General features: G+C 44.2%; 1 protein-coding gene across 4 annotated transcripts; it reads right to left on the bottom strand.

Moving 5' to 3' along the window:
- Nucleotides 1-38,135: 38,135 nt before the first annotated feature.
- PROKR1 (prokineticin receptor 1) lies at nucleotides 38,136-53,866 on the bottom strand. 4 transcript variants are annotated; one of them, XM_032352309.1, is made up of 4 exons: nucleotides 52,167-52,732; nucleotides 50,359-50,384; nucleotides 49,539-50,187; nucleotides 38,136-41,457 (listed from the first exon to the last, which is right to left on the bottom strand). In XM_032352309.1, exons 3-4 carry the CDS (start codon nucleotides 50,021-50,023, stop codon nucleotides 40,761-40,763), a joined length of 1,182 nt encoding a protein of 393 aa, XP_032208200.1. In that variant the 5' UTR covers nucleotides 50,024-50,187; nucleotides 50,359-50,384; nucleotides 52,167-52,732; the 3' UTR covers nucleotides 38,136-40,760. The 4 variants fall into 4 exon arrangements, with proteins under 4 accessions (XP_032208200.1, XP_032208201.1, XP_032208199.1 ...); XM_032352310.1 differs by lacking the exons at nucleotides 50,359-50,384; nucleotides 52,167-52,732 and adding an exon at nucleotides 53,823-53,866; XM_032352308.1 differs by lacking the exons at nucleotides 50,359-50,384; nucleotides 52,167-52,732 and adding an exon at nucleotides 52,813-52,990.
- Nucleotides 53,867-54,228: the final 362 nt, after the last annotated feature.

Raw genomic sequence — 54,228 nt, 5'->3', positions numbered from 1 at the left:
CCCTCTTATCAACATCTTGCTTTAGTGTGGTACATTTGTTATACTCGATGAGCCAGTATGAATGCATTATTCCTAACTAAAGTTCAGAGTTCACATTAGGACTCACTTGTGGTGGTGTATACTTTATGGGTTTGATGCAATATGTAATGACATGTGTCCCTCATCATGGTATTATTGTACAGAAGAGTTTTACTGCCCTGAAATTCCCCTGCTTGGAGCACCTACTTTTTAGATACCCCTCCCCCTGTCTGTTTACTCAGGTTGTTTTTCTTCATTAGAATTAATTGTTTGGTTTTAAATAGGAGAGTCACATGAGAATGCAGGTTTCTGGCTTCTTGAAACAATCAGTGACAGGGTACTTGTGCCCCCACAAGATCATGGCCAGCGGAAGCTCCGCCGAGGCTGACTGTCTTCAGCCTCGGCGGAGCTTTGTCTGGCCATGGTCCAGCTAGCCAGAACACTTCCACTCCCCAGAGGCAGGGACAGGTATCATTGGGAGGCACATGTGTACTGTTGTTTTCCTTCGAACAGACTAAAGAAGAAAAAAATGTAAGCCATGGTACCCAACTGGGTCTCATTCAAAAGGGGGGAGGAAAAATACTAGTCTGAAGTCACAGAAGTTGGGAGAAAACATGTTTCTCTGTGGATGTGAGCCAGCCAGTTTCACTTGCTTCTATCCCCCACATGGCTCCCGCAGCGGCTGGAGTTGGGGCCCTGCATGGCAGGTGCCCTCGCTTAGCAACTCACTCCTACCCGCTTGTACTCGTGGCTGATTCGCCAGCATATGTGTCCTGGAGGGTGGTATTTGCAGACACCAAAAAGAAACGTGTTTTTCATATAGATTTGAGTAGTCTATATCTCTAAGAAAGCTGAATTTAGAAGGCACTAGTTTAAAGTTTGATTCCCATTCCCTTGGCTGTATGGGGGGAAAACAGACAACAAAGGCAAAAACAAAAACTCTGGCAGAGGAAGAGACTTCTGTGCTCTGCGCACTCTGTTTGAGTTCAGGGACCAGGTACAGGAGTCTTGGCTCAGAGCCTTGCTTCTCTGGGGCCTGAGCAATGAGGTGGACGTGCCTTATTACTGTTCTCATCTCTGCCAAGGTCCCTGGTGTTGGTTCTGATGTCTGGTCACAGTTTGATAGTCTATTAACCTTTACTTTTGTCCCATCATAGCTGAAGAAATAAAGGGAAAAAAAAAAAAGAAAAGAAAAGAAAGAAATCTTTCTAGCTCTGAAGGCCGAGACTGCCATTGTTACTGCCAACGCTCTAACTAGAGGAAGACTGTTCCCTGGGTCATGGCATAGGAGGGAGAAATGTCTATTTAAACGGGAAAGTTTTAACCACAAGATTATAAATGGAACCAGAATTTTTTGAACCAGAGCACACAAAACAAATCAGGAGAAAATGCTCCCCCTACATAACACCTCCTTCGGGCCAGTTAAGGGTTACATATTTGGTTGAACCACATGAAGTCACTATATTTGACCACTTTTGACCTGAAAACACAACAGTTTCATAGGGTTCAGAGGCCCACTCCGTTTCCTGCCATGCATTCACTCAACAAATAGCAAATGAATTGTACACCTGTTATGTACCAGGCACTGTCCTGGGTGCAGAGAATGTAGCCAAAAGCAAGAGAGACAAAAATATCTGGTTTGGTGAAGCTTATATGAGAAGAGACACCCATGCACACAATAAACAAATAAATGAAGTAAGTATAACAAGCTAGTTGGTGGTAAGTGCTGTGGAGAAAAGTAAACATGTCATGGGAATTGAGAGAAGAAGTAGATTTCAGGAGGGGTGTCTGCAGATTGAAATAGCCGGTAAGTAAAGCCTTCATTAGGTAGGCAACATTTGAGTAAAGATCTAAGGGGAGTGAGGATTGAGCCAGGTAAATATCTGTGGAAGATTCTTCCAGCACAAGGAAGAGTGAGTGTAAGGGCCTTGCCAGAGGTGGGAGCAAGCCCAGTATGACCAAGAGACAGCTGGGTGACTGCCTAGTGACACTCTCCTTTTTCATGGGGCTAGTAAGAGAGAGGTTTTACCCAGGAAAGACCAACATGATAGGCTCAGGTGTCAAGCCGTCTAAATTGCAGGCCAGGTGTTTAGGAAACTTGGGAGGAATGTCAGCAACCTAACAGCTGGCAAATGGGAGGCCCCAATATGGTGGGAAGTTGAGGCCCGGAGAATCTCAACCTTCCCCACTGGAAGAAGGAAGTCAACCCCCCCGGCTGTGCAGAGGGTTCCCCAGTCACTCATTGGACAGTCCTGCCCGCTCACCATCTGGCTCTTTGACCCCAGAAGCTCATCCATCAGGAACAAAGCTCTTTTTTATCTGGATTAAGAAGAGGGAGATTATTGACCCCACCCCACCCACTTGCCAGTGCTGGAAGTGTCCCCGCCCAACCAACTGGGGTCTTTCACTTCTGCCAAAATGAGCCAGATTAGTAATCTCTTTGGAGCAATAAGCTCTGTGGGGATCTGGGAGTCCCCATCCTACCACTGCAGATGACTCCAGGGACCAGAGAGTGTGTTAGTAAAAATCACCCAAAGCACATCGGTATGTTCAGTTCAGTCCATCCCAGACCGTAGGCAGTAGGGTTTCTCTCTCCTCCCTCTCCCCCATGCTCAGGCACATTGGACACCGACCTCCACCGGGGAGGTGAGAGCAACCTGTGCGATGACCTGGGCCAAGAAGGCCAGGTGAGCAGGGGCGTGGACGCACAGCTTCTCCCACCTGCCATCCCTCAGATCTCCATGCCTACGGGTCTAGGAGTCTCCTTATGGCAGAAGAGTCTAGGCCTTCTGACTGCCCCCTCAGCAAGCCCCTGTACCTGCTTTCTCAGCTCACAACAGATCCCAAAAATAGATTGGCATGGTCAAGATGCCAATATTCAGGTCCCCTTTCTTTCCCTCCAAGCCCTTGGAACCTACGAGAGAAAGGGGGATTGCCCCCTGATGTCTAGAGGGAACCCCAGAACAAGAAGGGAGCCCTTGGGGTGCCTGGGTGGCTCAGGTCATGATCCCAGGGTCCTGGGATGGAGCCCCGAATCATGCTCTCTGCTCAGCAGGGAGCCTGCCTCCTCCTCTCTCTCTCTCTGCCTGCCTCTGCCTACTTGTGATCTCTGTCAAATAAATAAATAAAATCTTAAAAAAAAAAAAAGAAAGAAAGAAAGAAAGAAAGAAAGAAAGAAAGCAAGCCCTTGTTGCCCGTCTTCCTCCTTGACCATGTTCTGGATGGTCATACTCCTTATAATAATTGCTCTAGGTTTCCATCTACCCCTTTGTACTCCCTCCTAATGATTGCAAACCGCCACAAGCAGGTTCCCAATAAATGTAGTTCATTCCTATAATTTTCCAAAGGCCCCTCCAAGATTTGAGATAGCCCACTGGCTATCTGTTTTAAGCTGGTCCTGCAGTAGTGACAGACCTGAGCAGCTGCCCAAAAGGCCCAGTGTGGTCAGTCCACCGAATACCTGTCACCCTGAATGACCAAATCCCCCTTCCTCACCTTGGCTTCACCGAGCCTCTTTTACCACTAACCAGCAGCCACAGTGCAGACCCTGAGCTGGCTGCCTACAGGCTCTCAAGCCCAGATTTGTCCTCCTAGCCTTGAACATAAGCCCATTGCCCTGTGCAGTCCAACCAAGCCTAGTGCCCAGAGGGACAGCACTCATGTGCATTTGCCTCGGGTCTCCTCAGCCCCTGCTGAGCCTGGCTTTCCCTTTTAGACTTTCCATATTGTCCCCTGGTTTAAGAATTAGATATTCCTCCATTTCTCATTTATCAAAAATGCTGGTAGCCATCTTGCTTTTGGTGAGGGGTGTCATGGCAGACACGCACTTCCCCTTTCTGGAGCTTCCTCTACACTTCATCTCCTAACTCTTTCCCAGGTGGAGACCTGGCAGTTGTACCCATCCTGTCTGGGATCTTACAGTATGTAAGGCTGAGCCTTCATGGTCCCTATGGTCTTAAAAGGGATGTTCAACTTCACATCCGGGGTCTCTGGGAAGTTATTTACTCCACACAGATATGCAGACTTGATCACTGGGAGTCCAGCCCAACATGAAGGTGAGAGTGGGAAGGATCCCTGATACACGGCTAATTGGGGAACACTCATTCCACATCAGCACACTCCGCCATAGAAGGCCCTGGTGTCATCACTGGTGCAGACTAGACCACGGGTTGGGGGGTCAGTTGGTACCCACAGACCCCTCCACTCGGCTACAAGTGCTGGGCTATGCTCCAGGAGAGACCATTTCTGAAAAAAGCATCTGGAGTGAAAAACCCCGCAGAGGCTTCAGATGCCACAGCCATCACGGTGTAGCCCCAGCAGGCCACAGAGTCCTACAGGACCCCTGCTGACAGTGAGGAGACAGACACCAGGGAAAGAGCCACAAGGACTCTATCAGACACTGAGAAGCACTGCTTTCCAGCTATGTGAATGGGGATTAATTCTCTGATGCACTAGCCTGGCCCACAACTAGCAGATTAACTCTATAAGCTCCCTGCTCCCCAAGAGAGGGCTTCATTTTCTTGAACACGTTCTTGGGGCAGGAAGTTGCCACCTCTCGCAAGTGGGTAGCCACAGACTCTTAGATTATATTTGACCTCCTTTGTCATCTGCTGGGAATCTCTGACTACAGGAACCCCACTTATGACCACTGCCTATCAGTGGGCCCAACATCGTGGAATTTGCTGGCTGCTCCCCACTCCTTATCAACCACAGCCAAAGCATCTAAATGAGCCCAGAATGGCCAGCCCGAGAGCAAAGCATAGCCACTGTCACAGTTGCCCCATAAGAAGAGAGAACAAAGAGGAGGGAGAACCCCTTTGTTGGGGTACAAGCCCACGTGCACCCAGTGGAACCCAGACCAAGCTCACCTCCTCAGTCTGGGGAGCGGGGAAAACCTGTGCCTGTTGACCGCCTCCCTGAGGGCGTCGGCACCTAGTGAAACGTGCTCGCGTTTGCCCTGAGTCCTTCACAGTGCTTGACAAAGCTGTCCCCGAAGGCTCATGTGCCCACAGCAATATGGAAGCGTCAGGGAGCTCAGGAGCCTGAACTGGGCTGACAAGCATTCCAGGGAGCCGGGATCCCAGAGCCAGCCTCCTGGGTTTGAGTCCTACTTCCTCCACTCCACCTGTGTGACAGTACGTATGCTGACTAACCTCTCTGGGCTTTCCTCTTCTCATAGGCTAAATGAAGGGAATTATATCTCTCCCACAGAATTGACGAGAGGATCAGAGAAGACTAACTCATGGAAAACACTCAACATGGTGTCCAGCATGTAGTGAGACTCTTAGTAAATGTTCGAAAAGAAGATCTTTTCCACTGGTGAGATTACATGTCCCTTGAAGCTGCATTTCATGTGACTTCAGAAGAAAGTAAGCTGATAGCTAACAACTTAAAAGATGCTACATCTGCTTCAATCCGGGGTACAGCAGGGACCTGCCCTTTCCTGTTTCAAAGGCTCGTTAGGCTGCAAAGCCAACTTGGGCCAGTTGGGGAGGGGCATAGAAAGTCATGAGGGAGGCCGCCATCTGTCCACAGAGCTCTGTGGTGCTGAGATGCTGAGGATGGAGACCAATCCTGGACCACAGGTTTGTGGTTTGGTTTAAAGAGTCCTTCTCACCCACCCAAAAACCTGCACCTGCGCACACAATGACACACCCAGTTTTATCAGCTTGGACAAACTGGGAGGAAGGAAGTGGTGTTGTGGAGAGAGGTAGGTAGGAAGCGAGAGTTCCAATCTGCACATCCAGAACAGGGAATGGGATCTAAGCTGCAGACAGGCAAACCTGCCATCTTCCGTCCACCTAGGGATTCGCTGGGAGGAAATCTGAGCCAACAGTCTGGAAACTATTTTTAAGCCACGCCTGGAAGGCTCTGCCAGCCCTGCTTCTATGCTCCTGAGATCACGAGATGCTCAGCAGGGTGCTGCCAGAACAGGAAGTGACAAAGGCAGCTGATTTCACCAAAGATACGAAACCCACAGTTCACATTGAATAATCACACAGAGCCCTTGAAGCTGCATTTCATGTGACTTCATGAAAGCCAGACCCCGCTGGGACAAGAGAAGAGACAGTGCGAGCGTGTAACTTCACTTGAAAATAATTCCATGCACTGGCAAAGAGAACACTTTGACTTCCATACCCATGGCAAATCCATTTGCCCTTCATGTAAATGGGGCAAATATTGTTTATCAATTTTATGGATAGGAAAACCGAGGCATGAACCGGCAAGGCAATTTGCTTAAGAACCAAGTCAGAAATCTGTATTTTGTCCAAGAGTTGTTACAAATTTTTTTTTTAGATTTTATTTATTTATTTGACAGAAATTGAGAGAGAGAGCACAAATAGGGGGAGCAGGAGAGGGAGAAGCAGGCTCTTTGCTGAGCAAGGAGCCTGAGGCAGCCTCAATCCCAGGACCCTGAGATTACAACCTGAGCCAAAGGCAGATGGCTAACTGAGTGAGCCAGCCAAGGGCACTGCGTTGTTGCAAATCTTAATGGTTGTTATAGAGTGTACAGTATAACCCTTGAATAAAGTATAAGATTCAAAATAAAGCAATGAATTAAATTCTGATTGTTAGTTCTTATGGCAAAAAGAGGAAATAAGTTTTGGTCAGTTTCATAAAAGGAATCACCATGTGGTATTGAACCTGTTGTTCAAAAAAAGCTTTGTTTATGAAATTTTATGTAAGCCACTATAATTAAGTCTTGCATACATTTTCGTTTGAAACATGAGAATATGCAATGTTAATGTAAAGTTGGTATTAGTTAAAGTTGTTACCAAGAAGCTTCATGACCATGGAGAAGGAAAAAAGAATGAGGAGAAAAAGAACAAGACTTTGGATCTGAGGGTGTCTCAAACATTTCTGCATTCAATCACATCTGTGACCACTGCTGGATTTCTATAAAAGTGTATTTCCTTCCAGAAAGATAATACTGGTCAAGCAGAAGTATCTATCAAGATCATATTCTAAATTATCTGGTGGGTGTTGGGGGACTGGTGTATCAGAAAATAGCCTACACATTTTAAATCCACATAGATTTTGCCCACCTTGCTAAAGATCATTTGAATCTGGGAGGTGGGAAAATACTGAAAGAACACTGTGGTCCTTCTGTGCCAACAACATGTTGTTTGGATAAGTCCAACAACAAAGTGGAATTTGGTCTCTGTCCATATCAAAGCTTCCAAGGCAAGCAGAAGAGTAATTATTTTTTTTTTAAAGCCATTAGAAGTATTTCCATGTCTGTGATCTCTCTTCTGACCCAGCTTCATTCCTCTGTTCCACCAAAAGTCTGAGCCTCAATTTATCATAGAAGCTCATCAAGGTGGCATCTCTCAAACCTCCTCCTGCCAAGAGGCAGCATTTCTGCTGGCTCCTGTGATTTTAAAGATGGTGACCCTCTCTGTCTGGGTGTGTGATTTCTAGAAATGAGCCCTGATCAGTCAGCAGATAATTGCAGGCAGTTGCTTTCCACCTTTTTGGTGGAAGGCTTTTGGTGGAAGGCTTTCCACCAAAACTATCACTTTGGTCTCCACGTTGTATTTAAAGATTCCTTATCCAAATACCCATGGGCTTTAGATCAATGGACATTAACAGGTAACTGGACAACCATGGGCTGTCTGACATCATGCATGTTAAGTTTGGAAATAAGTCAGGTGATTATGTTGGCAACATGAGCCAGGAGCCAAGAGGAGCTCAGTAAACCTGGATTCATGAGAGCCATTCTTGATCCATCCCATTATGATTTCTGAATCCCAGACTCCTCATCTACAAGGACAGGTTGATGATCGCTACTGTGGGCTATATGTGTGAAGATTAGGCTCCATGTATGGAAAGCTCCTGGCACATAGCAGGCATTGTTAAATAGTAATGACAATAATGATAAATTTCCTTTAAACAAGATTTGACAACAAGATTGGAAAAGGCTGAATAATGACCCCCTAAAGATGTTCACAGCTTAAGTCAAAGATCTCAAGATGTGGACACTACCTTAAATAGTCCAGGTGGGTCCAGTGTAACCACAGGGGCCTTATTAAGAAGAAAGCAGGGGGAGAATAATACGAGTATGGAATAAGGTAAGAAACGGGCCACGAAGGATGCCGGTGTGGCTCAGTTAATGGAGTTAACGGAGCAGCTGACTCTCGGTGTTGGCTCAGGTCATGATCTCGGGGTCCTGGGATGGAGACCCATGTCAGTCTCCATGCTCAGCGAGGAGCTTGCTTGTCTCTCTCCCTCTGCCCCTCCCCCTGCTCTCTCTCTCTCTCATAAATAAATAATAAAATCTTAAAAAAGAAAGAAAGAAAGAGGAAGGGGGAAGAAAGAAAGAAAGGGACCATGTGCCAAGGAAAGCAGATGACCTCTAGAAACTTTAAAGGTAAGGTGACAGATTTCCCCTCAGCGTCTTCAGAGGGAACTCATCCTGTTGACGCCTTGACTCCAGCCCAGTGAGACCAATGCTGGAGCTCTGACCTCCGTTACTAAGACTCAATCCATGTTATTTTAAGCCACTGAGATTGTGGTAATTTATTACAATAGCAAGTAGAAACTCATACAAAGGTTATAAAACTTATTTTCTTGGACAAGCCCATAAGCTGGCTCTGGAGGCTATTTCCAAAAGAACAACTTTTCTCACTTTTTTCCAGAACAGGAGTATCACATATTTATGACATACCTATTTCATAGCAGGTTCAAAAGTCTGAGTAGCCAGGCTCTAGAGGATGACTTTGAAGGGAATACATTTGAATGGCACCAAGAACCTCCATTAATGGACCTGACTTTAACCAATTTCCCAAGTCTAACCAGTCCTTTGTAAAATTCCTTGATGGGTGCCCAGGGTCTACATGGGCTGACTGGTGTTATGACTGGTGGTACATCATTTACTTTCACTCCCACCACATGAACTGCACATATTATCTCGGTTGGATCTCTTCCCAAGCAAATGCATCCCAGGGTAATACAAGCTGTACTCACTACTTAAATTATATGACGAAGTTGATTACTTAAACCAGTGAAATATGAGTGCCGAGAAAAAACACAGAGCCCTTTCTATGAATATTCAGTAAGTGGATTTGGCAAGAGAAAATGTTTATCACTATAAAATATGTCAAATCACATGTGGGTAAGTGGAAGGGGGAATCCTGAAACTCTCTGAACTTAGAAGGCCTTAAAATATGCCTTCAAATCTTCACTCCCATTTTAAAGAAAAAAAATTTGTCCTGTGAGTGCATTATACATAACAAACACATAGACGAGAAACACTATAAGGATATGCATCTGGTTTTTAGGTGAAAAGTTGAAGGTCAAGTGGCTGCTACCACTCTCGGTGGTGGTGACGATGTACTTGCTTATGCTTCAGACCTTTGGTTTTATTTACACAACGCTGCAGTTGTTACCTACCAGCCCTGTCAAGCCTCAGCACCACAAACCTGTCAGAGGCTGTGATTAATCTCTGACTTTTGCAGAGGAAGACTCTGAAGGTCAAAAAGAAAGGAGTGAATTGACTTCGTTCTGGAACCAGGGAAAACCTCACCATGATCACGCCAGATCATGGTGCCTCTGCCAAGCTGTACCCTTTCATGGGGGTGGAGTTAGAAAGAGCATAACATATATTTAACTGTAAGATAAGTGGTCAGAAATACACATAAGGCAACTGCTTGTAAACAAACAGAATGTCACATTCTGACATTTCAAGAGGGAGAATTGCACATATCGTTTGATAAACTAGGGTCAAAGAGTAAAGTGAAATAGCAACTGTGGCAAAACCACATTAGGCTGAAGGAAGTTTAGGTCAGAAAAGTCTATAATAGAATACATGTGCCTATCTGAGATGGCCCTGGAGACCCCATGGTGGTTTCTCACCAATGTAAGTGCTACCTCAAGATTACATCATGTGGTTGAGGTTTGGAATAAAACTATATATACATTCTTAAATGTCATGTTCTAGACAATCCAAACTTCAGTTTTATAGAATTACGAAGAGAAAAGGACCTATATTCTATAGCTTCTGAGTTACTTTTTGGGAGGGAAGGATGTTGGCCCAAGCTCCTGGAGAAGGAAGCAACAGCGGCAGGCAAGCTCAGGAGCCCTGCTGGCCTTCTTCATGGCCATGCTGCCTCACTGCACTATTCCTTTCTGTCCTCAAGGATCCACATTTTGGGAGAAGCCACGGCATATTAGAGTTAAGAATCATTTCCATGGCATCAGTATATGGACGACAAGGATCACATGGACATTCTAGGGGAGAACTCACTGAAGAGCTCTTCTCTTTCTCTATATACTTCCTCTTTCCTTCTACTGAAATGGGTGCCACATCTCAATAAAACAAACTGGGGCTTCTGAGGGAAGTAGGCAAACTCAGCATATTCTTCTCTCTTTCTCTCTGTCCTCCCCAAATCCCATCCACATGACAACGTGGTTGGACAAAGAAGAATGAAGAGCATAGAAGACAATCAGCAGGCCAAGGGTTTTCATGAATCTCTGGAAGGCAGTCATTGGGTAGAAGGCTACTGAGGAATAAACCCTGGGCAAAAGGGACATCAGCTCAGAACATGACCAAGATAAAGTTGCAAAGAACAGGGGACTTGAGTATGGAAAGTATGAAAATGAATAGATGCCTGTGGAAGAAATGGTGGCGTAGGCACATTTTCCTGTCCCCACCTCCCCCCGCCCCCTCCCGTTCCCACAAAAAGTCCAGGGTAGGATGATTCCAAGATGGTTCGTTTTGGAGCTCTGAGACTTCAGGAGGCCTGCAGATTCTTTCCAGCTCTCAGGTGCCCTGCTCAGTGAGTCAACTCACCCATGACTACAAGATGCCTGCAGCACCTTCCATCCTCCCCCCAAGATGGAACAACATCTGACGCAAGGACTGGGGATGGCTCCCACTCTTCCATACCTCTTTTCTAAGAACAAGAGCTCTTTTCCCAGAAGCCCTTTGAACCAATCTCCTACCACTTCTTACTAGCCAGAACAGGGTCACATGCCCAACCCTAAACCAGTCACTAGCAAGAGGAATGGAATTTCTGTGGTTGACTCAGAACAGTGTTTCTTAAACCTGAGTGGGCATCAGAGTGGCCTGGGGAACTGGTGAAAGAACAGATTTCTGGCCACCACCCCCAAAGGATCTGATTCAGTGAGTCTCAGGGTAGACTGGGGATTTTGCATTTTTGCCGAGCTCCTACATGTGATGCTGATAATGTTGGTTTAAGAATCACTAGATTTGGGGAGACAACCAACAGTGAAAGGATCCATCCTGTTTTGGCATTTTGAGTGGTTCTAACGTGACTTCCTGCCCACATGTTTCAGGCTAAGCCTTCTGGTGCATGCAGCCCGCCCTCATGCTGAAAGCTTAGTCATCCCTCTTATTCAGGGAAGTTATGATTATAACCATCAGAAGAACTAAAAGCAAAAATGGTCACAAGTGGCTATCTCAGGGAAGCAGGTGCAAGAGGAGGGGGAAGAACTAGAAAAGACCATCAAACTCATGTCAGGGAGCAAATATTTCAACCTTGGGAAGCTGCCAGATACCTGGGAGGCTCAGAGCTCCAGAGAAGGAGCTGTCACTCAGAGATATCTTCCTGGGAGAAGCGGTGGTCTAGCAGTGTCCACAGTCACCTGGGCAGAGGGCTATAGACCAAAAACTGAATGTGTCCTTCAGACAGAACAACTCAGAGCTCCTAGGCCACCATTAATTGACACAGAAACCAGAAAAGCCAAATCTGACCCGTCGTAGACATCTTTCTGAGTGAATGAATGAAGAAATAAAAGCTCTATAGCTGTTTTTAGCCTGATTCACTCTAAAATCATTATTTCATTCATTCTCCGAAGAATAGGGGCTCTGATTCAAATAATACTTATGTTCCATTTCGTTCTGGACATCATTTCCCACTAATACCCAGGAAACAATCCGAAGTTCTGCCACTAGTGCAAACGTATTGTTATTATTCCATTTGCTCAGGAACGGAAAGGATTCCATTCGTCAGCACATTTCTTTTACAATTCGGGTTTCATGGGTTTTAAAAAAAATTTTTTTTCTTAAGTATCTCCATTTCTCTTTGCAGTTGTAAAGCTAGGTCGAATTATTGTTTTTCCCTCCCTTTCTGTGGCTGAGTCTCCTTTTCATTTACCTATTATCTCTTTGGCTCACCTGCAGACTAGCAGAAAATCAACCTCAAGCTCTCTGTCTCCAGTCATTAGCTGTTTCCTTTATGGTGCAAATGGAGGCGCTTGTCGTCTCCATAAGGCCTCTCTCAAAAACAGTAACACGATTACCCTAAGGAAAGCGATTCTTTAACTTACTGGAAAAAAAAATCTGAAGAGAAATGTATTGGTCTTTTTGTCCTGTAACCCAGAGCCCAGTGTGATTCCGCTGTCTTTGTCTCCCTCCGGAAGAGGATCATAAAGATCATAAGGACGTCCACACTGGCCCACAGGGGGGTTACGTGTGTGCTTTTAGCCCTCAAGGACAAGGACAGCGCGGCTGGCTCTGGCAGACAAAGCGGGGCTGAAATGCCAGGCACACTCGCTTGCCAAATTGCAGGATTTTAGGATACTGGTTTAATTTGCTCCAGATTATCATCTGAGAGAAAAGTACCTGTTTGTCTACATCCCATATCCACAGGAATGCGAGGCGTGAGGAAAGCTTGCTTCTCGGCTCCCTCTACTGGCCTCTCAGAAAACGATCCGTCCCCTCACTACCAGATCCCGCGCGGTGTGGACCTAAGCCACAGAGGGAGCCCAGTTCTGTTTATTCTGAAAGAGAATCCCTGAAAGATCTCTGAAAGAGGTGATTCTGTGACACCTCCTAGTTAGGAACCACAAGTCCTAAAAGTTCTGTTTTATATTTAATGTGTATATTCTGGCTCCTACAGTTCAAATTGGTATCTGTTGTACAGGCTTTAGGAGTAGGGAAGAATCAGCATATTAACCCCACCCAATATGCTTGGTTATTTAAATGGCACCTACAGCCTTGCTTCCTCAGGGTAAATGAATAAGTGAATGAATAAATAAATAAATAAATAAATACTAAAGTCTGCTTTTTTTTTTTTTTTTTTTTTTGTTCAGTTTTTATCCTCTTGGAAGATTCTCAGGAACAGATATAGCAATTCAGAGAGGCCTTCAGCATTGCATGCACTCATGTTTCCAAGCCTTGTTACTTTCTCATCTTTGGTTTCCTCATTTCTTCTTCTTAAGGGTTTGGCTAATGTCAGTGCATTCCTTATGAAGCTGGTGAGCAGCTACTCACTGACAGGAGGGTCAAACCTCCCACAATGTTCATGCTATTTGTTGCACATGAGGACAGGGAAGATGGGGCAGGGTGCTGAATGACACACACAGCATACTGACCCCGTATGACCCCATATTCCTCGGGTCTACACATCAAACCTACCCCTGGCAAGAGAAGAGGTCATGGCACACCAGCTGGTTGACTAAGGGATTGCTTCTCACTGGCCAGGGCAACACTCAAATTCTATATACCCCAGTGAAAGCTGCTCCGAGAAAAATGGTTTCAGGCTCTAGGCTATATCCATGACCTTAGCCAGACACCTTATGTGTGGTCTTGGCTATTTCCTACCAAAGGAGATAACTCGAAATTTGTACCAAATAATCCTGGGTCAGTCGAAGTACATGCAAGACAACAGAACAAAACACAAGTTTGTTCTAAGAAAATATTATACAAACACAATGTAATACTTTCCTATAACCCTTCGTTCTTTACAAAGCAGGTTAATAGGTGTTTTACAATCAAGTTTTATAACGACAAATGTGTTGCCTTATTACAACAGTCTTTCACAATTGATTTGTGTGTGTGTCTCTCTGTGTGTATATGTGTACATGTGTATATATATATGCATATATATTTAAGTATCTATATATTCTTATACACATATTTTATATGTTTCCACATACACCTATAATTTTTTTAAAGATTTTATTTATTTATTTGACAGACAGAGATCACAAGCAGGCAGAGAGGCAGGCAGAGAGAGAGAGGAGGAAGCAGGCTCCCTTCTGAGCAGAGGGCCTGATGCAGGGCTTGATCCCAGGACCCTGGGATCACGACCTGAGCTGAAAGCAGAGGCTTTAACCCACTGAACCACCCAGGTGCCCCTAAACCTGTAATTTTTAAATCAGAAAATTTTTTGAAAAAATAGGTTAACTTCTTTAAGATACACTCCTTGATTATTGAAGATAATCTTTCAGTTTTAACAAATATTAACCCAAAATATTTGTAATATCTATAAATATCTGTAACATTGTGCCATTAATATCATTTAATGGCACAATGCACAAGCACTCTAATTTAATCCCTTGAGTGAGTGCCCTTCTGAAAAATGCCAATACCAGTACATTGAAATGATCTAGGTTCTATGAATGGGAGAAGGAGTCCTAAGATAAATATAAATAAAGCTCTCTGGGTTTTTCAGACATATCTTTTTAAAAAGATATGTTTTTCTTACAGATATACTATGTCTCTGCCATGCACCAGATTTGGGAGGCTCTTGTTTATCATGTTGGCAATGCTTTGCAAGCCATTTTTGACCCTCCAAGGGGAAGACTGACATACACCTTCAAGCATCCACTAAGAAAGCGCCTATTCACTCACTGCAATGTTCTTTATTTTATTCACTTTATCGTTTCTTCTTAACCGCTAAAAAATGAATGCAAAGCTCACACAAAGCTGCCATATGAAGTGAAAATACACTGGGTGTTAGAAAGAATTAAGGAGATCAACACTACGGATCATTTCCTTTGCTCATCTTACGGCACAGGGATGGAGCCAGGAGGCAAGGGAATTAGGCAAGCATTTAAATCCCCAAATGCTTAAAGTTTAATTGGGCCTCCATGTCAACTCATTTCCTAATCTTTACAACCATTTCATTATGGAATTTAACATGACCTTGCTTGGCTTTCTGCATCATTCGCTCAATAAACATCTATGAAAAGTCTATTATGTTCTAGGCACTATTATGTTCTAGGCTGGGGATACAGCACTTAACAAAGTCACTGCCTTTGTATTGTCAGATTCCCTAGGAGATGATGGACAATCAAAGCAGAAGTAACAGAATACCAGGTGGTAAGAATAAAGATAATGAAGGCTTAACTAAGGAAGAGAGAGCGGTTGGTGGGTATGGTGAGAAGGCTTATAGGGTGGTTATAGGGTGGTCGTGGCAAGCCTCTCTGAGAAGAGGACTGGTGAGCAGAGCCCAGGGGATAGCCCTGAAGGAGCAGGACTTGTGAAGAGGGGGGAAGAGCTCTTCAAAACAGGAAACAACAGACATAAAGGCCCTGACGTCTATTGAACGACTGCTGGTTTCCAGATACTTGGCTAGATGCTGCAAATATGACGGCAGGCAAAATGGGTGTGAACTCCCACTGTCATGGCGCCTAAAAACCCTGTGAGGAGGTGACCCACGGGGTGAAATGGAAGGGTGGTGGTGAGGGTGGGAAGGAAACTAACTCACTTAAAATGGTCAGGCATGTTCCTCAGAAGTGCTGCCACTCAGTCAGAAGATAATATGTAGACAGCTGGTATGGTGGCCAAAATCATGCTCCTGGCTGAGGAGGGGATTGCCAAAGTCCCTGCATGGTCACTTGACACACTCCAAGAAGAGAAGAAAAGGACAATGATAGTAGCACACAGTTGGCTCGAGGACAGCAGATTGAGATCAGTTTGGAAATATGAGTAAATATCAGACCATTCTGGACTTTGTTGATCCTGAGTCGGAGTTTCAGGTGTTTTTAGTGCATGTGGGGATTTAAGCAGAGTATCCTGACCTGATTTGTATGTTTAAAAGACCACTCTGGATGCTGTGAAGAAAACAGACTGGAAGAAGACAAAGAGGGATGTGAAAAGTCCACAGAGGAAGCCATCGGGCTATTGCCCTTGCTCAGGGGAGAGGTCACGGTGGCTTGGACCACAGCGAGGGCAGTGGAAGTGGAGAGACAGATCCGGAAATGGGAGACACAGGTCTTGCTGCTGGATTCAAAGAAGGAGATGAAGAAGGAGAAAGCAAGCTTGTGTTCTCTTTCTTATAGTGGGCAGTAAGTGTTTACTGATTGTCCCTTACTGAGGTGGTGAAGACTGGGAGCCAAAACGAATTGGGGAGGAGGGAAGAGGAGATGCAAAGGTCTGCTCTGGACATTAGAAGTTTGGAATGTCTGTGAGGCCATTAATAGATCATAAAATAGGCAAGTTTTATACATCACCCCTTTAAAAGAAGTCTTTGAAAACTAACTTTGGGTATTTGGTGACTTCTAAAGCTGGTCACTAAATACGACCATCCAGGGCCATCTCTCAGGTCAATAAAGGGGTTAAGATTGTCGGTGTCTGCTTCCTCTTGGCCAGTATTGTGCAGGGTCACTGATCCTGAACTGACTGGCACACAGAAGGAAGGTATAACCTTCCAACAACTAAATTAACTGCCCTGGGTGTGGTGTTTCCCCTAGGAATAGAATCTGAAAGAGGAATAATAACAAAATTAAACATTTGTCAGGGTCTGCTTATGGTGGATATGTGGCAATCAGAGTCCAGGTGAGAATGTCAGGGTGACTTTTATGCCTTTTCAGAACAAGATACTGTTGTGTTGCCTTTTTTTTTTTTTTTAAGATTTTATTTATTTATTTGACAGACAGAGATCACAAGCAGGCAGAGAGGCAGACAGAGAGAGAGGAGGAAGCAGGCTCCCTGCTGAGCAGAGAGCCCGATGTGGGGCTCGAACCCAGGACCCTGAGATCATGACCCGAGCTGAAGGCAGCAGCTTAACCCACTGAGCCACCCAGGTGCCCCTGTTGTATTGCTTTTCATTGATTTTTCTCTATTGTATTTTTGTTTTCTGTTTTATTAACTTCTGCTCTTATTTTTATTAATTCCTACTTTTTATTATTTCCTATTATCATATTTACTCTTATTTTTCTAGTCTCTGAAGAAGGAGGCTTAACTGATCTATTACAGACTTTACATCCTTTTTCCAAAATAAGCATTTAATGCTATACGTTTCCCTCTAAACATCGCTTTTACTGCTGTGTTTTTATTTTCAATGCAAAATATTTTCCAGTTTCCTCTGTGACTTCTTCTTTTATCCATGGGTTATTTAAATTGTATTGCTCAATTTTCGGTTATCTGAGGATGTTCCGGGTATGTTTCCACTTTTTAAATTTCTAGTTTAAGTTCAACTTGTTTAGAGAGTACACTTTATATAATTAAAATTCTTCTAAATTTCTTGTGAATACTGCTTATTCTGATGAATGATCAATGTGCACCTGAACACGTATTCTGTTTTTGTGAGGGATTTTTCTATAATTATTAACTAGGTAAAATTAGGTGATGCCTTCATTCAAATATTCTTTATCCTTACTTACTTGTTCCATCGATTCCTAAGGATGAAGTATTGAAATATTCAGTAGTAGCTATGGGTTTCCTTATGTCTCTTTTTCGGCTAAACCGGGTTTTTAAAAACATATCTTGAAATTTTTATTTCAGGTTCTTCGATATTTTTCTTTCCCTGCATTCTATCAGATTAATTGACTCTTTGGGTTCAGTGAAGACTTTATTTCCTACAGTCTCTGGGGCACCTTCAGGAGTGGAGCTGGATGAGGAGGGACATTCTGACGATGGTGTGAGCTGGTTCTTGGCCTGGGGCTGTGCCTCTGCGTGGACGGCAAAGTGTCATCAGCAGCTGTGAAGGACAGTGTCCCTGCCACAGAGAGAGCAATGCACAAAGGCAGTTTTCCCACCTCCCGAAGACAAGGAGCCCAGGGACATGAGGAGAGGCCCGGACACAAGGACCCTGGCCTTCTGATGGGTCACTGAAAGATGTGTCCTTTCTCTCTTCAGACAGAGTTTCTGTACTTGATGCAAAGATGAGTTCGCTATGTTTTTCTTTTTTGGAGAACATTAATATGCTTTCTCCCAAGCTGTGGACCAAACTCCAGAAATACTACTTATAATTCAAAGAAAGACAACTAAATAGTCATTGAAAGCAATTTAAGTTAATTTAAATATCACTCCATCTCTCGAGGAGCCACCTTCTTAATCCAGACTCAAATATCTTTTTTTTTTTTTAAGACATTATTTATTTATTTGACAGAGAGAGACACAGGGAGAGAGGGAACACAAGCAGGGGGAATGGGAGAAGGAGGAGCAAGCTTCCCGCTGAGCAGGGAGCCTGATGCGGGGCTCGATCCCAGGACACTGGGATCATGACCTGAGCTGAAAGCAGATGTTTAACTGACTGAGCCACCCAGGCGCCCCCAGACTCAAACATCTTAAGCAACCTCTCTGTTTAGCTCTTCCATCCTCAATATCTCCCAAGTACATGGGAGATACTCCCTGAGAATGTTTTGCTGTCCATACTCAGCTCCCAACTTAAAACTCGGATATCGACCCTGCTGGGCTCCTCTAGGACTTCACCTTGTTCTTAGACATATTGGCTTTTTTTCTTTCATTTCCATTATAAGCCTTCTTCTGTTCTCTAAGAAACTAGATCCTCATAATAATAAAAATGACCATGGAGAGGAGAGGAAGGAGCAAGAATAAAGGGAGGAGAAGGAGAGTAGGAGGAGTGTGGTCAAAGGAAAAAATATTAAGTCAACGATGCTAGAATTTCCAGAATGTTCCTTATGGGCAAGAGGAGGATCACAGAAGGGATCGGAGGTCATAAGTGCTGTGTGTTATTTGATTTCGTCTATATTGTACAAGGAAAATGGGAGGGAGGAAATACCCCTCTGCTTCTTTTATATCTGGGTAAGAGATTTTGTTGAAAAATAACGGAAGGGGACACAGCAACAAAAGCCTTAACCTAGAGCATGAGAATTCTTGAAATTGTAAGGACTGAAGTAAAATCACTGAGCAAGAAGTCCCAGAGACCTTGAGCAGCCTAAGCCACACAAACCAATGACCCAGCAAATGTCTGGTCACCTCTGTTATTTGCTCTTTGTCCCTCATATTTCAATAATATATTTATGCAACTGTCCAGAGCTACCATCTCCACCTAGAGAAATATTTTCCAGGCCAGCTCCTCAGGATAAATGAGGGCGAGACCCTTCTGCCCCAGCTGTTGACAGGGAATCTGGCTCACTAGTTCATTCCTGTTGATTAAACCCTGGCTAAGTGCTCACAGGCTAGGCAGAGAGAACATCACTTTCTGGAAAACTTTGTTCTCAGCTAAGCACCTGAATCAATTAGCGACCTTCCCCAAACTCAGCGACATTGCAGAACTGGCTTCTCTCCCCAAATGTTCTACCCCAGGGGGGGTCTCGGTACAGTGAATGGAACTTTCTTTACCTGAATAGCAGAGCCCAGTCCAGGTCAGATGTGTTGGGAACAACATAGGTCCCTGTGAATACCTACTTGTATTCTTTTTTTTTTTTTTTAATTCTATACCAGATAGTTATTTATTTATTATTATTTTTTAAGATTTTATTTATTTATTTGACAGAGAGAGAATGAGATCACAAGTAGGCAGAGCGAGAGAGGGAGGCAGGCTCCCTGCCGAGCAGAGAGCTTGCCCGATGCAGGGCTCAATCCCAGGACCCTGAGATCATGACCTGAGCCAAAGGCAGAGGCTTAACCCACTGAGCCACCCAGGCGCCCCCTACTTGTATTCTATCAGAGGTTGAGAAATATGTCTTACTGACTGACCTTAGTTTGTAATTACTATGTGTTAGGATGTGTGAGCACAAGGGCCTTTTCATTTTAATCATTTTAATGTCAATTCCAGAAGGTTCTACCCCTAGAACATTCCTACAAATGATTGGGATGTCTAGGTGGCTCAGTTGGGTAAGTGTTTGCCTTCAGTTCAGGTCATAATCCTGGGGTCCTGGGATCAAGTCCCAAATCAGGCACTCTGTTCAGTGGGGAGCCTGCTTCTCCCCTCCCTACCAATGCCACTGCTTGTGCTTTCTCTCTCTCTCTAATAAATAAATAAAATCTTTAAAAAAATTATCAAATATCTGAAATTAAAATGTCATACTCAGATCTTAAAAGTACAGACTAAAAAATAACTCAGTAACCAATAACTTGGTTAATAGTTATAAGGCATTACAATATCTTTGAACCACCGCCTCAAAATCAATAGGAATAGATCCACATCCCGTCATCTAATAGTAAAACTTACAAGTCTAAGTGACAAAGAGAAAATCCTGAAAGCAGCCTGGGACAAGAAGTCTGTAACATACAATAGTAAAAATACTAGATTGGCAGCAGACTTATCCACAGAGACCTGGCAGGCCAGAAAGAGCTGGCATGATATATACAGAGCACTCAACAACACCTTTGAGCCAAGGACTTGCTTCATGATGATACTGCAATGGTACTAGGAGCTCACAAACACTGAAGACGTACAAGGCTTCAGGGAATCTATTATGTTATTCCATTGAATCCATGGCCTGCTCCTGGCAGTCTCATTCTTCCTCTGCTCCTACTCTGATGACGGGCTCAGGCCCCCAGGGAGTGGACACAGAGCAGAAGGCACAAAGCAACCACAGGCTTTGTTCCAGTCCAGTTGGGAAATATACTTCCTCATTATGAGAGTTAATGCAGATGAGCGCAATTTAAATGATGCCCTGCTAAATTACTTGATGGGAAGGCGACACAAGGAGATTTCAAAAGGAACCTTGCAGAGAGAGAAAGAGAAGAGCCACAAGTGGTAATAGCCATCTCATTTCCTGCCAGAATTCTCATCCCAGCACACCACATCTCTGTTTTTCTGCTTTATCAATCAGTAAAATGAAAGTCTCATGATAATAAGGCACATAGCCCAGAGATCATGATTAAATACAATATTCAAAATCAGCTGCAACAGAATTAGCTCTCACTAAGAAGGACGGTGAAGATGGTTGCTTTTAAAAAAAGAAGAAGAAGAAGTTTGCTTAACCTTTCTGGTTTCAGTTCCTCTTCTGTGAAATAAGTTGCTGAACTTCATTCTCTCTAAATCCTTTAGTATTCAGCACCCCCTTCCCACTACTTGACCTAAACATAAAAAGGAGGAAAGAAGATGCATAGTTTGGCTTCTGAAAAGCATGGCTTCTGAAAAGCTCTGTAATAAACCCATTCTCTGCAAAGCTGACACTTGGCCCCCCCAAAGGCCCCCAAAATAAGCCATTCCCAGGATTTCTCTTCTTACCTACCTGAGGTAAGGGAAAAACAATGAATGAGAACCTGCAAGACCAGATTTGTATCCCAAGTCTTGACTAGCTGTGTGGTCTTCACCTGGGGTTACCCTCCCTAGAGCCTTTCCTCGACTGAAAAGGGGGGGGATTGGGGCAGGTGTTCTCTAAGTAATGAAAACTTGAAGTAATACAAGTCACATGGAATAAAGGAATTTTATGACCTAAATTTCTCAGCAGTGACCCAGAACGTAAATCAAATGGCCCCTTGGGAAGAAATGGCTCCCTAGAAGCATTATTGATAAGCAGTTCATTTTCATACCAGACTTACATTTCACACAAGAATTACCTAGTCCCTTATTTAGAATGTGAGGGCAATTTCAGCTATGGTGACAGGGTTGATGTGAGTATAAAATTTCACATAAAACACATTTCTTCTAACTATTGATTTTGCTCTGCTTGGCAGCTAAGAGATGGTGGATAGGTGGTCTTTCTTCCAACAGCCCAAGGTTTTTTTAAAATTAGTAAGCTGAAATGGGTGATGGGCATTAGGAGGTCTCCTGTAATAATGAGCACTGGGTTGTATGTGTAAGTGACGAAGCACCGAATTCTACTACTGAAACCAATCTTGCTCTGTATGTTAACTAACTAGATTATAAATAAAAAACTTGAAAAGGAGGGGGAAAAGGAAAAAGGAAATAAAAATAATGAGAAATCAATAAGCAGAAAATAATAGCTCCATACATATTTTTGAATAAATGAATAAGACGAAGAGGTGACATTTCTAATCAATTTATTTCCTGCCATTTCTGTGGGTTCCACATGCAAGTGACTGATCCCATAGTTATTGTGCCTCCTTATGGTCTGGGAACCATACTAGGATCTGAAGATTCAGAAATGAAGAGATCACAGTGTAGTTTGAAAAAAATGGAGTAAATGGTGGAAGACAAGGCAGTCATAGCTTTCCTTTAAATTGTTCTGTTTTCATGGAAATCTCATATTTTTCTAGCAAAGACACAGTAACTAAGACATCCTTTCTTCTGTGTGTGGTAGGGTAGGGGCTCGACGCTCATATCCTTCTGCATGCTCTCTGTGCTTTGTGGTCCAGAATGTGGCGGTAGATGTGTTTAGAGGTATCATTTCTACAGGAAGTTATAGAGAAGGACCCAGAAGTCAGCATCTTGTGGAGGGAGGAGGGGTGCTGGTTGTGTCAATTTGCATTCCCACTAGCAATGTACAAGAGTTGTATCCCCCCACCCCCGGGGGACGCCTGGGTGGCTCAGTTGGTTGGGCACCTGCCTTCAACTCAGGTCATGATCCCAGAGTCCTGGGATTGAGCCCCACATCAGGATCCTTGGTCAGTGGGGAACCTGCTTCTCCCTCTGCCTGCTGTTCCCCCTACTTGGACGCTCGATTTCTCTGGTAAATAAATAAATGAAGTCTTTAAAAAAAAAAAAAAAAGAGGTGCAGCCCTTCCACATTCTTGCTGATGTAGACTATTGCCAATATTTGTATCTTAGTTATTTTAGTTGGTGGAAATTGGTATCAGCTTTTTTCATTTTACATTTTCCTAACAGCTAATGATGTTGCGAACCTTCTCATGTGCCTATTAGCCATTTGTATATTTTTTTAATGAAGTATCTGTTCAAGTCTTTTGCCATATTTAATTGGACTTTTGGTCGTTTTATTGTTAAATTTTAGGAGTTCTTTACATATTTTGTATTCAAGCCCTTGTCAGATGTATTTTTTGCCAATATTTTCTCTCAGGCTGTGGCTTGTCTGTTTATTTCCTTAAAGGTGCCTTCAAATGTGCAGAAATCTTTAATTCCAATGAATTGAATTTACTACATTTTTTTATTTTTTACATTTTTATTTTTTGTCATAGTTGTCATGTCCTAATAAATCTGTTTCTGCCCCAAGATTTTGAACATATTATGTTTTCTTCTAGTATCCTCATAGTTCTTGCTAATATTTTTAAGTCTTTGATCCATCTGAAATTAATTTTTGTTTCTAGAAAGAGATAAGTTTCATTCTTTGCCACTGAGGTATTCAGTTGTTGCAGTATCCATCTGATAGTTGTTTTCTTGCAGGCCATGATATACCAGGAGTGATCCTGGCCAGGGTTGTGCCCAAGTGTTTTTTGGGCTGGCAGGTAAACATTGATCAGAGGCTAAACCTTGTAGGTGTCTATTGTTCTGAATCACAGAAGAATCAAGAGTTAAATGTTTTGAGACATTTTATTGCAAGAACTTCTCATAGTTAGGATATTCATAATCCAAAATTATAAAATCTTCAGCAAATAAAACTTTCCAAATAATTTCTCCTCCTTCACCCCACCCCCGGCCCATCCTGCTACAGCACTCATCTTCTCTTCTTAATGTGCTTTATTTGATCTTGGCACTGGTTGGGTTATCACTGGTTCCATTTCCCCAAACTTATCCCCTGTATTTCATCATCTTCCTTTGTCTTATACAACTTGTCTGGTTGGATTTTCCACCTGAGAGGAAATATATATCATGCTTCTCATGCATTCAGGGGAATTTTATCCACTTTATGAAAACTGACTTAGTAGAATGAGGTTCCTCCCTCAGGTATTAGCCTACTGTGAGGGAGAATAAGAAATTTGCCTTGCCCTCCTATGGACAGATGACAGCCTCATGGGTAAGAAGGTGGGAAGGATGGGAGTAGAACTTTCCAAGTGCCCTCGGGCTTTAACAACAAGCCAGAGGCCAGAGTGGGCTCTTTGTCCTTGGTTATTGAAATCACACGCACAAAAAATCTGCTCGGCTTGATCAAATCAGGTCTCCGGAGGCTGTTCAGAGTCTTGAGTTTGAACAGAGAGGTAAGAATCCCCAGACATGTGAAAAAAGCATCTAATATAATGGGTAGACCAAACCAAGTAGAAAAAGGAATAGCTGACCTTTATTGAGCCCATATAGGAGGAGCGAGACACTGTTCTAAGTATTTTCTATGCCATTACTCATTTAATACTCACACCCAGCATTTGAGTTAATACTATTATTATCTCCATTGAAACATGAAGAATCTGAGACATAAAGAGATTATGTAACTTGCCCATGTTCACTGTTATTAAGTGGGGAAGCTTTATTTTAACCAGGCAATCTGGCTTGAATCTATGCTATTAACCATTAAGCTAAAAGAGTAATAATAAGTAAATAAAATAAAGCACACTTGTTGGCAATGGAGACAATTCAGAAAAAATAGGACTTCAAAAATAATAGTAATATCCTTTGAATTACAAGAGAAGGAATTTCATGTAAGAAACAATAAAAGAATGTTATAAAACAGAGTATGAAAAGAACAGAAAAAATCTTCCTAACAATTACAAATATGGAAACATAAGTGAAAATAAAATCAGTGGAATGGAAATCTTCCAGAAAGTAGAACAAGGGATAGCTTTGCAGCTGGTCTCCTGGCTTCCAAACTTGGCTCAGTGCAATGGGCACAGTGGTTACTTTGAAAGTCTAATTTAAAGTCACATTAATTCCTTGCTCAAAACTCTCCAGCAAACTCCCCTCGCACTTAAGATAAAATTCACAGTTATGAGGGGCTGTATGATCTGCCGTATGGCCTCCTCACCAAAGTCAACTCTGGTCATTTCCTCCTTACTCAGTCCAGCCATGCAAGCCTCTTGCTATTTCTCATCTCACCAAACTTGATCCTACCTCAGGGCCTTTTCACTTGCTGGTCCTTCTGCTGGTAAAGCTCTTCTCCCAGATCTTGGCAGAGCAAAGTCTCCAAGAAGCCAAGCTGTCCCTGACCTCCCAAGCTTAACTACCTCCAATCCCTTTCTGCCTCATTCCATCAACTGTCACTTGCTGGCCCTTTATTCTGCTCTACATTTTTCATAATATTTACCACTGTCAGAAAATGTGCCCTTATTTACTTGTTTGGTTGGTTGATCTAGACTATAAGCCTCATAAAGGCTAGAATTTGGGCTCATTCACTGTTGAACCTCCAACCCTTACATGGTACTAGTACATAGTAAGCATTAAAGTGATTTTTGTTAAATAAATAATGAATGAGTCATGTTACATGGTAAAAACAATGATACCAACTTCAATGACTATTTTTATGGAACCCCTAAATTTTCAATCTGCAAAATAAAGTAAAAGTTTAGACAAAAGACAAAGGAAATTGGTTTAATTTTTGTGACACTCATAAGCTTTGGAGGGGGTAGCTGCAAACAGAGCATCTGGGCTGAACAGCTTGCTCTTGACATTTCTTCTATGAACCCCAGAGATCTCTCCCTTCTGGCAGAACCTTAGGCATGGAAGGGGAGCAACACAGCACTTCTATTAGCTAAGCATGTAAACAAGCCAGCGGCTGCCTCTGCTCATTATCTGCATGAATAAAATGCTTCCACTGGGACACACCAAGGCAGAAGGAGTCTCGGTTCCAAATGAGCTAAGCTCTCCAGGAAAGTGATTCCTGATGATGGCTCAGAGAGACTTTGGAAGAAGAAAGGATCAGCAGTCCTGATCTGCCTTTTCTCAGCTGGTTTCTGTCTGTTTCAAGCCATGAGGATGTGGAGGAGATGGATTTTCTTTAAACCATGAGGGAGACTTTTCTGGGAAAAGTATTTGGATTGTCAATTCCTATAGACTATCTCCATTGTAGTAAGCAGTATGGAGAGGACAACGTGAAGAAATCCAGTGGTAATCCAAATGTCTCCTTTTACCACAAATAGTAATATGCTCACTCTCCAAAAATGCCATGTCCCCCAAGGAAAACTTGGCAGGGATCTTCGGCATGACAATACAAGATTGGCAACTGAAACCTGGAATCCAACAGCAGAGGGAGTCCAGAGTATGGGGCCCAAGATTGAGAAGCAGCCAGACCCTACCCTGGAGTTCCCTTAAGGTGATTCTAGAAGAAGAACTGAGGGGAAGGTAGAAACCTAAAGTCTCCAGGGGAAACTCAAGGCAACAATCCTAAGAAGAGCTTGGTGTCATCTTATAATTCTGGAGGTCAGAAATCCAACAATCAGCTTTGCTGGGCTAAAGTCAAGGTGTTGGCAGGGCTGCTTCCCTCTGGGGGCTCAGAGAGGAGAATTTATTTCCTTGAATTTTTCAGTTTCTAATGGCCTTGGCTTGTTACCCCTACTCCGTCTTTAAAGGACATCATTCCAATCTTGGCTTCCATGGTCACATCACTTTTTTTCCCTCTGCCTCCCAATTATAAGGACACTGATGATTATGTTTAGGGCCCATCTGGATAATCCAAGGTCATCTCCTATCTCAACAGCTTTGACTTAATCACATACACAAGGTCCCTTTTGTTATATAGGGTCGGATTCATGAGTCCCTGCAATTCAGACCTAGATATCTTTGGGGCCATTATTCAACCTAGTGTACACTATTGTATAGTTTATACACAACAGTGTATAAAGTAAACTATATATGATATATATAAAGTATATGTATGATATATATATCAGCATATAGATAGATAGATAGATATACACACACACATATATATAAAGTGTATATAATACCCATATATAATACCCACTCTTAACTGTTGCTCATGGAGAGGATACCATGCCTGACTGCTGATGCTCCAGACTGAGATTAATTTGGTTTTCATAATGTAATTTGCTATATCTTTGGGTCCTTCCAGTCAGTGTCCTCTCCTCCCACGACAGACACACCCTAATTGTGGATTATGAACAATCCCTAAAAAAACAAGTATTTTTAGTAGATTTGTGTGTTTACTTCTGTGCATGTATTTACTCACTGAAGACCATGTTATCAATTAGGGCCACCTGCTCTTTACCTCACTCTGGAATAAAGGAGAAATTGGGTGTCCTGAGCACAAGGTGGACTCCTTATTAAGACTTACCAGTCCCAAAAGTTTATTTTCACTTTTGTTTCCTTTGCCTTTGGAGACATATCTTGAAAGAAGTTGCTGTGGCTGATAGAGAAGAGATTACTGCCTATGTTCTCCTCTAGGATTCTGATGGATTCCTGTCTCACGTTGAGGTCTTTTATCCATTTTCAGTTTATCTTTGTGTACAGTGTAAGAGAAGGGTCGAGTTTCATTCTTCTACACAGAACTGTCCAGTTTTCCCAGCACCGTTTATTGAAGAGACTGTCTTTTTTCCACTGTATATTTTTTCCTGTTTTGTTGAAGATTATTTGCCCATAGAGTTGAAGGTCCATATCTGGGCTCTCTACTCTGTTCCACTGGTCTATATGTCTGTTTTTATGCCAGTACCATGCTGTCTTGGTGATCACAGCTTTGTAGTAAAGCTTGAAATCAGGTAATGTGATGCCCTCAGTTTTATTTTTGTTTTTCAACATTTCCTTAGTGATTCGGGGTCTCTTCTGATTCCATAGAAATTTTTGGATTATTTGCTCCAGCTCTTTGAAGAATACTGGTGGAATTTTGATCAGAACTTCATCAAAACCAAAAGCTTCTGCACAGCAAAGGAAACAGTCAACAAAACAAAGAGGCAACCCAGGGAATGGGAGAAGATATTTGCAAATGACAGTACAGACAAAAGGCTGATATCCAGGATTTATAAAGAACTCCTCAAACTCAACACACACAAAACAGATAATCTCGTCAAAAAATGGGCAGAAGATATGAACAGACACTTCTCCAATGAAGACATACAAATGGCTATCAGACACATGAAAAAATGTTCATCATCACTAGCCATCAGGGAGATTCAAATTAAAACCACATTGAGATATCACCTTACACCAGTTAGAATGGCCAAAATTAGCAAGACAGGAAACAACATGTGTTGGAGAGGATGTGGAGAAAGGGGAGCCCTCTTACACTGTTGGTGGGAATGCAAATTGGTGCAGCCACTTTGGAAAACAGTGTGGAGATTCCTCAAGAAATTAAAAATAGAGCTTCCCTATGACCCTGCAATTGCCTACTGGGTATTTACCCCAAAGACACAGATGTAGTGAAAAGAAGGGCCATCTGTACCCCAATGTTTATAGCAGCAATGGCCACGGTCCCCAAACTGTGGAAAGAACCAAGATGCCCTTCAACGGATGAATGGATAAGGAAGATGTGGTCCATATACACTATGGAGTATTATGCCTCTATCAGAAAGGATGAATACCCAACTTTTGTAGCAACATGGACGGGACTGGAAGAGATTATGCTGAATGAAATAAGTCAAGCAGAGAGAGTCAATTATCATATGGTTTCACTTATTTGTGGAGCATAACAAATAGCATGGAGGACAAGGGGAATTAGGAGAAGGGAGTTGAGGGAAATTGGAAGGGGAGGTGAACCATGAGAGACTATGGACTCTGAAAAACAATCTGAGGGGTTTGAAGCCGTGCGGGGGTGGGAGGTTGGGGAAACCAGGTGGTGGGTATTAGAGAGGGCACAGATTGCATGGAGCACTGGGTGTGGTGCAAAAATAATGAATACTGTTATGCTGAAAATAAATAAATAAACAAACAAATAAATAGATAAATAAGACTTGCCAGCCCCATCGAAGACTGAAAAAATTCAGGTTTTCAGCAATATTAGTAAAGTAGTAAAAGTGGGCAAGAGGAGGGAATTCTGCCAAAGGAAATGAATGCAGCCTGGTCTCAGGCTGAGGAAGGAGGGTTTCCTCTCTCTCCCCATGTTGAGGGAGTTTGAAAAGCAGACAACCCCTACAGCGCGCGGGGCCATCCGGCGCCCCCTTGTGGAGAGGCGCAGCCCACAGAACTCCAGCAACAGCTGAGGTGGACTGTGAAAGCAAAAACCAGGAAGAGATTTGTGAAAACTAGACTTTCCTCAGGGAGCCTCAGTAATACTTGGAGACAGGATCAAGTGCCAGGACTTTCTGCTAAGTTATAAATAGGTGACAGTGAAATGAATGACAATTACATTAGGCAAATGTAATGTCACTACACTCTAACTGTTAGTTTGGGGGAGGGGTTGAAGGGGGGTCCTGTTTGGTTTGGTGATATGTTGCTATGGATACACTGATTGACTCCAGAGGACATTCATCTGAAGACCTGACCTCCCCGAGGGTTTAAATGCCTGGAAGTACACCTAGAATGATGTTTGTTTTACAAACTGCCATTTTAAGAGTCTTTAGACATTTTATCTTGGTGAATTCCAAAACTAAATGACACAAAAATTCAGATGCCTCTTCTAATTTAAGGATTCTCTAAGCTTCTATGTATGTTCAGAAGAAGATGACCTATCTTTGTCCTGTATGTTTTCAATGCTGTTAAAAACAAAATGTATTCATTAGGTTATTTAGTATTTACTAGTGCTCAAAATGTTCTTCCTTGAAACTCATGGAAGACTTTGGTCGACCTATTTCCTAAATAAAAAGGTCAAAGAGCTATAGGAATGCATGTTAATGCCTTATACTGAAAACTGTTCTAACGCTGGGTTTCTGCAAGCCTACTCCAAACAAAACATCTATTAATTTTCGCTCTCTGATATAAACATTTCTGAAACCCTAATTTTGAAAAAGACCTCGGTGCTCACTTCTCTACTATCTCTAGCTCGGAACTCCCATCTTGGTGGCCAGTTGGGGTCTTAGCAGTGTATGGAAACTGACAGATTCATTAGATCCACTGCCTACTTGTTGCCTTTTAGCTTTGGGGACAAGGGCAGAAACTTTATGTGCTTAGATAGAATTCTCATTATGATGGAGCCTTAGCTCATTCTCCTTGTCCTCATCTTTTTTTTTTTTTAAAGATTTTATTTATTTATTTGACAGACAGAGATCACAAGCAGGCAGAGAGGCAGGTAGAGAGAGAGGAAGGGAAGCAGGCTCCCCGCTGAGCAGAGATCCTGATGCGGGGCTCAATCCCAGGACCCTGGAATCATGACCTGAGCCGAAGGCAGAGGCTTTAACCCACTGAGCCATCCAGGAGTCCCTCCTTGTCCTCATCTTGATGTAATTCAGAGGTATCCGTTCCAATCCATGGCCTTGTCACTTTAAATACAAAGATGGAAGAGACCCCATAAGTGTAGTCTACTGACCTCATGCTCTGAAGTCAAACCAGCCTGGTTTTGAATGGCAGGCTGACTACTTACTAGACAAGTGACTCTCAGGAACAATACTACCACACACCTCATAAGGTTATGAGGATTAAATAAAATCATACTTATAAACTACTGAATACAGTAGAGTTAGTAGTATAGTATGTTATTACATTCCATGTCCCAATAGCCAAAAACAACATTCAAGCAAGTCTTATCCATAAAAAGAAAAACTTGCCCATGATACAGAAGACACATCTTGAGGTCAATTATAAAAAAAATTTTTAAATCTCCTTAGATGTGGTAGAGATTAAATTAGAATTGTTCAGATTATATTTTTATTAAGGTACCAATTTGCCAGAGAATATTGATATCTTTTTCATGCAGTTCAACAACGTAACCTTTCTTGAAAAGATGGGTATTATGTGGAAGACAAATGTAGTTAGATCCAGCCGATATTGAGCCATTCTAGGTGCCCAGTTAGGTGGGAATAGAACTCCTTACACAGGAACTTAAATCAGATGGAGGTTTATTTTTATCTCACTTAGGAGAAGTGTAGAGAGAGTCCACTTTTGCTATGGACACCCAGAGTTACCATTGGCCCAATATCCTTCTAGCTCTCTGGTCAACCATCGTTGTAGTGCAAACTTTGTTTTCATTGTCCAAGATGGCTGCTGAAGCCATTACATCCGCATTCTAAACTACAGGATTTTACAAGGTGAAGAGAAAGGCATTTCCCTTTTTGGTGAAGTAAGTTCCATACTTTCCTAACTTTCCTCTTAGTTTTTTCTTAGTAGGCACTTGGTCACAAGATCACCTTTAGCAGCAAGGGGGCCTGTGATATATAGTCTATACTTTGAAATAATAATTTGGTTCTCTTACTAGGAAAAAGAGAGTGCTAGAGAGTGAGAGGAAACTAACCTCAGCCACACCCAATTCATTTTTCTTCTCTGAGTACTCTTTATCTCTCTTTTCATTCCTGGTTGAGGAATGAAACCAATGGAATTTCCCCAATGACTATTCTACTTTTTTTTTATAGAGTCTGTCCTTTCAATTTTCATCCATTCTAGATGGATTCAATTTCTGAGTTTAGGTGAAGGGAAGAAGGTGTCAAACCAGTTGGTCTGTGGTCCATTTCTCTCCCTATAATCAGAGAGATGTACCCAATGTGAGAAGACAGGTGGCCCAATCTAATGTTCATATAAGCCTGTTGGTTATGGGATCTTCTAGAATCAACGAAAGATTTTATATGGAAAAATTCCTCATCTGTAAAATTCTTTTAGCAGGATATTCCTGTTTCGGGATACTTGTAAATAAAACTAGAGTCTTCGCCAGAGGAGAGGTAGGTGAGGAACGGGTGAAATGGATAAAGGGGATTAAGAATACACTTACATTGATGAGCATGAGAAACCTATAAAATTGTCAAATCATTACATTGTACACTTGGAACTAATATAATAACTAACACTGTATGTTATACTTCGATTTAGAAAACAAGAAGAGGGGCACCCCGGTGGCTCAGTGGATTAAGCCTCTGCCTTCAGCTCAGGTCATGATCCCAGGGTCCTGGGATTGAGCCCCACATCGGGAATCTCTGCTCAGCAGGGAGCCTGCTTCCCCCTCCTCCTCTGCCTGCCTCTCTGCCTACTTGTGATCTCTCTCTCTCAAATAAAATCGTTAAAAAAAAAAAAAAGTGTAAAAAAAAAAAAAAGAGAGAATCTGTATATTTATGAGTCATGACCTCTAACAAATGTCATAAAATCCCTGTAATGATTTGTGTTTAAAAAAAAAAAATTGAGATGGGAGCACCAGGGTGGCTCAGTCAATTAAGCATCTGTCTGCCTTAAGGGTCATGATCACATATCCCTGGGATCCAGCTTCTAAGGGGGCCTGATGCTCAGCAGGGAGTCTGTTTTTGTCTCTCCCTTTGCCCCTCCCACGACTCCTTCTCTCGCTCTCTCTGTCTCTCTCTCTCTCTTAAATAAATAAATAAAATCTTCTAAAAATAATTGTGATATTTCATAGCTTAAGTGGTCTCCACCCAGTATCGTTGTCTACAAATCATCTTTTATTTTGGAGCAAAGACTGTCTCACACCAAAAGGAAGGATATGCATAGTCATTGCATTTTGTTAGACAAGCCCTGTTCTCCCTGCGCTTCTTGATCTCTTGAAAATGAGATGACTGGCAAAGCTTGACACTGAATAAGAACTTTAATTTATGAGTCTAATTTGACAATCTGACCCTTCATGATAGTTCAATGTGGATGGTAGCCACATCTCTCTAACTTCCCCTTTTCTCCTAAATGCCTCCTGAGGATTTCTAACTACTTGCTGGCTATACCTCAATATTTATCAGTAGGTCAAAATCAACATATCTAATAATAAACTTCTTATCTGCCCTACACCAGCTCTTGCTCCCGAATTTTCCATCCGCATCTCCCTCCCTATGCCTCTTTCCTTACCTCAGGTAACACTAGAAAACCTTCACTACATCCTTCTCTTCCTTTGTATTTTTTTTCCCTCCTTATTAATCTTTCTGATTCCAGTCCTTCGGGACACTTCTCCTTCCACATATTAGTCTTCTTATAGCACTCTTCTACACAAACACAATAGACTTCTGGGGAAATACAATGAAAGAGACGCGGGATCATAAAATCTAATGAAATAAACAACAGTAACATATGCAGTTGACCTTGAACAGCCTCGGGAGGAGGGGAGGGTCGCTGATCCCGCCCTACCCACTCCCTGCACATTCAAGAATCTCAGTGTGACCTTTGATTCCCCCAAAACTTAACTACTAATAGCATACTGCTGACTAGAAGCCTTACGAATAACATGAGCAGCCAGTTAACACATAGTATGTATTATATACTTTGTTCTTACACTAAGGTAAGCTAGAGAAAAGAAAATGTTACTACAAAATGATAAGAAAGAGAGAATACATTTATAGTACTGTACTGTATTTATCCAAAAACACCTGCCTACAGGTGCCTGGGTGGCTCAGTGGGTTAAGCCTCTGCCTTCAGCTCAAGTCATGATCTCAGTGTCCTGGGATCGAGCCCCGCATCGGGCTCTCTGCTCATCGGGGAGCCTGCTTCCCCCTCTCTCTCCTCTGCCTGCTTCTCTGCCTACTTGTGATCTGTGTCTGTCAAAAAAAAAAAAAAAAAAAACCTACCTAGAAGTGGACCCACACAGTAAAAGCTTGCGTTGTTCAAGGGTAAACTGTGTGTAGATATAGAGGTAGATGGATAGACATATAGATAGACAGATGGACTGACAAATACCTATAAGAACAGCCACCTTAGAACCAGATATAACATCCAGTGTATTGTCCAGGGTGAGTAAAATGAAAAGAAGCAACAGAAAAACTGTACACAATTATGCAAAAAGGAAAGGGGGTAGGAAGAAAGGAAAGAAGGAAGGGAAGAAAAAAGAAAAGATGAACACCTGGGTGGCCCATTGGGTTAAAGCCCAGCTCAGTCATGATCTCAGGGTCCTGGGATCAAGTCCCATATCAGGCTCTCTGCTCAGTGGGGAGCCTGCTTCTGCCTCTCTGCCTACTTGTGATCTCTCTGTCAAATAAATAAAGAAAATCTTAAAAAAAAAAAAAAAAAAGAAACTGTAAAATGACTTATTTATTTATTTATTTATTTTTAAAGATTTTATTTATTTATTTGACAGGCAGAGATTACAAGTAGGCAAGAGAGGCAGGCACAGAGAGGAAGAAGCCGACTTTCTGTGGAGCAGAGGGCCCGATGCGGGGCTCAATCCCAGGACCCTGGGATCATGACCTGAGCCAAAAGCAGAGGCTTTAACCCACTGAGCCACCCAAGTGCTCCTGTGAAATGACTTTAAAAAAGAAAGAAAAAAGACTAGAGCCTGCAAAAGAAAACTGAATAGGCTACTCTGAAAGAAATAAATATCATGGGAAAGGAAGGAAAACAACAAATCCTGGGAATTTTAAATATGTAAGGAGAACACGGAAACTGTGACCCAAGAGATACACATACCAAAAATGATGAAATAAAAAGGTGTATTCCAGAGCTCAGGATGTTCTGCATGCCCAACCAAGAGTTAAGCTCTGTTCAAAGGAAACTGGCTCCCTTAAAGTGACACAAAAAATAATAAAAACATGTGTATGTTCAACTCAAGATAAGAAAAGACCAAAATATTACAGAGAGGAAAGCATGACAAAATAACGACAGAAAGTAACAAAAGAAACAAGAGCAAAGCAGGCAACTTGACAAGAAATCTGCAGTGCTGTGCTTATAGGATTTTCCCTTGCACTTCTCAACAACCAAAATGTCCTATCTCCTTAAGTCGGATCATTCTGAGATGAGGGCTAGCACTGTGTCATTCATTTTTGTAACATCACAACCTAGGACAATAAATGTTTGTTACATAATTGTGTAGAAGGGTCCTGAATCTCCATGCTATAAAGAGAAACCTTGTCTGGTTTCTCAGAGGAATCTGTCACACGAATGAGGTTTGGAGGCATCGAGAAGGCACAGGGCAGAGTCGGTGAACCCCAATGCCTACAGAGGTGCCTTCACAAGAAGAACACCGAGTGAAGATCTACTGATTTAATTCTATTTAAATGTGTACGCCTGTTCCTGCAATCTCCATGCTACCCACTCCAGGCTGTGCTTGCCTTGGCCTTCTTCAGGGAAGATCTTCTTAACCAGGTCAAGAGCTAGGAGCATGGAGGAAAAAAATTCATTGTTATTCTCACTAACCTATAACCAAGCTTGATCCTCCTCTGCCATTATGACATAGACAGCAAGCCACTCTGGTCTTAGCAAAGAGAGGTCACAGATATTTTATGTCACATTGCAATTAGGGTAAAAGACCTAAAAACTCATTCCCGTTCATCACTGCTTCAAAATCATGGTAGTTGTTAGCCCTGATGCCAAATCTTGTTGTTCGAGGCATTAAATAAAGATTTAATATAAAGAAATCTGATTTAGGGGCACCCGGGTGGCTCAGTGGGTTAAAGCCTCTACCTTTGGCTCAGGTCATGATCCCAGGGTCCTGGGAATCTCTGCTCAGCCTGCTTCCTCCTCTCTCTCTCTGCGTGCCCCTCTGCTTACTTGTGATCTCTCTGTCAAATAAATAAATTAATTAAATCTTTAAAAAAAGACATCTGATTTAAAGATTTATACCATTTTATCATAAACTTTAAAAAATATTTTAATCACAGCACACCTGGGTGGCTCAGTTGGTTAAGCATCTGCTTCTGATTCAGGTCATGATCTTGGGCTCCTGGGATGGAGCCCCTCCCCTGAGCAGGGAACCTGCTTCTCCCTCTCCCTCTGCCCCTCCCCGCTTGTGTGCACACTCTCTCTGAAATAAATAAATAATTTTAAATAAATATATATATTTTAATAACATTTCAATATAATTTATTTCATTAGCATTTCATTAGCATATTTTCAAAAAAATTTGAAAACATTATTCTGAGAAGGGGCTCTAGTCCACTGGATTCCAGAGGTACCCATGACACCAAATGTTAAGGACATTTATTGTCCTAACATTAAATATTAGGGTCAGCTGTTGAGGGTGAGCAAAACTTTTCACAGAAGGAAAAACAAAGCTGGGAGGGTGCTGTTTTCAGTTTTTGAGACAGATCTAGTTAGATTAGGAGATGATTTATCACTTCATGTTTGCCCTCACAGAGAGAGGCATTTATCCGGTTTTCTAGAAAACACAAGGAAGAGGGAGGAAAACCCTCTAGAGGCTGCAGCGTGGTGAGATCAAAGCGTGGGTTTGGGTTCAAATCTCAGAGCACCATTCACTCCTCGTATGTTCCTGAGCCACCAACCCCACCCCACCCCGCCCCAGTGGAGACTTGATTTCCTCATCTATAAATGAGTGTCCTTTGGGCTGGGAGAGCAGCTGTGAGGGCGCAGTGAGATATTCCAGTGCCCTGCTTGGATCCTCCTGCACCCACGGTCGATGGTCCTGGCTGTTAAGTGTTCCATCAGCCACATTTGTGTCTGCCAGCTTCCCCTTCCCTAGTCCTCCACTGAGTGTCTTCCCATTGTGAGCAGCGTCCCCTCACCCCATCATACAGACCTGTTTCTGGAGGCTGGTTTCTGTCTCTCCTTAGGTCCCTGTGTTTTTCCGTTTTTTTGGTTACCTGTTCAGGGATGGCAATCTCTTCATTCTGTGAGAAATCTACCCCCATCCCCAACCCCAACCCAGAAAAAGTCCATTTCTGTTTCCAGGAGCAGGTGAATGAGACATTTCTCTTCTGCAGAGCATTCCCCCTCTTGCTTCTCTGCACTCCACTTGTCCAGTTAAAGTCCCGTCTCATCCAGAATGCTTCCGCATCTCCGTCCTCGCGGGCAGCGGCAGGAGGTAGGTTCTGATGCCAAGGAACCCTGAACGCAGAGGCCCGCCCTCTAGTGTGGGCATTCAGAAAAAGCATGGCTCCTTTCTCGCTTCTGCTTTGCTAGGGCAGGGCGGCTGCGCGCGTGAGCAGCCTGGTATATTTCCTTTTCTATTCCTAGGCACCCTAAGTTGGGCCATGTGAAGAAAGAGCAGCGGTAAACAGTCTTCAGCAGTTCTTCCCTTAAAACCTCCTGATCTCCCTGGCTGTGCTGTGAGCTCCTGGGAGTAAGATGAATTAAATTTGGCTTGCAAAAGAACCAGGAATGTTTCTGCTTAACTCCTTAAGGGTCTCCAGAGAGGGTCCTACTGAAGCTGACTAGTCACCTCAAGGATTCTTGGAAAAGTTCCTTCCCTTCCGAAATTGATGCTTCCTGCATCCATGAAGGCTGGGGTAGAAAAATCCTGCACCAAGCTTTGGGGATCTTGGCATCTAATCCTGGCTGTCCTGGTGACCAGTTATGAGACCAGTTATGAACCCCTCTTCTCCATTCTGGGTTTCAGTTTCACCAACCATAAAAGGAATTTGATGAATTTAATGTTCTCACTAACACCCTAGGTAGAAGAACTGGACTCATTCTTTGTGGATACATTCCAAAGCGTATCAGATGTTTCAAGAAACAGGATTCATACTTAGAATTTTCTGGCCATCTCACAAATTCTTTAGCATTCTTTTTTGTAAGCATGGAACTTGTTTCACGCTTGAAGTCTTGCCATGGTGATGACCACCTTGCCATGTTTTAGTGTCTTTTTTTTTTTTTAAGATTTTATTTATTTGAAAGAGAGAGAGGAAAAGAGAGAGAGAGAGCACAGCAGAGGGAGAGGCAGGGGGAGAGGCAGAAGCAGGCTCCCCGCTGAGCAGGGTGCCCAATAGGGGACTCGATCCCAGGACCCTGAGATCATGACCTGAGCTGAAGGCAGATGCTTAACTGACTGAGCCACCCAGTTTTAGTGTCTTAAAAAAATTATTTTTAAAATGTGTAATCATTAGGCAAAATTTCCAGAAGATTTGTTGTAAATCTGCCCTTCTCTTCTACTTTGGTTAAGGAAATGGTTTGATTTTGTAAAATCACATCTTTATCCTTCTGTTTATGACAACATGCACATCTCTTTGCATATTCAAAGTACCTAGAGAACAGCAACAGAACACATAATCACCAGTGTCACCTTGTCGGGCTCACCTCCAGTTTTTGGAAAGAACATCAGCTGGGCAGGCTACTACTCAGTTCAGTGAGTCAGCCACTCATCTGAACCTGGTGTAGAATCTTAGGTTCATCTCCTGGTCAGTTTCTCCCATGCACAGACATTAAGCCTATTCAAAGGGTTAGCCTTAGCTTATGTAACAGGCATAAACAGGTCCTCAGATTTCAAGTCTTGGCATTCATATGTTAAAAAGCATTAATGGTTTTACCAGAGCAGACTTATAGGAAGAAGACCTAAATCAGTGAAATCTCTTAGGATTTCATAGGACAGAGAAGAAAGGTTTGAAGGCAAAAGGGGTATGAGTTAGTACTGTTCTCACAATTGCTGTGATCATGGAATCAACCTCTATTCAGTGCTCACTGAAAGCAGCACCACACCGTAACTGAGAAGGGGGTGGGAAAGAGGGGTGAAAATTACAGGCACACTATGGTCCGTGATTATATATGTACCTTTTTTTTATTTTGTTTGATCACAACACAACACTTTCATTCACTGTAAATTCACAAGCAGACACAACATCTAAAAATATTACAGACGGCTCAGCAAGTGAAAAGTTGATACGTTCTAGGCTGAAAAGCAAAAAGAAGTTTGGTTGTCACATAAAAATCTCCTATTTAACCATCGATTCTTGCTTAGAATTTCTAATGGAAAAGGTGAACAGAACAACAAATAATTATGTCCTGTTATTATTTTTTGGTTCAAAGCTAACTTTCCCAATTTTAGAATGTAACATGTAATTTTATAAGAAATAATAATTACCTTCCAAGGTATGTTGGATTTGGGCTAATAGTTTGATCAGTTTTTATTCTCTGAGAGTATTCCCATTACACTGTAGAATAAGTCTGCTGGATGGCTAATAGGAAGAAATAAATGAGTTTCTGAATGGGTCTTCCAGGGAAATAAAGTAACTATTAAAAAAATAAACTTTGCTGCCAAAAATAAAGAGTTGACTATATTTGGGGAGGAAACGCCATACGAGTGTCAATTAAATAGCCTTAGAAATGTGTTATTCTAGAATTATTTGAGAGGAAAAGAACACATCTACTCTTTAGGTACACATACTCATGACAGTAAAAAAAGATTGAGATACAGTATCACATTGCCCAGATTCATGCTGGCTGGGAAAAGGCACAGGAACATGGCCAACACTTCCATGATTTCAAAGATAGTCTGATTCTGAAATTCCTAAAACCCTGAGCTCATCTTCTGACTGGAGACACTCTACTACTTCCTGTTACACTTTTACCACCAAATTTCACTGCCTTGTTGTACCAGCATGTGTTAAGAACGTAACACATATAACACGGCTAAAAGAGGTAAAGGACTAATTCACACAATGATTAATAAAAAGTGGGAGATGGTAAAATTTCTAGATACATAAGCCAAGGTGACAAGTTTTTCCTTGTCAGGCATGTTACACACAGTTATTCGTCCATTCCTTTGATGACTCATGTGGCTGAAGAGTTTACCCACATATTATCTCATTGATTCTTCACAATCCTCTTATCAGGAGCTATCACAGGTATTATCTTTGTCCCCTTGAGAAGCTTTACCAAGGGTCACACAGGGGACAGAGCTGAGGCTGGATCAGATCTTCTGGTTCCATGAGTTCAAATTCCAAAATTTGAAACTCTGAACAATGAAGTTGCGTTAGAAAGTAGGATGAGCCCTCCATAAGTCTGTGGAGTCACTGAATCTCATCAGGCACCGACCACCCATTTGTATGTCCCCATCTTTCTTGGGTGCCCAGGGCTGTACCACCAACCTTCACCATCTGCCACTAGATCACAAAGCTTCATTTACACTGAGGAGTAGAAATATGGCAGGTAATCTGTCCCAAGGGTATATCCATTTTAAAAGAAAAATAAGTCTTAATCCAAAGGATTAATAACTGTGATGGACTTTGGGCACTCGTGACAAACACATCTTGCTCTCAAATCGTGACAATGAGGGTCAGAGCTGGTGGAAATGGAAAATGGTGGACAGCCATATACATGAGTTGTTGTGTCTACTTTCAGAGATTCTATGTTTCACAAGCACGGATACAAGAGAAGGAAAAGGAGGACTTAAGAAGAAGCCTAACTGGTCCAAGCCAGTATAACTGAGAGGTAGAAGCAGTATCATCCTTTGACCCAGAAAATCTGAGCTCCTGACCTGAGCTGTACAGGCTTTCAGAGGTCTGCCATTTGCACTTCTCTCTATGGGATGAGAAGTCCATGGAGCCAAGAGAACATATTCATCCTGAGCCTAAGCCTTCCCTGGGACAAGTCAAGATACCCGGAACCCCTTAATACCTTGACCAAATGGCTTCTAGGGTCTGTGTGGCTTCTCCTGAAAATGAGTCTCACTATGTATGGGCACAGCCATAAGCCCAAGGGGTAGCCATGGATCAGTGCTGGGGAAGAGGGTTTGCACAGAACTTGCCCATGCATATTGTGGTGTCCATGTGCATGCATGTAAGGTTCCTTCCAGTGAAAGTCAGGAACAGAGATGAGAATAAAGGGATGAGAATAAAGAAGTAGGAGCCTGTTTTGTATTCTTGCTCCAATCCCACAAGCGTTAGGAGTGAACTCAAGCCTAGGGACAATCCTAGAGATGGGCTACGTCAGTACCTGATGAGTAGCTGAGATGGTCAGATAGACCATCCCACAAACACATGTACCACATGTACCACATGTACCACATGTACCACATGTACCACAGTCCTAGATGCCTACTTGGGTTCCCCTCCGAAGAGCCTCTCATTTCAGGCTCTCTATGCCCCAATATTTTTCTTGGCTTAATCCTTATTTCTTTTTGCCAATTAAATGTTGTCAACATACATAAGTTTCACCAGTGCTTACTCTGCACAAACGAGACTTTCAGTGAGTGTTGGCCACTGGTGCTGGTATCTAGTCACATCAGGTTTAGAAATGCTGAGTTCCTTGAGCACGGTGTTCGCACCCTCGTCCATGCACTCTGCCCTCTGCAGCAAACCAAGTGTTCTTGGTTGATGGTTTGTATCCCAGGACACCGGTCGGTGTCGCAAAGGTCTTTGTTTAAACTTTGAAAGGTCCATCAGGTTATTTCAGTCTGATGCAGTCCACCTCCTCGGTGGCCGGTACCCCTGTGGTTTTAAGATCAAGGTCTGCGCTGGACTTACTCCCATTGTAGGAAGACTTCCAATGGAGCAGCATGATCTTCTTGAAGTACTTGACGGTGTTGTTCTTGACGGTCACAAAGCACAGAGTGTTGATCATGCTGTTGCTCATGGCGATGCACTCGACGACGTAGAAGGCGGTGAGGTAGTGCTTCTCCTTGACAAACACGGCGGGGAAGAAGTCGCGCACGATGGTGAAGCCGTAGAAGGGTGCCCAGCACAGCACGTAGGCGCTGAGGACGCCCATGAGCATGAGCACGGTCTTCCGGCGGCAGCGCAGGCGCTTTCGGATCTGCTCCGTCTGGAAGCCTGGCACCGCCTTGAACCACAGCTCGCGGGAGATCCTGGCGTAGCACAGGGTCATGGTGACCACGGGGCCCACGAACTCGACGCCAAAGATGAAGAGGAAGTAGGACTTGTAGTAGATCTGCTGGTCCACCGGCCAGATCTGGCCACAGAAGATCTTCTCTTGGCTCTTGACGATGATGAGGACCGTTTCGGTGGTGAAGTAGGCAGAAGGGATGGCGATGAGGATGGACACCATCCACACCAAGGCAATCAAGCCAGTGGCTGTTTGATACTTCATCCTGGGTCTCAGCGGGTGGACGATGGCCAGATATCTAGACCAAGAACAGAAATAGGGTCAACCACTGCCAGCGGGAATTTCTGGGTGATGGTACTGTTTCGGCAACAACAGAAGTTGCACTTGTGCAGGATAAACAGCTGTGTGGGCTCTCAGGAGAAGCAGGCTGAAGTGCAAACCACAGTTCCGCCCCTTACTGGCTATTGCAAGCTCAGGCAGGTTTTGTTTCATCTCTCCGAATCTCAGTTTTCTTACCTACAAAATTAAGGTTGCTTGTTTGTGCCAAAGTATATGCAATTTTTTTGGCACAGTTTTAAATATGATATATCTGCAATAAAGGGTAACTGTTATTAAATGTAGTAGTAAAGCCTTCCGTTGGTTTCTGGTCTGGCACTATTCCCAGGTCCTTCCTGTTTCCAGGGCCATTCCATCCTAATTACCCCACTGTTTAGAGGTAAAAGGGCCTGATAATTACAAAGAGTTGTCAGGAGAACTCGCCCTTTCCAGTGGAAGCAGTGGACAATGTTTGGTCTTTATTCCACATTTTTAAAAATACTGCTCTGTTTGCAAAGGTGAAGGAAGAGCATGTGACCATGTTCCTTATGTTCCAGGTGTAAAAAACGGAACCTGGAGACAGATGAGTGACTCTCTCAAGGTCATATACCACAGGACCCTTGATAGAAAACATTTAGCCCTATCTCATGGCTGATGTGAAAAATCAATCAAGAATATACATTGAATTTTTTTTTTTTTTAAACCACAAAGCACCAGACAGTAAAAGATATTGCTTTTGCCCTTTTGCAAAAAACCACACTGCTGTTGCCATAGTGGTCCAGGAAGGGAGAGAGAGCACTTTCTGGGGGAGGTGAGTCATTCGTGTGGTATGAAAGCCTCCTTCCCAGAGAGCTCCGGTTTCCTGGAAGACTTTCTGTGTCTGGCAGGGAGTAGAAGTTGAAGAACGAGAAAGATGGAGAGTGAAGTGGGAGGGAATGGCTAAGCAACTTTGGAAATAAACACATTCTCACGTGTCCTGGCTTATTCCAGGTAGAGCCAAGAGCAAATGTGAGAGAAGCCTGAAGGAAAGCCTGACCGAGTCTATTTCCTTTGAAACAAATCTCTTTGAGGTCATCGTTCTTGGGATTTTGATTGGAAGAAGAAGTTCATTCCTATGGTTTTTTTTTCCTGATTATGTTCCTGCTGTTTGTGTCCCTCTTCCCCCAAACACAGGCAGCCAACCCCACTGAGGGTCATTTGGAGAGTTCGCTGGAGTGAGATTCCCGCTCTCTTCCAGAGATGACAGATGCAGTTGGATGGGTTGGGTCCACCCTCTGTACGCCCAGCTGGCTGTTCGGCGTGCTTGGCCACCGACAACAGTCCCTGTCACTCTTGCCAGTCTTCCGAGCGCTGAAGGGTGGAATGGGACTATCTATAGGGTATTGGCAACGCTCCTGTCAATGCACACATACAGCCCTTCATAAAGCCTGCAGAGCTCCCACTCTAATGAGTGCACGAAACTCACTCAGACTCATAACAAAGTCTAAGAGTTTGGCACCTTTGCTCTCACTCACTCTCTCTCTCTTTATCTGCCCCATGTTCTGTTGATTATTCTGTCGAAGAATATTTCCATACTTGTTTACTATATGAATTTTCACTAGATAATTCTATTCCTTCCTCTCTCAATGGCAACATCCTAAGTCTTTATGGTGTTTCAAGATCAGAGTGTTTTTTTTCGATGAACGAGCAGAAGAGGAGTCTGAAGACCAAGAATCTAATTCCAGCTTGGCCACAAACTTGTTATATGAATTTGAGGCACTTTTCTTTGCCCTTAGTGGGCTCAGTTTGCTCCTCTGTAACATGGTAATATCACCTGCCTCGCCAACCTCACAGAGATACTGCGAAACTCCAGTTAGACACTGTGAGAGAGGGAAACTCTAGGATGCCATAAAAATCTGCCTTTTTGCTCCTTTTCCTGTTTCTATTCTTGCTAGGAACCACACCCCCATTTTACACATGCCTCACAACTCAAAAAGTATATATCCTCCTTGGAAGGGATAAGAAGTCAATGATTTTTTTAGAATAGGTATCTCCTAAGGAAGGACCCGGTGAGAATGACCCGATGAAGCCATCAGATGCATATTGTAGAACCCCTGGGCCCTGGTCTTTGTTCTAACCAGGTCCTGGATGCCTGAGAGGACACATATACTAGACCACAGTTCCCACTAAAAAACTCCAGACCTCAAACAAAAGAGAGATTCCCTCCTTTCCTTTCTGAGTCTCCCACTCTGTCTGTCCCTGCACTCTCCTTAAACCTTCAATAAACGGCTCTCCCTTCGTGCTGGCTCATGTTTGCTTTCTGCCCTGCGTGCAGCCAGGAACCCTCTTGGCTGGTCCTGCGGGACCCCATCAGGGTCCTCAGACCATAAGCTTCAACTGCGCATAAACAACCATAAGCTTCAAATTTACAAGAAATGGTCGGCAACATAAAATGTATTTTTTTCTGAGCTATTCTGTATATGTAGCAATTTTTTTAACCTTTTATTGGCAAATAGTTTGTTTTCAGGTTCTCTGCTACCTTCTATTTTATTGGATCTATTTATCTTCATGTCAAAATTAATCTTCAGGGTAACCTGTGACTCCCCATCAGATGTTCATCCCATCCTGGCTCTCTGGGCATTCACCCCGACTCCATCCCCAGGGTTAGCATGGGCTATGCAAGAGGTCCTCCAAATCTATTTACCAAAAGGAAAATCATTAAACTGTTTCACGGATTGCCAGCGGCTTTGGCTCTGCTGGGATCAGAATTCCAGAGCTCTAGCACAGTAACACTTGCTTGTGTTTGTAAAGCAGCTTACAATTTACAGAGCATTCTTCTTCTTCTTCTTTTAAGATTTTATTTATTTATTTATTTATTTGACAGAGAAAGAGATCACAAGTAGGCAGAGAGGCAGGCAGAGAAAGGGGGAAGCAGGCTCCCTGCTGAGTAGAGAGCCCGATGAAGGACTCGATCCCAGGACCCTGAGACCATGACCTGATCCGAAGGCAGAGGTTTAACCCACTGAGTCACCCAGGAGCCCCATTACAGAGCATTCTTAAGTCCACTTTCTTATTACGTATCCCCAAGTCTATTGAATAGGTAAGAGAACCAAGATGACCATTTCACCGATGAGCAAACTGAGATTCGGTGAAGTTAAATACCTGCCAAAGACCACACAGCTAGACGGCGACAGAAGCATGATGCAGACCCATTCATATCTTGCTCCAAGTCCATCTGGGTCTCCAATAAGCCACTTGTCCCCTCCCTTTCCCACTGGAGCAAGCCATACTCCTTCTTCCTACCCTCCTAGCATCCTAGCAGAATCTTAGCACCTTTTTTTTCTCTTTTCTCTCCAACACAGTTGGTTTTTAGCTATTGATGTGCCAAGGAGTTGGGCAACCGGCAGCTACTTTTCTCTTCTTATGCATATCCCCTTGGCTTGACCTATGTGTCTACCAATATAATGGCTCAGGTCCAGATTCGCTTAGAACCAACCTTTCACAGAGAACAAAGAATGAAGGCTGCTGGACAAAGAAACATCCAGGCAGGGATTGTTGATGATGTAGGCTGAGTGATTAAGCAAAGAGTATTTGGGCTCCCTCTATCCCCACCCAGGACCCCGTCCCCCAGATCAAACCATGGAAATGGTGGTCGCAGCAGCTTCTAGGCCATTCCGGAGATCATCAGGGAATTCAGAACCTGCTCTTTGGGCCAGTCAGCCCCATCAGTGAGCTCACTGGGGAGCATCTGTGCATCCTGAGACCTAGGATAGGTACTCAAGCCTTAGCTGGCCCCATGCAGACAGAAGAGAAGGGAGGTCAGTGGGCAGGCTGGCTGGCCATTTCCCCCGGGATTCTGGGTAAAGAAGAGAGAATTCCCCAGTGCCCCACATGCTCTGGGATCTATGGATTACACATCAAGGCCAGTGCAGGTGTCTTCACACCCAATAGGGAACCCAGAACTTGGAGGACAGATTCCGCTGATGATCTTTTTCAGCTTCCTGCTCCATCAGGTCTGACTACCTATACCTCGGTCTTCTGGAATATGAACCTATCCTTTCTGATCTCGACTTTGCTTCTGTTCCTTGCCCCCCAGGATCCCACAGACCTCCCCAAGGGACCTCATACCTCAAGCATCCCCACCTCGTCTTTTGCAAAAAATGCACTACCCTCGTGGAAAACCTCTCCTGTCCTTTACTGACTCATTTGTTGAAGGCCATTTAAAAGTCCTCCTCCTCCTCCCGTTTGACTACGCTAATACACAATGATGTCACCCTTCCGTAAACTGCATTTAGAATTTATCCTTTACTTTTACTAAGTGTTAGTTCACCTGGTCCCACCCCTCCCCCTGACAGTAAGCTCCTCCAGAACTCAGTCTTACTTCTTTTGTAACTTTTTGCTGACAGTGAATTCTGAGCACCTAGGACTTTGGTAAAACTTCCCTCTCAGCAACTGAATGAATAGAGATGTACAAAGCCATCGTGCCAGTTCTCAAAAAGATTGCAACCTCTTTTAGAAAACAGGACATCCATGTGTTTACCTAGCCTGAGACTGAGAAGCCCTCTGGGACTCAATAATCATAATAAAAGGCGAAGGGATTTGAGCTATATTTTGTAGACAATGGAGTTCGTAAAGGTCTTTTGAGTAAGAGAGGGGAGATGTGTAGGAGAGGGAAGATTAATTTAGCTGCAGCCTGGCTTTCTTCCCTCAGGCCACAGGAGCCTTTTCTCTGTTCTTAGAACCCTTCATGTTTGTTCCTGTCTTGGGACCTTTGCACTGATAATGTCCTTTGTGTGGAATGAGTTTTCCCAATCTTCGCAAGACTGGCTTTATTTATTTATTTATTTATTTATTTATTTTTCAAAGTTCCCTTCAAAGGCCTTCTCCTCAGGGACATTTTCCTGACGAGGTACCTGGAGCAGCAACCACCCTCCGTCACTTTCAATGTCTGTCTTTTTTGTTCAGAACATTTCTGAAATTACCTCTGTTTATTTGCCTGATTGTTATCTCTCGGTAAAAGCTCCACTAAATCGAGGAGCTGTTTTTTTCTCCTGCACTGTTGTATCCCCAGTGCTTGGACAGGTCTCTGTCACATCGTAGCTTCTCTACAACAATGCGTTGTTTGAATGAAGGAGCGTTTAGCAAGGGCTGTGAGGAGAGGAGCAGTGGCAGCCCCGCTGAGCCAAGAGACACTGAGCGAAGGAGCCCTAGCCGAAGTGAACAGGGTGTAGGTGGGGAGGTGGGGAAGGGTGAACACTGACCCCTCCTGTAAAGCAAAGGCTTGCTGGAGAAAGGAGGAAAGCGGCTGTGACAAGGGAGCCTTGCTACTGTAGATGTCTGGCAGAGCCATGGCACCAACCACAGAAGCCGGAGCTAGAACGTAAGCAGTTCGTTCCGTTCCACTACAGCTTCACAACTGCATTTCTTAGAAACCTTGCATTATCTTCTTTTGAAAACAATCATTTCAATGAAAATGAATCACTTCAATAGAAAATGTTCATTAGTTTACTTGGTTTTGTTTCATTGTTGTTCCTGGAAGGGTTAATTTAAGGAATTTCAGGATTTATAAATTTATAATTTATAAGGATTTATAATTATAATTTATAATTATAAGGATTTATAATATTTATAAGGATTTATACTTTAAGGAATTATAAGAGCCACTGTTAATTGGCTGCTTTCTCCCGTTTAAGCCTTGTTCCAAACAATTACATATATTACTTGCTTTCATTTTCAAGGCAACCAATCCTTAGGTCTTACTATTACTCCCATTGTACCCATAAGAAAACCAAGGCAGAGAGATCTTTAAGAACTCTCATGGGGCCGGCTGCTAATACCACAGCAGTGGGGGTTTGACTCCTGTCAGAATAACCACTAACACGACTCCTCCAATTTCATTAAACAAAAATAAAGGCATTTTTATAACTGGAATGTATTTGTTATATAGAGATACATGTGATTTGCCCCAAATTAACCAAATAGAACCTCATCAAATCCTGAACAACACACATGGCCACACAAAAACCCCTGATCAAATCCTGAACAACACACATGGCCACACAAAAATCAATGAGGTCCTGTCCCACGAAACTGAAACTGGAGGGTAAAAACACATACAAATACCTCGAAGCAAAGATCACAAACATCAGTAAAGGAACTTCACACCTTGGAGCAGCCAAGTTCATTGACCAAGACCCCTGGATGGCCTAGGTAGGCAACAGCGCTTTCCTCCAGTGTTTGGCCTCAAGTCTCTAATCACAACCCCACTGTAAACGCTAGCAGTCCCACGAAGCAAAGCATGTTCTCTTCTTATTGTATCTAAATTATATTACAGAAACTCGCACTGCAAGAGAAATGCCTGCAGGATTTCAGACTGGTATAAAAGTAGGGTACGAATGTGAAAAAAAGCAGTAGATGGAGGTGGACTGGGTGACGCAGATATCATGTCCTATGTGTTCAGGATAACCCGATGCCCCTTAACTTATCCTGGCCTCTGTCACCCTTGAAGCCACTCCTTCCTGCAGTGTGACCCCCTTCAGACAAGTGGGTCCCTACAACCTCAAAAGGATCTTGTCCAGGGATCAGGAGCCTGCCCCAAAGCAGGCATCAACCTACCCACTTCAAGTGGCTGAGAGCACGCTGTCTGCAAAGATGTCCTCCTGGAGTGAAACTGCAGGAAAGGACCCTCTATGCTTTCAGCCTCTGTTTTCAGAAAGGCCAGAGACAAGGTTCCTGGAGTCCCTCCTTGACAGCCCTGAAAGGGGCTAAGGGGCAGATACTCCACTTGACTGTCCCCTTCCTGATTCACCCAGGGTCTGCTCCTGGATGGCTGAAATGCCAAGAAGCTCCAGGATTCCTGTGGAGGACTGTGGCCAACGTAGCTCTCTTCAGGGATGATGACTCTGAGCATCTTCTTTCCACAGGTGACAGAGCCGGGGCTGCTTAAGAGGTGAACTCCCTGCCATTCTTCCAGGACAAGGGAGACAAAACCCCAACCCTTAATGCTTTTAAAGCCAGGCTTCTTCTTGAGAACAGGGTTTGAGCCCCTGTTCTGGTAGTGGCCTGTTTCCAGGTTATCCAATGTTTGGGTGTTCTGCCTTTGGGTTCAGAAAACAGGTTCCATCTGCTGTACTCTTCCCCGGAACACTGCCCTGGGATGTCCTGATGGCGAGGGGCAGGCTAAACTCCCCCAGAGCCCTGAGGCCACGAAACTGGGAGGGTGTCTGGGCTCCAGGCTCTCTGGGTTCAGGGAGAGAGACAGACTGTTCAGATCCTAGTACACGGAGGCCCTGACCCTCTGGACTGTACTAAGGTGCTTTGTAAATGAGAGTAAACTTTGGGGAGAGGGGCTTGCAAAGATTGTCCTGTGGGAACAAAAACCACCCTGGTTCTTTAGCACAAGTGATTGTCTTAAATGAGAAGACCAAACACAACAGAAGAAAGATTTGCATAGACGGCTCTTACTGCTTTGATTTCCCATCACTGGAAGCAGGTCTTCTATACCATTGCAGGCAAATGTATGGAAAGGAGCAAACTGATTAATGCAACCAAAAAAAAGAAGTATAAGTATGTTATGTAAAAGTATGCTACCTTTTTTGCTTTCTTTTCTTTCTTTCTTTCTTTTTTTTTTCTATGTTGTTTAAAACAAATCATCAATCTTATTTTAAAATCAACTGGTGCTGGGTTGGGGGAAGTGTGCTTTTATTTTGAGAAAATCTCCCTCAACTCTCCAAGTTGACTCAAGAGGTACCTGCCTGCAACTTGAATTGGTCCCTCCACACTTCCTCTTACTTGTGGACCTCTAGACCTTGAGCAGATACGTCTAAGAGCATGTCCACAGCAGAGGGATCAAACGCCTTCCCACCGCTCAACTCTAGGGAGCTCTCCTATCTCTGTCTGCCCACAGCTGGAAAACTAGGACACTCCTTACTATTCAGTCAATGGGCCCACATTTGAACTCCACCCCCACCCCCATGCATCCACACGGACGGGAAATAAAGATCTCTCTCATCAGTCCACAGCTCCTGTAAAGGAAGGGACAATTCCAATGCCCCTTTCCTATTGTCTCTATGCCCCCTTACTCACCTGTCGATGGCGATGGCCAGCAGGGCATTGGTGGAGACATAGAGAGAGACAGTACGCAGGTAGTTGACAGAGGCGCACATGACATGGCCATGCTCCCAGGACAGCTGGCGCACCACATAGTAATCCATCTCAAAGGGGCAGCAGACGATGGCCACCAGGAAATCAGAGATGGCCAGGTTGGCGATGAGCAGGTTGGTAAGGTTGCGCAGTTTCTTGTAGCGGGCCAGAGCAGCAATGAAGACGAAGTTGCCCATGCCACAGACAAGCATGATGCCCACGAGGGCCATACCAATGACAATCTTGGCAGCAAAGAAAGTACGGGAATTGGTCACATCCTCATCTTCATCCAAAGGCATATCATAGTCACCATAGCTGAAGTTGAATGGGAACGGAGCAGCTTGGGCCCCGTGGGAGGCAAGCACAGAAAGGAAGTCGGTGGAGGTGTTGGTGGCATTCTCATCCATGACCCCTGTGGTGATCTCCATCTGGCCAAGTGGTACTCTAAACAACACTGCTTAGAATTCCTCTGAGGTGATGTGTGGGCAGCTGATGTCTTCTCCCCTCTCTGCTTACACTCACTTCTCCTTTAATGAGTCAGAGTATATCTGCCAGCATCCTTGGGGTACAGTATCCGAGCTCCATTCTAAGCCTTTGAGAGACATACAAATAGTTGGCTACACATATGAGTGGAACTGGCCAAATTTAAAACCATCCTGTAACCCCAGCAGACCCATTAGCCACCTGCTCAGAAGGAACATTGAGTGATGGAGTGGAAATAAAAGAACCAGGGAGAGAAAACAAATGAATGAAAACCACGTACCCACTCATACAGGGAAGACTGCATTGCTGTAGAGAAAACCGGATATTGGTTCAGTTTACTTCGTTTCCACTGATGATCTGAAATGCTGCAATTTTGCTCAAGGATCAAAGCTAAGTGTGGGGAAGCTAAAGAGAATGAAAGTGACCTTCTCCAAACTCTACTCCCCCTCCTAACAGCTTGAACTTAGTCTATGTGAAATTGTACAGTTCTGTGGCTTCAAAGGAATTATTCTGACTATCATCCATCAGCTGCATATGAGACAACCCTGTCTGCTCCCCTGAGCTGGTCCCCTTCCTCTGGCAGAACACAGCTCTAAGATCCCAGAACCTATCTAGCAGCCCCCTTACCCTCTTCTCCCTGGGTTTCCTGTCCCCACATGCAAGTCCGCTGTGACTCTAGTAGTCAGGCACAGCATTTGCCAAGGCAGGTCCCCAGGCAGAGGCTGCGGGGTTGAAATCACAGCCTAAATCCCTGAGTGACTTAGAAAGTGGGCTCTGGAGCAAAATCCTTCCTTGACTGGTTGTGTGTCCTGCGGTAAATAGCTTTAACACTCAGGAGTTTCAACATCCTCCAGGCAGCAGATCAATAACATCTGTAAAGCACGGAGCTCCCTAGAGAGGAAGGGTGTGACACCCTAGGACTGCAAAGAATTACTATTGAGTGCTCAGGCCTCCTCAGTCAGCCACAAGGAAGGGGAGGGGAATCCTGACCCAGATGACTGCACCACTTAGCACATATTGGGGGGCGGGTGGGAGGAGGGTTAGTTGCCCTGCTGGGGACCCAAAACCAAGAGGAACCCCTGCCTTCTTTATGCAGTCCCATTCCTGCCCAAAGCCTGAAACATCAAACCAGGTTGCTGGGATGTAAGGGAGCTGGGGTCCAGAGACAACCGCAAATGTCGGGAACACTGGAGAGGGCAGGCAAGCATGGAAAGCCTGAGGTTCCTGGGTGTGGGAGACACCTAGCTGTTCCTGTACTCTGGAAAAGCTTGCTGTCCATAATCCTTAGTGGTGAGATCTCCAGAGCCTGTCTTTGGGGGACCTCTCGGCTCCCCAATGAGACCCAGCCACCACCGGTCTCTCTCCTCCAACTCCTCACCGCCATTTTTCTCACATTTCTGAGAAATGTGCCATCAGAACTGAGCCATCAGTTCTGTCCCTCTCAGTCCCTGCCCTTTGCCCCGTCAGGTGTGAGCACAACCGAGAGCTGACTGGTCAGAGGGGGCTAAGTCCCGGGGGGCACACAGGTACAGCTGCAATTCTGGTGGGACAGTCTTCATCCCCGGCAGTCCCCGTGTCTCTCCGAAGCACGCCTACCCCCCAGGGGTACTCTCCAAGCATGCTACCTGGACGGCTCCAAGTCAGGTTTTAAAAACAAAAGAGTAATAAAAACTTCTTGGGGCATGGGGGCGGGAGGGAGTGGTGTTGGGAGATTTAGAACTCCGGGAGAAATTGTCCTGCGATCTCTTCTCCTGTGCTCTTACCTCAAAGAGCAACCCCATTCCGTTCCCACCCAGGGTGCGCCGGGGCCCTGTCCTTCAGCGCTCGACCCTGGCCAGCCCCTGCAAATCACTGGAAGCCTCTCTGCAGCCCCGGCTGAGAAGCCCTCTGGGGCTTCCAGCTTTTTCCACCGAGTCGCGGAGGCTACTTCAAGGGCAGAGGAACGGGGAGGCCGGATCCCGCGAGGAAATGAGCGCGAAAGCAAGTCTGTTGAAAAGCTTCCTCTGCGCTCAGAAGCCCCTGCACCCGGCGGCCTCCAGTGCCGCGAGGGGTCCTCGGAGCATCTCTCCGCGAGTGCGCGCTCGGTACCTGCGGCATTCCGGCGGACGGACGAGGTCGCGGCTCTCTCCCCGGGCCCGGGGACACGAACCGCTGCTCCCAGAGGCCCGCGGGGACCCGACCGGTCCCCTCTCTTCCTCCTCTTCTCTGGGCTCACTCCCGACTCCGGCTGGAGTTGCGCTCCCGCCGCCGCCGCAGATCCTCGGAACGCGGGCCCCGAGGCAGGGCCACCCCTAGCCCGGGCCCGCCCCGCACTGGCGGTCCCCGCCCCCGGTGGCCGCGGGGCGCCCTGGGCACCGCCAGCTGATTAGGAGAGGCGTGCTCGGGCAGAGTACGCAGGGCTCCCGGACGTAATGGGGTCCCTGCTCCGGGGAGGTAGCAGCGGGAGGCAGGGCGGGGCTGGGCACGTTAGGGTCTCTGGGCAGGCGCGCGGCTGCGGACCCCGGAGTCCGGCCCGGGCCAGAGTGGCGGGGACGCAGAGGAGGCAGCTGGAGGACACGCCGGAGGGAGCCGGGCCCCAAGCAGCGCGCGCTCCCCGCGCTCAGGGTCCGGAACGATGCCGCGGGCAGAATCGGGGGCGCTGGCGCTCAAAGCAGGGCTCAGCGCGGAACCCAGCAAGGAGTACCACCCGCCCGCTGTGCCCGCCCCGGGGCACAGGACTTGTGGACCAGCTCACCTGGTCAGCTCCGGCCGCTAGAGAGGGCGGACACGGCCCGCTTAGCTGGTGGGATTTCAAAGAACCCGGAGGGGCCTCCCCTCTCGCCCACAGCACCGCCCTCGCAAGAGACGCCGGGACCGACCTAAGCCTCGCTTCCTCGGGCAAGCCCAGCTGCACACCCGGGTCAGCTTCATCTCAGCAGCTTGCACCTCTGTGTAAAAGAGTCTCAGAGAACTGCTTCCCTGAAAGCAATGAAGTGAGGGCATGGGGACCGTGTGGATGCCGGAAAGAGGGAGGAGCCCCCCGCCCACCCACATCTGATCAGAAGGCTAGGATGACCAGGGCCAACTTAAAAGAGCACGGATCTCCTTGAAAAGTCTAGATTTCTCAAGCAGTTAAATGTAGAATTACCCTATGATCCAGAAATTTCACTTAAAAAAAGAAAGAAACTCGTAAACTTGTACACCAGTGCTTGTAGCAGTATTATTCACAATAGCCAAAAGATGGAAACAAATGTCTATCAAGTGATGAACCTTTTTTTCTTAATGTGGTATATACATACATGAGAATATTTTTCATCTTTAAAAAAAAATAATGAAGTCTAAGTGTTAGTGAGGATGTGGAGACATTGGACCCCTGGTGTGCTGATGGTGGGGATGTAGAAGGAGACAGCCACTGCGGAAGACAGTATGACAGTTCTTCAAAAGTTAACAAATAGAATCATCGTAGGATGAACAATCTCACTTCTGGATATACACCCAGGATTGTTGAAAGCAGGGTCTCAAATAACTATTTGTGCAACTATGTTCATGGCAGCATTATTTACAATAGGCAAAAGGTGGAAACCACCCAAGGATGCATCAGTAGATGGAAGGGTAAACAAAATGCATTCAATCGATGGGATATAAGTCAGCCTCCAAAAGGGAGGAAATTATGGCATATGACACAATATGGATGAAACTTGAGGACATCATGCTAAGTGAAATAAGCTGTTCACAAAAAGACAAATACTGTATAATTCTACTTACATGAAGTACCAAGAGTAGTCCAAAGCAAAGAGACAGAAAGGGTGGTTGCCGGTGGCTAGAGGATTAAGGGAAGGCGGAGTGACTGTTTAATGGGTACTGAGTTTCAGTTTTGCAAGACGAAAAGAATCCACGTGGTGATGGTTGCATAATAATGTGAATGAGCTTAATTCACTGAATTTTACACTGCAAAATAATGAAGATAGTAAATATTATGTGTATTTCACCATAGTAAAAAAGGGAGGGGACAGGAGAGGAATGAAGAATTGATTCATGCTACAATGTGGGTGAATCTTGAAAACATCATGTTAAGTGAAATAACACACACAAAAAAACAAATATTATATGATTCCACATATATGAAGTAAATAGGCAAATTCATAGAGTCAGGAAGTAGAATGGTATGTAG

This window comes from Mustela erminea, chromosome 7 (assembly GCF_009829155.1).
Source record: "Mustela erminea isolate mMusErm1 chromosome 7, mMusErm1.Pri, whole genome shotgun sequence".
NCBI lineage: Eukaryota > Metazoa > Chordata > Mammalia > Carnivora > Mustelidae > Mustela > Mustela erminea.
Note: the sequence above shows the minus strand (reverse complement) of the source record. Positions and strands in the feature narration are given on the sequence as shown.

What these genes read in the sequence shown, in the direction of transcription:
- PROKR1 (XM_032352310.1), bottom strand. Translation starts at nt 50,023, where the DNA reads ATGGAGATCACCACAGGGGTCATGGATGAGAATGCCACCAACACCTCC. An exon ending in CTGGCCATCGCCATCGACAG is followed by an intron (nt 41,458 to 49,538) that starts GTGAGTAAGGGG and finishes TTCTTGGTCTAG; the next exon opens with ATATCTGGCCATCGTCCACC.